The following is a 72,089-nucleotide window of genomic DNA, read 5'->3' as shown; positions in this document are numbered from 1 at the left end:
TTTGGATGGGGATAGGGACAGGTAGGGAAATAGGAAAAATACCCTGGAAGAGGGTACTAACGCACAAGCGTACCACAATGGGTTCAAACAGCGCCCTGAAAAGGGCACTGTAATAACGCATAAAGCGAAAGAGAGCCTATAGCTCTTTACCACAGCGGGTTAAGAACAACAGAATATCCTGAAGATTCAGGTTTCTGAAGTCAGTTTCACTTAATAAGTGTTTACCGAATACTCGGAAACGCAGTTGCGCGAAAACTGGACAGTTACATATCAAATGATACGAAGTTCCATAATCGGATTCACAGCTATCACAGGCAAATGAATCAGCTTGCTGAATATTCGCCATGTGATAGCTGAGTCGGCAGTGGCCAGTCAATGCTTTGACCAGCATGCTGCAATTCTGCTTAGACAGATTAGTTAGATACTTCGCCACCCGTAGAGATGGCTCAGCACTATACAATTTGGTTTGACGACATGACTCCAAACTATTCCAATATTGTCTGTGTTGAGTGACAGCCCAGGTGTGAATCTGAAGCTTAATCCAACACTTCGATATCGGAATAGCTGGCTCAGGGCCAATGAAGTCATGTGATGCTCCAGAGCGAGCTAACTCATCAGCCAATTCATTTCCAGCGATGGAAGAATGACCAGGTACCCATAGAAGGTGAACAGCGTTTGCTGAATTCAGCTCCTCGATTTGAGTTCGACAAGCGATAACTATCCTCTGTCCTGGAGTTGGCCGAAGCAAGTGCTTTAATAGCAGCCTGGCTATCTGAACAGAAGTATATTACTTTGCCCATTACGTGCTGCTGAAGTGCTGATTGCACTCCGCACATAAGAGCAAAGATTTCGGCCTGAAAAACGGTACAGTGTCTACCAAGTGAATAAGACTGATACAGCCTTAGCTCACGAGAATAAACACCAGCACCTGCTCGACCTTCGAGAAGGGAGCCATCAGTGTAACATACGATGCCGTCTGAAATACTTCTTTCCAGATAACCAGATGTCCACTCTTCCCGGGAAGGGAATTTCGTGGAAAATGTCCTATAAGGAAAATTACAAGCAATTGTAAGATCACTTGGAGCAAGGACAATTTTGTCCCAATTCACCAAAAGTGGAAAAAACGAGGTGTGTGTTGAACTGCGGTTCACAGGAGTTTCCTCTAGTAGACCGAGTACCCGTAACCGGTAAGTGCAAGAAAGGGCTTCTTGTTTGAGATGAATGTGTAGTGGGGCAACGTCAAAGAGAACTTCTAGCGCTGCCGTAGGAGTTGAAGAGAACGCTCCAGACATCGCCATTAAGCACATCTATTGGAGATGGCCTAATTTTGATTGGACCGTTCTCACTTCACCCTTTTGCCACCACACAAGACATCCATAAGCCAATATTGGCCGAACCACAGTTGTGTAAATCCATTTTATATACTTGGGTTTTAGACCCCAAGTTGTACCAAAAGTACGCCGGCATTGCCCGAAGGCCATACAAGCTTTCTTGATTCTGAACTCAATGTGAGGTGTCCAGGAAAGCTTGGAATCAAGAATGACTCCAACGTACTTTACCTGTTCAGTCACATCGATTTCAGAATCAAAGAGACGCAAAGGTCGAACGCCATTACGGTTTCGCCTTTCCGTGAAAAGAACAATAGATGTTTTACTCGGATTAACCGAAAGGCCATATTGGCGACACCAACCCTCAACTACCTGAAGGGCGTTTTGCATCAGGTCGAAAAGGGTGCTGATGCACATACCAACTAACAATGTTAGGTAGTCGTCGGCAAAACCATAAGTAGGAAAACCGCTATTATTGAGTTGCCTCAATAGCGTATCTGCTACGCCATTCCACAAAAGCGGTGATAAGACTCCCCCTTGGGGGCATCCACAAACACTCAATTTCCTAATCCCTGCTAGACGCAATGTCGAGAAGAGATATCGGTTTTTGAGCATTTGGTGAATCCAATTGGAAATCATTGGAGATATACCATGACTCCGTGCGGCTTCCAATATGGCATCGAAAGGCACGTTGTCAAAGGCACCCTCGATATCTAAGAAAACACCCAAACAAGATTGCTTTTGAGCGAATGCTTTCTCGATATCGTAAACAACCTTGTGTAAAAGAGTCACAGTGGACTTACCAGATTGGTAGGCATGTTGGTTCACATGAAGAGGCACGTTGGCCAGATGAACATCACGGATATGATGATCCACAATGCGTTCTAAGCATTTCAGAAGAAAAGAGGTCAAACTGATAGGTCTGAAACTCTTTGCTTCTTCATACGACGCACGACCCACTTTCGGAATAAACTTTACAGTAATATCCCTCCAGGATTTGAGAATATACCCTGTAGCAAAACTGCAAACAAGTAGTTTTTTCAAAACATGTTTGAAATAATCAAATCCCTTCTGAAGCAAAATAGGATAAATCCCATCTGCCCCAGGAGATTTGAAAGGAGCAAAGCTATTAAGAGCCCACTCAATCGATTCTATAGTTACAATACTCCGAACCGAAGCTAAAGAATCATAACTACAAGAAAAGACATCAGGATCATCCGAAGATGTAATATCCACACATCCAGGGAAGTGTGTGCTGAATAAGCATTCCAGAACTTCCTCATCAGAGGAAGTCAGATCGCCATTTGGCAAACGAAGTTCGTTCACCCGGAAATCCTTAGATTTCGCAAGGATTTTGTTTAACCGACTGACTTCACTCAAGCTGGAAACATTTGTACAAAGGTTTTTCCAGCCGGATCGTTCAGCAGACCGGAGAGCTTTCCTGTAGGCCTTGCGAGCCGACCTGAAAGCCTCCGAACCAGCCGAACGTCGTCTGTTCCAACTCTTTCTACATTGTTTCCTGAGTTTCGCCAGATCAGAGTTCCACCAAGGGGTTCCTCTTGTGATCTTCACAGACCGTAGAGGGCATGCTTCTTCAAAAGCTTCCATGATGAAGGTCGTTGTAGTATCAACGGCATCATCTAAATCACTTGGAGTGTCAATGGATGGTGAATATCCATGAAATTTGGCTGCAACCAAATCAGTATAAAGATCCCAGTTTGTTGACCGAGGATTCCTGAAACGCAATGTTTGCGAAGTAACATTTAAATGTTCAAAAAAGATATAGCGATGGTCAGATAAAGATTCTTCATCTGACACATGCCAATTGGTCAGCTCGTGACTAATTCTGCTAGAGCAAAGCGTTATATCTAACACTTCCTCTCTAGCAGATACCATGCAGGTTGGGCGGTTGCCTATGTTAAGTAATGCAAGATCTGTACTACTTAAGTACTCCATCAAACTGGAGCCTCTCAAGTTAATGTCTGAGCTGCCCCAGATGATATGGTGAGCATTAGCATCACTGCCAACAATTAGCGGAAGGCCTTTTGAAGTGCAGTATGCGATGACTTGTTTGAAAGCATCCGTAGGGGATGGTTCATCATGTGGTAAATACACAGAACAATAGACGTATTTCCTGTTGAGGTTTCCAACAGATACACCAATTGTGATAGCACATACATCTCTGGTGGTTAGTTCAGAGATGAGTGTAGCAACTATTGCGTTGTTGACAAGCACACAGGCTCGAGGCATGACACGCGAGTTTGCCATTTCATGTTTACTGAAAGTGGCAAACACCGGGTTCACAAGGTTTCCTAGATAGAAATTTCCCTTACGAAAGTAAGGTTCTTGTACCAAGGCCACTTGGGCAGTACCATTTTGCATAAGTCTGCAAAGATTGATCGTTGCTGTTCTTTTATGCTGAAGATTGATCTGAGCTATCCTAACCGTAGCCACTACCCAAACTAGGTAAGATTAAACTCTTCGCAACAGCAGCACAACAAAGAACAGCAACAATAAAACCAAATCGGTATCGATTGGAAAACGCCAAAGGCGAGGATAAACAGAATACACTGTGTAAATCGCATAATGCGAAACCATATAGGTGAAAATTTAAACTAATTAACAACATCTTCATAATCCCGCCCTTATTTAGCCTCAAGTGAGACTAAAGAAGGGCAGCTGATTGTCTCGGAGAAACACAAGGTCCACTGTACCATTGCTCCGGTTAGCGCAGTAAGGGCTACATACTGTGGAGGGCGCCCTGGTACTCCACAGGCTCCGTTAGCGGTTAGGTTTTTATTAGACCCCCCTAGCCATTCATTCCTAGGCACGGTAAGCATAAAGCCGCATCACACCATGAATTAGGGGTCACCTGTTGGTGGATTCTTACCACCGGAACAGGCGGTCCGTAGTGTTATTCTTAGCCAATTGAGACAATCGCTACCGACACTACACAGCTATCTAGGCTGATCGAGAAAAGAAGTTAATATTGATGATCAACTTCATACTGACTCGAACAGCCGAAAATCCGTAGAGAAATTCTCGCAAGAACCTCGGAAGGAATCTGAGAAGGAACTCCTGCAGAAATCTCTGGAGCAATTCCTGCTGGTAGTTATTGATGTAATCCAGCAAGAAACCGCAAAGAAAGTTTTGCCTGAACGACTTTCTAAGCACTCTCTGGAATAATACCTGAAGGATTTTCTTGGTAAACAACTAGAGGAATTGCAACAAAAATTCTCGAGAAATTTCCAGGGGAACTTCTGGAAAATTTACTAAGGTAAATTTCTGGAGGAAATTTTGATGGAATCTCTGAAATAATTCCTTCGGATATTACTAAAAGGATATATGTACGAATTTCTGAAGCAATCTCTGAAGGAGTTTCTTAAGAATCTCTGAATAAATCGTGGAAAAAATACCTGAAAAAACTCCTCAAGAAACCCGTGGACCAGCTCCAAGACAAATCTTTCGAGAGTTATCTTGAGAAATTACTGAAGAAACCCGAAAATGCTTGGAGGAATTTCTGGAAGAACCCCTAGAGCAATTCTTCGACAAACGTACAAAGCTGCCCACATTTCAAAATATGTTCTATGATTCTTAAGTCCAGAGACGAGTGTAACACTAATTGCTTGGATTTTTTCCCCCGGATTTCGAAATGTCTAGGAATTTTCTAGGAATTCCTGAAGCAATTCCATTGGAAATTTCTGAAAAGATTTTTTTGGATTCCTCCAGGACTTTTTCCCCCGTTATTCGTCCAGGAATTTGTACAAAAATTCCTACTGAGATTTTTTATGGGATTCCTTCAAATATGTCATTAGGGATTTTAACAGGAATAAGATTTGAGATTTCTTCAAAACTTCGTTAGGGTTTTTTAAGAAATTTATCCACAGTTACCTCCTGGTTTTTTTTCACGAATTACTTCAGGAATTTATTCATAGACTCTTTCAGTAGTTTAAGGATTTTTCAAGTAAAGTATTTCTTCAAGAATTCTTGCATAGATTTTTTTTTTCAAAAAGGCCCCATTTGAAAATTATACGGAAATTCCTTTAAAAGATTCTTCTGGAATTCCTTGAGAAATTCATACAGGGATTCCTGCAGAAATTCCTATAAATATTCCGCCAGAAATATCTCTTCAAAATATTCCTCCAGGGATGTTTTATCAGTTTTTCCAGAATTTGTACCAACCAAAAATACTGAGGATTGATTTTTAATTTCTAAAGGATTTTCTGAAGGAATCCCTGAAAAAATTCCAGAAGAAATCTGTAAGGGTTCCATGAAGAAATTCTTAGAATAAATCGGAAATTTTTCTATACTAAGATTCATGAAGCATTTGCTGAAGACATCTCTGAAGAAATTACTGAAATCAGTCTTGTGGAAACATTTGAAGGAATTTCCTAAGATATCTTTGAAGGAACTACTAAAAGAATTTCAAGAGAAACTTTTGGAGAAGTTGTGAAAAAAAGTGCTGCGAAGTGTCAGTATCAACCGAAATTTAAAGCTGAAATTGAGATAGGTAACCATTAATTTACCATCGAAATATCAATTGACTAGCCTCTGATCACTCAATTGACATTAGCTCCAGCTTCAGTCATGGCACATAACATTCGATTGAACCCCAGCTAGGAATAGCAAAATTTGTGGTGTTGTAGATTTATAGCGTTTACCATCATTGATGACGTCAAACCCGACATCAACCTATCATTCACCTATTTTTTATTTTGGCCACCAAACCCAACATAGACTCAATAGTTGTTCGATGTTGGTCCAACAGTGGTCCAACCAACATTCGATAAAAATTTACCCGATTTTGACCATTCGATATTTTTTTCAGTCTGGCGAAATTTTGCAGGGTTTTTCGTCTTTCGTGCCCAGCTACTCATTCTAGTGACAATTTATTCAATAGGATTCGCTTCTCATTTGATAGGTCTTCTACTTCTTCTTTATGGCTCTACGTCCCTACTGGGACTTGGCCCGTCTCGCTCAACTTAGTGTTTTTTGAGCAATTCCACAGTTATTAATTAAGGGGCTTCCTTTGCCTGCCATTGCATGAACTTGTATATTGTGAGGCAAGTACAATGATACACTATGCCCAGGATGTCGAGAAAATTTTCTCGACCGGAACGGGAATTTAACCCGCCGTCTCCGGATTGGCTCTGGTTGAATGAAATCGTTTTGAACATAACTGGAAGGAAAAATGACTGACATGATATGTTGGTTAGTGTTCAAGGATTCTCTGAGAAAATTTCCGAAGGAAAGGAAGTTTTGAAAGAAGTTCCGTAGGAATATCTGGAAGAACTGTAGAACCCTTTTCAGGTACTCCTAGAATTATTTCTTGAAATCATCTTTGAAAATAAAAAATCCAAGGAATAAAGCTTTTTAAAAGCTCCTGGAGGATCACCGGTAAAATATATAAAATAATTCCTGAAGCAGTCCTTGGAAATATACCTGGAGCAACTTTCAATGTCTTAGTATATGGAGATTATATGGAGGAATACCTAAAAGAACATCTGAAGGAACTCCAACAGGAATTTCTGAAAAAAAAACCCTGGATAAAAATCTGAAGGAAGGCATCTATAGAGGAATTCTTGCATAAATATAAGAAGGAATCTGCGAAGGAACTCCTATAGAAATCTCTGGACGAATTCCTGCTTTAAGTTCTACATGCAATCTTACACGAAACTAAAAAGAAATTTCAACCAGAACGACATTTTCAAGGAATCTCTGGAGCAACACCTGAAGAATTTCTTTGGGAAACACGTAGAATAATTCCACAAGAATTTTCGCGAATTTTCTAGGGGAACTCCTGAAGAAAACCCTGAGAGAAATTGCTGGAGGAAATTTTGATGGAATCTCTGAAAGAATTCCTTCGGAAACTTCTGATTGGATACTTGTACGAATTCCTGAAGGTTTCTTAAAAATCCCTGAAAAAAAAATCTTGGAAGAATACCTGAGAAAACAGGAATTCTTCGACAAACTTACAAAGCCTGCCAACATTTGCAAAAAGGTTCTTCGATTTACAAGTCCAGAGACGAATATAACACATAATTGCTTGGAAACCTCTGCGATTTTTTCCCACGGATTCCGAAATTTCTACAGAATTATTTTCTAGGAATTTCAAAAGAAAATTTCCATTGAAAATTTTCTAAGAAATATTTCGGATTTGTCCAGAACTTTTCACCTATATTATTCCTCCAGAAGTTATTACAGAAATGACTTTTGAGAATCTTCCAAAACATCCGTTCAGGGATTCCTTCTGAAATTGCTTCAGGAATAAATTCAGAAAAATCTTTAGGGACTCTTTCAGTATATCAAGACTTTCTACAAAGGAAGCAAGGGATTCCTTCAAAAGTTTGTCGATGGATTTTTTTCATAAAATTCCATTTCAATAAATCCTGCGAAAAGTTTCTTCAATGTATTTTTTGAGAAATTTCTTCAAGAATTTCAGCAGAAACTCCTACGAAAGTTTTTTTGAATTGCATCTATGATTCCGTCATAAATATTTCTTACGATTACTTCAAAGACTCCTCCAAAGATTTTGTCTGCAGTTCTTTCTGAAAGTGCACAGAAAAACTGGAAGATTTTCTGGTTTTTTAAGGAATGCCTCAAGGATTCTCTGAAAGAACTCCAGAAGATGAATGTATAAGATCATAGATGAAATTCAAGAAGAAGAAAATGTAAAGATTCCTTGCCTTGAATCGCCGAAGCAATTTCTATGTAATCTCTCTGAAGAAATTTCTAGAATAATCCTTCCCTGAAAGAATTCCTAAAACAAGGAAAGCTCCGAGAAATTGAAGGCTAGAATCATGAAAACATGTGGAAGAATCACTTGAGAATGTTTAAGATAAATTTCTGCTGAAATGCCAAGGAATAATTTGAGGATAAGTTTTAGAACAAAAACTTGAGGAAATATGTGTAGTATTCTAAGAAAATATTTGATGGCATTCCAAGAAAATATATGGAAATAGCACCTGAAGGAATCTCTTTAAAATTCCAGAGAAAAATTCTGAAAAAAAATCTTCAAGTAAGAGCCTGCAAGAACGACATTTTTAGGGATTCTGTGAAGAAACACCAGGAGGAATTCCTCTGCAAACCCCTAGGGGAATTTCAAGAAGAATATTTCGAGAAATTTTCCTGAGGAAATCCTAAGAAATTGCTTAGAAAAATTGCAGGAGGAAATTTTATTGGAATCCCTGACATGTACGATTTTTAATCTTTCATTGAGAGATTTTTTTTTATTCTCCGAAAGAATTTTTGGGGGAATAGTTCCAACAAGAAATTTTTGAGAATTATCTTGAGAAACTCCTTAAGAGATCCCAAGGAACCAGAAAAATTCCTGATACAAAAATCTCAAGACGCGAAGCGAGACTGGACATAACACCTATTGTTCTTACAACCGTCTGATCCTTTTCCCCGACTCTTTCCACTCAAATCCCTATCTAAGGAACTATCGTCAGAATTGGGAAAAATCTTGCAAAAACATGAGCATAGTGCGCAATACTGAATTCATTTCCAGGAAGACCCACTAGTACAAGGGGTTCTGAAAGTTGTAAGCCATGAGTGGTCAGTGTTAAATTTTACCAGGACACTACAACACTGCATACGTCAATCGCGGAAGCTCTTATTGGTACAGAAACGAGAATAACACACAATTGTTTTTTTTTTTACTAGGCCACTTGCCCGAGGCATGACACGCGAGTTTTCTGTTTCGTTTTAGCTGGAACTTCCAAAAAAAAGAGTACTTTGGTATTCTCAACGGATATGCTCTCTTCGTCATGAGAGGTTTTTGTAAGTCAGCTTTTTATTATTGTAAATAGTAGCTCTATCTTTCCCCTTTTCAACAACATTTCGTTTTGAGGTGGTTTTTGGAGAAACTTTTGAGTTATAACGGTTTATATGAGCCACCATTTGACCAAAATCGAGGGGTCTGAAAAAATTGTTGTGGCTCTAACTAACGGGGGGTCCATCAATTTGAGTAATCAAATACATTTTCCTTACTTTTTTAGCGAGGACTTTCAGAAAATCGCCACCTTAAACATTTTTGAAGACAAGGTGTAAATAGTGGGCCGGTCTCAGCGAGAATTACCCCCACAGAGAACAGACATCCAAGTCCAGTTCCGAAACTGTGTAAGGAATTTAACGGCCATTTGAAATCGGCAACACAAGTGGCAATAGCGTGGCGCTGCAATCGGTTAATTTCCCATACAAATTTAATTCACCACTTGAAATGTTTCAATTCACCACTGACTGTGGCAATATGGTGTTTGGTGGCGTTAGTGTTGTCATCGTGTATTGGTTTGCAACCTTACTCAAGTAAAGATTCAAATCCTTACACAACTTTTCGAATGAAATTTGTTCTAGCCTGGATGTCTGTTCTCTGTGTTACCCCTATTCTTTATTACACCAACGAATCTAACCTTAAAATGACTGACAATTCACAGGTCATTTTGACAGATGCAACATGAGCATGAAAAGGACGACAACAAGATTGATAAAGTAGAATATATGATCCGTCTTTTTCCTGCATGTGTGTAGTCTGTCAAAATGACCTCAGAAGTGTCAAACATTTTCATGGCTAGCTTTGTTGGTGTAATGAAGAATTACTCTATTTAAACAAGAGATATGTACTTTCCCAATTAGGCAAGGTAAGCTCTATCAATCATAGCACAAGAGCATGAAAATGTTGTGGTTCTGCCTTTACCATTTCCCCTTGACATTCTGGTATCAACTTGACAGAGATTAAATTCTACTATCATCATGATAAGCAGCCTAAGCCATGTTAAGAAAGCACAGGTAACTTATAGCTTGATTGTATTATTTGATTAACTCGAATGACTGCTCCTTCGTCAACTTCATGAGATATTAAGACATGGATAGTGAAAGCATCTTTCCCCTTTCCCCGCAGAATCATCTGTTTTCGTAGGACTTACACAACAGTAGTGGTGCACCTCAAGCTATGTATCAGCGGTTGTGGTAGTGGTCGGCAGTATATTGTTGTAATTGTCAACCCTTGATGCTAATTGCATTGGATTAAGATAAATTTACCACACAGTGCAGTTTATAAACCAATTAAGGGCTCTGTCATGTAAGCAGAAAATAGCTAGGCTTTGTGTGAATTAGAAATGGCTAGGTCATACACAGATGAGAAGTCAAGCGTGCTCGATGGCTATCTTGCTAATTGGAATTGTCAAACGTGTGAAGGTGTGTTGATTTTTTTTTCAGGATTAGAATCAAAGCTCCCGGACGTATCCTTTCGTTATTATATTGAAAACGTGGCTTGATATGTTACTAGATCTGAATACAGGGATGCCAAATGATTTTTCAAAAAATCTATATGGCACAAAAATAAAATAGCCCCTGTAGCTAAAAAATCTTCTTCTTCTTCTTTATGGCTCTACGACCCCACTGGGACTTCGCCTGCCTCGCTTCAACTTAGTGTTCTTGGAGCACTTCCACAGTTATTAATTGAAGGGCTTTCTTTGTCTGCCATTGCATGAATTTGTATATTGTGAGGCAAGTACAATGATACACTATGCCCTGGGAGTCCAGGAAATTTTGGAATTCATCCCACCGTCTCTGGATTGGCGATCCATAGCCTTAACCACTAGACTAACTGGATATAAATATGTATGTATGGCACCCCTGCTTAGGTACCTTGGGACTTTCTCAGAAGGTTTCTCCACGAGCTCATCAAGAAATTTCTCAAAAAATCTCTGGAAAGAATGTTTCAGAGTAGCTTAAGAAGCTTTAAAGTATATCAGGAATCAGGAATGGATAATGCCTCCTCACATTTCTCGGGAAAAGGCACAAAAAGTTGCTCCTGAACGTTCTTTCATGGTCACTGGGGTCACACGAGGAATTAGTTCAGAATTTGCAAGGAAACATCATAAAAGTAGTTTTCTCGTGAAATTTTTGGTTGGAGAGCTACAGTTGTAAATCGAATATTAATCATCCGTCAATCGTGCGGTTTAGCACAACCGTCAGCACTACGCAAGTTAAAAAAAAAGTGAGGTTTATACAACCTGTTGTGCAAAATACAACAGCGCGATCACTGGATGGTTAAGATGGTAAATTGTTGACTGACTGATATTATGAATATGATGTTGAACTAAATAAATGATTGAATATCTATCGAAAATCTTTAAAGAGTTGCTCTATGAATTTCCGAAAAAGTTCATTGACAGATTACAAATAAAGCTTCTTTTCAAATGTACATAAATCTGATCGATCGAGTGTGAGTCAACACATTTACATGAAGCCCATTATCGACGATCAGACAATTCTCTCACATGAACGCCACAAAATGCGTAAAATAGCTAAAACCTCACTCAGAGAACAGAGCGTGCATGCATGCTAATTACCTACCTACCGCTCAGCCGACTCATACGTAGTAGCCAGAGCTGCAGAGATAACACCAGTAACCACGTGCTCGCACTCGCTTAACTAAACCGCTTCCATCAAGTCTCAATTCTTTATTTTCTTGTGCGTCAAGTTCGTCGTCCGGCGGTCTCCTCTCTGATGCTGTTTTGGAATGTCCAGTTGGAATTTCGCGATGCAAAAAAAAAACTGAAACAAACATCGTCAAACGACGCACCATAACAACCGGTTTATTAATGCTGGGAAATCACCAGTCGAAGGGGAATTACACATCGCGAGCGAAAACAAAGCATCATTTCACTCCACGTTCCCCAAGCAGCAGCAGCATCGCCGAAAGGGAAATTGTTTACAGCACCAGGCCACTTATCGTAGGTATAATTGCAAACGTTCGTGTTTTTTTTTCAATGGCAATGACAATAGCAGTGAACGGTTCACAGTGGGATTGTTTCTCGGAAGAAGTGGTTATAGTGTCTTCTCAAATACTCGTACAACGTTGTGCAGTTCGCTTGTGCACCAGCTTGTGCTATGTTCTTCCCTCCTTCGTAAATTTTGAAAACGGAGACTTCAGTAACTGTCAAAATTTCAGTAAGAGAGAGCAAGACTGCATAAAAGACTGCACAGGCTTGTACTGGACTTAATGACATAATGAACACATAACTTGTCCAAACAAACTGTTTATTAAAAACAGATGGTTACCAAAATATTACAAAAATATAAAAAAAAATCTTTTTTTTTTCTGATATAGGAGTTTTGTAACATTTCAGAAAGTTTAGCTAGGAAATAGGGTGATTGAGTATTATTGGCAGGTTTATTCTCCTCGTCATGAAGAGGTCAAATTGCCAAATGCAGCTTAGTTGGGAAATATGTGAGCCCTAATTTGCGTTCAACAGGTTTTAATAAGCCAAAAATAAGTAAGTTGCCCTATCTGATTTTTTCTCAGATCATATTTCTTTTTAAGTAATTATGAATACTCATATTTTTTTTTAACTGTATCGTTGCACTATAAACTGAGATTCATATCACTGAACTTAAGCATTTTGTATGAAAATAGGTAATGTGCACGGCGAGATTGGGTCAAAATATTATCTCACATATCTCATCAAGTATTGCGAAAAACGAATTAAAAAGTTTTTGGTGTAATCCTCACAGTTGCCAGCAGTTCCTGTCATAACATTAGGTTTCTAGAACAATTGCTTATTTCTTTATAAATCATCGAAGAAAGCCTGTAAAGGCCTTTTCAAAATGCCACTTTTGAGGCTCGATGAAACATCACACTTTTAGGTGGGTTGATACAGTACACAAAATAAGCAGAGAAATCTCCTGAAAAAAAACAATGAAATTCTAAAACTCAACAGAGCCTATCATCATCCATCAATAAACGCTTCTAGTATTTTGCAACTTTGACACATGTCATTGCAGTGCTGAGCTTCGACAACGGTTTTCTGATAATCAGATAATAAACGTCATTTTTATTGATACGCCAGTATAAGAATTTGTACAAACATAACCGTATTTGTTAATATACCGTCTATCCCCGTTGGTTTGACCGCATCTTATCTGAACACTTTTTAATTTGACCTTCTATAATCTGCACATCCTTCGAACTAAAAATGGTTCAAACATCATTCTGCTCATGGAACGGGGTGAAACGGAACGCAGAATCAAAACAAAACAGCAAAAAGGGTTACCATAAGTGTGTTGATGCCCACAGGGTTACTAGGAGTCCAAATTAAAAATGAACCCCGTTGGTTTGGTTGGTTGGTGAGGTGTCGTTCAAACCAACGGGGGTAGACTATGAGATTATGATTTTAAGACAGTAATATAAGAAAATATAAAATGAACCATTTTTCTTTGACATGATTTATGGATGTCACTCCTAAATTACCCTGTTAAGTTTTCAATGAGCACTTCCATAGTTATTAACTGATAGCTTTCTCTTTCAATGACGATTTCACATGTGTGTATCGTATGGCAAGCACTAAGATACTCTATACCCGAAAGAAGTTAGGGAAGTTTCTATTACGAAAGGTTCCTGGACTGAGCGGGAATCTAGCCACGCCTTTACAGCAGCGTTTGATTGAAGATTGATTAGCAGGAATGACTAAAGAAACATAGTGTAACTCCATTATTTTGATAGTTAATGAAATGTTTAAGGGGTGAAATCCAATACTTATCCAAAGGCCTTGTTTCGTTATCATAATATTGTTGTTCACTAATCCACCTAGAAGTAAGAGTAAATTTCGTTTTTCCCATAAGCGTAGAAAACGTGTTTAATGTTCATGTTTGCAGCAAAGGGATAGAAAATGACATTATGAGAAAACTTTTCGAACAAACTTTTGTTCTATCTGCTCAATTTTTAGAGATACGAGTATTTTTTTGTGAACGACCTTTTAAAATCAGTTTACTGATTGTAACTTCTTCTAGACAATTTGGGGAATTTTAAAACCTCCCACAAAGTAATTCTGCGAGATAAAATATGCGTTTTTTCAGAGACAGCGCAATGCTATTTGAAGTATTTCTCGAGGTAATTACTGATTAATGTTCAAAAACTGCCCATGTTTTATACATTATTTTGACACTGAAAAATTGGTTCCACAAGCATAGTTTGTAAGAAGAAGTTGTTTGATAGACATTAGGTCTTCTTTAAAAATACTACTGTTGTGATTAATTTACCTAGTAGTGAGATAAAAACTCAATTTTTATCATTTGTGAAGACAGTGTACTGATGTCTCTAGGAAAGTTTTTGGAAATATCATTACATATTCGAAAACTTGTCGAACAAGCCATTGCTATATAAACACAAAAAATCCAATTTCAGACTATGTAAGACTATGAGACTCATTCATAACATGTTATTTAGAAATATTTAAGCACTGATTTTAGTCTAATTTTTGGAAGTCGTATTATTCAATGCGTTTCATTTTATATTATTAAATTTAAATAAAAAAGAATTAACCCGAGTAGAGAAAAAAATCAATAAAAGCATATTTTGATATAAAGATCAAAAAGTGATATTGGTCAAACAAAGTAAAAGTATTGGAAATAATAGCTAAAATTTACTCCTCGACCAACACAATCATATCATATTTAGCTGTTTTGAGAGCTAGCCAATAGCAGCGAGCTATTTGGTAGATCTTAAAATATCAAATTTAGCTCTAGGTCAGAAGTTCCAGGAACAACTTTTTGCTATTGTACTCGGGAATGCAAACAATTTTCTTCATTGGTTTTTGGTTTTGAAAATTGAATTTTCTTGGATTTTTGCAATTTGGGCAATGTTTTGTTCAGATTTGCTGAAACTGCTCAGTGAACCCCGCGTGCTGGCGTGCTGGCGATTTTTAATTTTTCATTGTTACTTTTTCAAGAATATTTTAGAAAATTTTAATTCCAAACTAACATAGTTTACATCCCGATTTCAAAGTCAAGAAAGCTAGTACCTATCATGGGTGGCAACAAAATCTAAACAAACAATTACATTTTCTACAATACTTTCTACAACTTAGCCAAGAACACAAACACGCTATCTTCACTTATGAGTAAAATATATTTCTATAAAACACTACCCACACAACCAGTAATCGTAAAAGATGTGGCATAAGATGATAAAGTGGAGGCCATATACGTGCATGCCTCCATTTAGGCGCATTCAAAATGTACGCATATCGCCTCCACTTTAACATCTTATGCAACATCTTATACGATCACTGGTTGACTGGGTATCTCTCTAAAATCAATTTTCAAGTTCAAAATAATTTGAATTTAACATGATATTGGTCCTTTGGAAACAGGGTGTGTTGAGAGCCGATAATTCTTTGTTCGTCAGGACCGCCACGGATAAATATGTATTAATTTATATCAGAAAAGTGCAGAAGTGTGAAGTGTGTTACTTTATTCGGTCAAAAGAAGTAAGGTCCAAGGTAATGCCTTCTCAAGTGATATTTTAATGACCAATTAGTTTTGCAGAGGTTTTTATAACCACCATAAAACCTAAAACCATTTATTTTGGTTTTATGATGTTTCTAAGAACCTCTTCTAGTCCATTTGACATGAAAACATTACTTGGGTTAACATCTGTGTTTCAATGAATGTAAAAAAAAAACACATTCCACTCAGAATCAAAACTCAAAACAGCTCGAGAGCCCCGTAAATATAGAATCTTGAATGCTATGTGCCGGTAATTCCAGCGGAACTCTACGGCACTTCAAGGGATCTGAGAGGCGTTTAAGGAGGTCTCAAGAGGGTTTTAGGGGTCTCAACCCAGCCAACACACGATCGCATATGCTGTTGAATGGGATGCTTAAGTGTAGGCGATATGCATACACTTTTCATGCGGTTGAATGGAAGCATGATCGCATATGGCCTCCACTTTAGCATCCTATTGTACATCATTTACGACTTCGTGTTGGCTGGGAAGGGCACTTCATGAGGTCCACTGGATCTTATGGGCGTTTCAGGGGCTCCCAAGAAGGTTTCAGAGGGAAATCTGAGGATCTCTGAACATTTGATAGATTGTCGATGCACTAGAAGCGTAATATATCAGCTTCCAAACAAGACATTACAAATAGTTTTTTTACAAAAACTTTACACATGAATAGTATTACATCACACAGAGAAATAAATTGTAAACACAATTTAATTCTTGAACTACATAGAATCAATAGATTTTTCAGTTTATTATGATGACAAACTGATTCTTGTTTAAACTGAACTGTTCCATTGCTTGATAATACGAATATTTTCATTTGTATATTTTTTTACAGTTTGTCAGGACAAATAGAGATATGATAGTTTCAACATAAAGTAATGGATTGTTTTAAACGGCTGCACTTTTGCCACTAACAAAGCCGGAATTTAATTGTGGTGACGGCGTCTCCTGCAGCAGCTCGGAAACTTGTTGAAGACAGTCGGCAAGCGGTTGGAAAGGAGAACGAATAAAAAAAGACAAAATGGCGAAACCGACCAACTGTTTTGGATACTGTCTTGAGTACCTGCGCGTTATCCATCACGGCCAAAACTGCATTTGGAAATTGGGGAGATGAATTTGCTACTCCTCCCTCGTTTTGGCAAAGCTGGAGTAAGAAATTAAAAGATGTGTTAGTGCTTCCGAGCCATGTATAAGGCCCCCATTTTGTAGAAACAAATGAAATTGCTAACGTTTTTATGAAATTATGGTAATTGGTTGCTTTTATCGATAAAATATAAGTAAGAACAAAGAAATATCACTTTGGAATAAATAAATTCTCAGTTTGAAAATCAACTTTGTTTTTTTTTTAAACAAGTGTTATTTTTCTGCGTGTATCACATATAACTTGCATAATTGAAAAAAAATCATGCATTTTTGTCAATTTTTTATTTAAAAGGCTCAAAAGCAGCCATTTTATCGGAATAAAAAAGGTTCTGCGGTCAATATATTCGTAATATTTTTAAATCCAATATTGAAGGGTATGCTTAGCTGTCTAGAGAACAATACAAAAATATTTGAAAAATTCAGAAATTCAAAAATATTACGGAAAGCTAATATTTTTTTAATTTTTATGAAAAATGGTCAATTTTTCAATTTTTTCAAAATAGAAATGCTTTAAATATACATACAGGGGATAGACAAAATGGTCGGGACAGGCAAAATTTTCCCTTCTCAAAAAAGTTTCAAATAGCTGTAACTTTACGAAAAGCGCATCAAATATTCTCAAATTTTCACTGTAAGTTGATCAACTATTTGTGTAACAGTAGACAAAATTGGGAAAAGATCGGGCTATTCTGCACGAAGTTATAAAGATTCTAAAAAAAGGTTTAATTATCCGGTAGCCAACTTTGAGCTGTTATATCTTCGGATTAAATGAACCGAATGAAATGAAATTTTGTCCATTTAGGACTTATATAATGAGCTTTGAAAAACTTTTGACGTACACCAAAACCTCCATTTAGGTAATGAGTCGGGACTGCCTAAATAGAATTTTTACCTAAATAGATTCATTACCTAAATGGATTCAGTCTATTACCTAAATGGAGTACAAGGTTGAAATTAAGTTCAAGAAGGGAGATTGACTAGGAGATTTAAAGGGAGTCATGCGGAGTTTCAGAGAACTTTCAAGGGAGTCTCAGGAAAGGAGGGGCTTTAGGGGCATTTTTGAGGGTTTTGGAGGGTCTCAGGTCAGACTTGTCATTCAAATGACTAGAAGGGCACGAAACACGAAAAACCCTGCAAAATTCCGCCAGACTGAAAAATTGTTGAATGTCGGGTCAAAGTCGGGTCAATTTTTATCGTATGTTGGGCCACTGTTGGACCAACACCGAACAACTGTTGGGTCTATATTGGGTTTGCCGGCCAAAATGAAAACAGGTCAATGATAGGTTGATGTCGGGTTTGACGTCATCAATGATGACCAATGACAATCAAATTCCATTTAGGTAACGTTACCTAAATGGAGGGACCTAAATAGATTTTACCTAAATGGATCCTACCTAAATGGAGGTTTGAGTGTAACTGAAAATTCTTAACACGGAAGAAAATTATAACGATTATATTATTTTTCTATTAAAACACCAAATTTTCTTAAATTTCAACATCGTTTGAAAATTCAAGATACTAATTATAATACATTTAAATTCCCTCTGATTGTCTTGATTGTCTAGATATGTTTTGAAAAAACGTAACAACATAGGCGGCAATTATTTGAAAAAGAAATGGGATGCATATTAAAAATAGACCAATTTACTAAAATATCATAAAATTAATAAAATCGCTATAACTTTTTCTCTTGCTACTAATGTCAAGTTGAGTCGAACGTTTTTCAGAGCTCATTATATAAGTCATAAATGGGCAAAATTTCATTGCATTCGGTTCATTGAGTCCGAAGATATAACAGCTCAAAGTTGGCTATCAGATAATTCTACCTTTTTCTAAAATACTTATTACTTCGTGCAGAATCGCCCAATCTTTTTCAAATTTTGTCCACTGATACACAACTAGGGTGACAATGGGTATTATCGGCAGGTTTGTTCTCTTCGTCATGGGGGGTTTTTGTCAGCCAAATTGCCTGGAACTTGGCCATATAATTCAGCTTAGTTGGGAAGGATTTGAGACCAACTCTGAGTTCAATAGGTTTCAAAAAACGTCCAAAGACGAAGAGAACAAAACGGCCGAGAATAGGTAATTTCCCCTAGTTGATCAACTTACTGTGAAAATTTGAGAATATTTGATGCACTTTTCGAAAAGTTACAGCTAATTGGAAATTTTTTGAAAAGTGAAAATTTTGCCTGTCCCGATCATTTTGTCTATCCCCTGTATATACTAAAGTGGGTCTACGTTGTATGGGAATAATTAAAATTCCGTATTCCGCATTGCGATTGAAATTTGTATGGTATTTAGTATGAAAAAACGTACTTTTTTGCATTTTCTTCATAAATTGATTTTTTTTTTTGTTTAAAACTATGTTACCGATAACGTTAAAGCAAAGTCTAGGATATACTGAAAAACTTTGCCGAAGACCGCAAGTGATCCAATGCTTGTGAAAAACGTTATTCACTTGGTAAGTTAGGTCAAAAAGTGAGTTTCTATTAATGACCATCAGACGACCTGCACGTAATAACTTTTATCACAAGTTTCGGATCACTTTACGGTCTACAGAAAAGTTTTTCGGAATATTGTAGGCTATACTTCAACGTTATTAGTTAGATCGTTTTAGACAAAAAAAATCAATTTATGCGAAAAATGTAAAAAAGCACGTTTTTCCATACTTAATTCCATACAAATTTCAATCGTTATGCGAAATACGAGAAAGCAACCAATCGCTCAAAGGAATCGAAAAACCTTTGTTCCAACAATCGACTTTGTTGACCCAGTCTAATATATACATTTTAGGGTTGAGCAACCTATTTTTTTGAAGCATTCATTTTTTTTTGGGTAACCTAATGTTTACATGAATGAAGAAATCGATTAAATTTGAAGATACGCCAGTCCACTAACGGTTGAGATTTTCCTCTCCAAAATTTAAAATTTGGCGTTGATGCAAATTAAGATGAAAAATTGAGATTAGATAACAAATAATAATTTGATCTTCCCTACCATCTTTTTTATCACTGAGAACTTTTACAGAATTTCAAGCATGAATTTGTATATTCTGACGGAATCCACTATGGATTTCATTGACACTGTAGCATTTCACGAATACTGTGATTCAAGACACAAACACCCTTAATCTGAATATATCAAATAACATTATGAAGTTTTTTTACAGCCCGCTGTTGTGGGGTATTAAACTAGATGTATTTTTAATGCATGTCCCTTTATATTATTCGCACCTTTAAGTTTGTTTTTTTTTATGAAGTTATCAGTATATGCCATGAAGCATATTCAGTGGAAAGCAATAAATAAACATTTTCAGATGCTGCATACCAGATCTCACTAGATTCCATTCAATTGCTGACCGATGAGAAATTTCTGCTTTCGCGTGTACAATTACGAGATCTAGGTTGGATTTTCGACTGGATATCACATTGGGACTAGACGTGTGCGCCGAATATTCGGCGTAAAATCGGCGTGCATCGGCGTGGGGCTTCTCAAACAATTATGAACAAAGTAAACTACTTTCTAATGATTGGATTGCAACAAATGGACATCTAGCTATGTGCTACTGCAGAAATTTTTTGGTTTTGATGATGGTAGCCTTTCTGAGAAAGGATACGCCGATCGGCGTGCGGTTTTCACGCCGCCGCCGCCGCCGTTTGTCACGCCGATACGCCGATGCTTCCTGGATCGGCTTCAAACAACATAACCATAAACTTTTTCCACCAGTGCATGGATATAACCCCCCTTTACCTATCCCCGTTTAAAAAATATAGTATTTTTTATTCTTGTTGGCTTGGGGAGCCGCACGCCGATTCACGCCGATTTCTCATCGGCGCGGCGCGGCGCGGCGGCGCACACCTCTAATTGGGACATGACCACAACTTTATCACGCCGACGTTTCGGTCCTGATTCCAAACCATGACCGAAACGTCGCAGCGAGAAAACTGTAGTTTGTTTAATGTTTGAATAAGACTGACGAGCCAATAAAATTATTGTCCCATTATGGGATTTACCTTTGTCAACAAATTATTGATCTATTGTTTAAAAAAGTGTCAAATTTTCAAAATCTTTTCCACAGTTCATTCGCCCTCCGTAACTCGTGCGGTTGGCAACCACCGTCAGCACCACGCTAATGCTGAGTTAAACACAACAATGAACACTGACTGTGGTGAATAAAATCTTTCAAGCTCCTGTGGGTAGTCTGTCGCTTCAGTGTCCTTAGTGTGGGTCATCGGAACCGTTTTCTCAGATCAAAGCGTTTTTGGTTCCGTTTCGGGTCCTGAGTATTTGTGCAAAATTTGAGCATGATCGGTTGCGTCTACACTTTGCGCATTGCAATTGAAATTTGTATGGGATTTTGTATGGGGAAACACACTTTTTGCATTTTTGTCATAAGTTGAAAAAATTTGTCTGAAACTTTTTAACCGATACTGTTAAATGATAGCCTAGGAAAACTTTGTTGAAAACCGCAAAGCGATCCGATGCTAGTGAAAATAGTTATAACCTACGAACCGCATGCATGTGTTTATGTTTTAACATGTAAAGAAATAACAATAGCAACAAAATCATGCTGTTTCGCCAAGCAATGCCAACGCTATAATTTTTCCATAAGCATCAGATCACTTCGCGGTCATCGACAAAGTTTTTCAGGGTACCTTAGGCTATGTTTTCACTTTATCGGTTACATGGTTTTAGAAAAATTCGAGCTTGTTATGAGAGAAATGCAAAAAGTGTGTTTTCCCATGTAAAACCCCATACAAACTTCAATCGCGATGCGCAAAACGTAGATATAACCGATCGTGCCCAAATTTTGCACACTTATTTGGGTCCTGAAAAGGGATCTGAAAAGCTTTGATCTGATGAGATACCATTGAATTTTTCACTTTTTCATATAAACGATGACCCACTCTAGTGTCCATCCTCTGTCAGATTAAAACTTACTGAGATAATTCATCTCCAATTGAAAAACACTGCACTAAGTCATATTTCGTTAAGGACAGACTTGTTAGGATCCCAAAATGGCCGCCACAATGGCCGACTTTGGCACCTACTCACGATTTCGAGCGCACAAATCTCTTCGTAAACAAAACCAGCGCACCTGATCTTCTTATTTTAAGCTTATTATAAGTGAGAAAGAACAGAATAATAAAATGCATTGTAGTTTGAAGCTTGCTTTTTGAGATTTGTGCGTTTGAAGTTCTGATGCACTGTTGAAGCGGGGTTTCAATACGTTTGTCCTTAAAGCAATATGTGTCACATTGCTTAAGTTGGTGTAAAAAATATTAAACCATCACATTCAAACAATGAGTTTCCTCGGAACTTACGACGCATCTGAATGTAAGTCATTGTGTCGCAAAACTGGTCAAGGACATTGTGGTCCCGGACGATATGATACTGCAACTGTTACAGAACAATTCCTGCTAAACGATCATAATTTCTAATTTTGACTTGCATCAGCACCACTGTGCACCGCAAACATAACATAAACGATAATAGGTTGCAATATTCCGCACGCCATGGATACGGCTCAAACTTGTTTAGGTCTTTTTACAAAAACAGCATTTTGAAGTGTCCACGTTGTCATCAAATTGAAAGCAATCCATTCAACAAAAGGTCCAATTGACGAGAACCATCGCTCCATTTGCAATGCCCCCGTCCGTATAGCATACGTGAGATTCCATCAATCTCAGCAGAAATGTAACACTTACAGCAGACACCATGTGAGTTGAGTATCGCTTTGAAGGTGCAGGAACGTTCGGGGTTATATCACGTTTCGGCACCAGGTTCGATCACCAAAAAAATAAGCGCGCGCTTCCTTCCGACAGACGAAAAAAAGAGCACCACCACGCTGCTATCCAATCCAACCCGAAAATAACCCGACGACCGGCGACGACGGTGGCACGCTGCGCTGTTTGATCAGCTTCTTGTCAGGGACGACGACCGGCGACAACCGCGCCAAGGCGAATGTGGACGCGATCACGTTTCAAACGATACTACCGAAGCGGAGTCAATTTGTGTCAGTAGGAGCATCAGCAGCATGTAGTAGGTAGCTACGCCATCCACCACAGTGGCTAGTCAGTGGGCTTCGGCAGGTTGTTGGAACACTGATAGTGCAGAATTGAGTGGGTTAGTGATCTGAGCTCGCGCTGCTCACCTGTGCGAAATACGGTGGTGCGTTGAATCGTGCGATCAACAGGGTTCATGTTGTGAACTGTGGTGATAATAGCTAATTTATTTGTACTACATCATATTGATACTTACCTTACTGGTCAGACTAAGGCCTGAGTTCCCTCTGATGTATGTAAGAGTCGTATAAAGTCTACTCGGACCACGTCTGTCTCCAGTTCCGCACTCTGCGTAGGATCCGCAGATCGTCCTCCACTTGGTCGACCCACCTAGCTCGCTGCGCTCCACGTCTTCTTGTACCGGTCGGATGACTCTCGAGAACCATTTTAGTCGGGTTGCTGTCCGACATCCTGATGACGTGACCCGCCCACGGTAGCCTCCCAATTTTCGCGATATGGCAGATGGCTGGTTTTCTCATCAACTGATGCAGCTCGTAGTTCATTCGCCTTCTCCAAGTCCCGCCTTCCATTTGCACTCCACCGTAGATGGTACGCAACACCTTCCGTTCGAAAACTCCAAGGGCGTGTTGATTCTCTGCACGTAGAGTCCATGTTTCGTGCTCGTAGAGGCCTACCGGTCTAATGAGCGTTTTGTAGATGGTTAACTTCGTGTGACGGCGAACTTCGATCCAAGAGTTCTGGAAAGTCCAAAGTAAGTTTGATTTCCTGCCACAATGCGTCTCTGAATTTCTCTGCTTGTGTCGTTGTTGGCGGTCGAATCTTCAACCGTCTTGATTTCATCACTGTCGATAGAAATTCGGGTTGGTGGGCGCGGTGATTCCTCCTTGGAGCCCTTTGCCATCATGTACTTTGTCTTGGACACAATAATGACTAATCTGATTCACTTTGCTTCACTCTTCTTTAGTCAGATGTACGTTTCCGCCATCGTCTCAAATTGGCGAGGTATAATATCAATATCAACAGCAATGCCGTGCAACTGAACGGACTTCGAGAAAATCGTTCCACTCATGTTAAACCCTGCTCTCCTTTTTACTATTGAACAGCAAACACGAAAGACCTTGCCGTAGCCCTCTGTGCGATTCGAAGGGACTCAAGAGAGTCCCTGATATTCTAACTACACACATTACTCGATACATCGTCGCCTTGATCAACCAATCGGTGCAGACAGGTAGCAAACTTTTCCGGGACTGCTTGTTAAGTTCTGCTACGATACCATCCTTATCCTTACCAACGGATTTGTTGGTTTTGTACCCGATGGTTCGCTTGGATGCATCGTTGATAGCTGCTTTAACTGTACTCCAGCCTAGACTTCAGCAATCCTCAAGATCTCGATCTTGCCTCGTCCAGCAACACTGCCTCTTGTATGCAATAGTGAGACACTCAGTGCTTCAGTCACTCTAAGTCGTACCGAGGAAACCGACGTTGTTGCATATTGTAGATTGAAGAGAATATTGTGCAAAATCTGAGCATCACTGGGAAATGTAGAGTCTAGGAACACATTGCCCCTTTGGATAAGCAGATCAGGTGTGACAACCATGTCATGGATAGATCGACTGTGTACGAGATAGGGGTCGACGGTGTGGGCCGAGAAGTACAACGCGAAGGGTGGGACGTCGAGAGTGAGTGTGTGATTCAGTGAGAAATATAATGTGTAAAATATGAATAAACATTCTTTTAATTATGGTCCCTTTAACGTCTTCGATCCTACAGGAAAGAGCCGATGTTAGCGCCATGATAGGTCCTGACTTCGATTGGAGACCTTTAACCAGAACGTGCACACTCAAACCAATTAATGAGCTCGGTGAACCGTTTGATGATGTTTCTGCACGTCCATTATATTTTGCAGGAATTCAGTAACACAGCTGTCATATAGAGGATCATTTGTACATTCCTGAACGCCATGTTTTTTCAAGTCTCTCTGTGGTGATCTCCAGGTGAAACGACAAACACGGCTATTGTAAAAGAAAGTCCTACCAATGGCCACATTCTTGTAGGACACGAAATCAACGAGTCGTATAGGCCGCTTTCGTTTGTCAGCTGGTAAGCGCTGAACTTCCAATCATCATCGGTCTAACCATTTAGGTCTCCCATGATTAACTTAACGTAGTGGTGTGATAGATGGTGTGGTAGATGGTTATTATTTTTAACTTTATTAGGGAGATTTTCAGCCCGAGGATGGTTTATCTCCAATGGTAGATGGTGTGATTGTTGGATACTACATCCTGCCAAGCATCCGGCAGCAAACTTCCAACGCAAAGAGAAAAGTAATACGTAAATAATTAGTCACATTTTTCTGCATTTGCTCATATGACTTCGGTCGTCACTGGACTATCTAGGGGAGGCGGAGTACTGATCGCTGTTACTAATTACCTGACTTCGAGTCTAGTCTAGGTTCGGACCGTCGCTGAGTTGGATCAAATCTGGGTCAAGACCGAATTTAACGAGTGCAATGTGTACATCGGCGTTGTGTACTTTAGCCCGGATCAGGCCACTACCACAACTACAATCGAAGATCATCTTGATTCAGTAAGAGCTATCTCCGAAGCCACTTGCGCGCCTCAGATATCAACCGAATTAAGGTTGTACCGAACCCCCTTCAGGCTTTGACTACACAAACCCAGTTTAATCTCGTTTCATCGGCCTTTTAGATGGCTTTTCCGTATTGGATCTTAAACAACTGAATGTGATCAAGAACTCTCTTGGACGTACGCTAGATCTGGTGTTCATCGGTGGGGATAAACAAACACGAATCCTGTGAAATAGTGCCAGCTCCTGAGTCGCTTGTAAAGGTGGATTCATTTCATCTTCCGATGATTTCTCTCCTTAACTGCTCGCCTTCAGTCCGATTTGAAGAACTTGATGACACTGGAGTGTTTAATTTTCGCAAGACCAACAAAACTATTCCCAATCTAGACGCTGCAACTTTCAATAGAATCCTTACTAATACGTTCCGTGACTACGTTTCCGTTCCGCCCTCGTCCATCTTGGTCAAATGGTCAGCTTAGGCATCGTAAGCTTTACAACCGTTATGCCCGACGAACCCAAGATAGCCTGAGACGAAATCCTCGACATTTTTGGTCCTTTGTCAACAGCAAGCGTAAGGAAAGTGGACTACCACGTAGTATGTTTCATGAATCAGAAACGGCGAATTCCTTGCAGGACAGCTGTAACCTTTTCGCAAAACATTTCTCGGGTGCCTTCCATCAAAGTCCAGTTAATCCGGAGTCCATACAAAATGCACTCACCAGCGTTGCTACTGATGAAGATATTCTCTTCACGATCAGCAAGTTAAAGTCTTCGACTACCCGAGCAGGAGAAAATAGCTGAAGAATACCAAACTCAGGTATGGAAAACTGAATACCTACAACCTGAATAAGGTATTAAGTAGCCCTGCATAAGAGGTAAAATACCTAAAATAATAACTGGTGTGTATTCTGTGCATAACGCGTCAATAATGACATCAGGTATGGCAATACCTAAATAATAATTGGCGAGTTTTCCATACAAATAGCAATTTTTCCATAATTGAATAATACCTCAAGCAGTCCTCAACAGCAAACCAATAACTCGTTGAGGTATTGTTTCAATACCTACAAAATACCAAAATAAGTTATTTTCAATACCTGGATAACCGACCAATACCTTATCTTGGTATGATACCTGACCTTGGTATGCTCCAGTTATGTGTCAGTTATTCATTCCTGCTCGGGTAATGCTGGACCAGATGGAATTCCACTGATTGTTCTGAAGCAAAATTGGGCAAAATCAAGCCCAAAGGTGAAAAAATTAATAGCTTTCTTAATACAAGACCCTATGTGACCATCGATGGCTTATTCGAAAGCAAATTTTCTCAAGAATTGGTTGGTAGATGATTCATGTACGGGCAACTACTCTGAAGCGAGTTATAGAGCCTGTTTTACCCCAGTTCCCCCAGAAATTTGAGAATTTCTGCTATTTAACGGCATTTGTTATTATTTTAATGATTTTTTCGCTGGGATACCATCGCCCCAACTCCATTGAGTAACGTTACATACAAAAAGTCATTTAAATGTTGGAATTTTAGGGTATTGTGGGGTCAATTAGGTAATGGTATATTTTCAAGGTAAAAAATCATTTTTTATTTTTATTAATGATTTTTTACGTGACAATAACTATATAAATGATCGAATGCTCATGGAATATTTCTGAAGAATCCATTTTTGGCGAGTTTGATCTCAAAGTATTGGTAATATTTGAGTTGACACGCATTCAAATATGAGTAGCTCTCATCCTAATACCACCGATTCCAAATATTTCCAAACGATGATCCATTGCTTATATACTCCAAAAATATCGTAAATGTTGTTTTAATTCTCGAATGCAAGAAGAAATTCCCGATAAACTTCCTGAGAAATTTCCAAATATATTGGAAGATTAATTTCTATAAAAATTTCCTACTCAGTTTCTAATGGAAATCAGTCAAAGGGGCTTTTCTCTCTTCAAAATTAAAAAAAAAATAATAATAATAGTTTTCAATTGAGATTCCAAAAAAGTTCCGTAATAATTACCGAATGACTTCCTGAACAAATTATTAAATATTTGCAAAGAAATTGGACAAATACTATCCTAAAATATGACAAAAATAGTATGGTATGTGGGGGCAAGATGGGTCAGTACCGTTTTCAATCGCACAATATAAGTTTTGAATCTTTCAATAATTTTCCCAGATGAACGACGGGGATACACAAAAAAGTGGTATATTGTTTTGAAAATTCTATACGTTCCTCGCACAGAAAAAAATAAAATATTTTTTCGTTAAACTCCTTATGCTATACATTCCATATGACTACGTGTATTGTGTAGACGGGGCAAGATGGGTCACCCTAATTTTTCGGTATGTTTGCATAGTTTTTGAAAATGTTTTATTTTTCATGGAAAGTCTATTCTGTGACCTACATTATCGAAGCGATGAGAGCACTGAAAATTTGAGAACATATTTTTTAAATTTTCCTTCAAAAAATATAGGTTTTCAAAGTCCGTTTTTGGCTACCCGAACAAAAATCTTCTAGTTCTGAGAATAATCTACCGATATGTTTCAACACTTTCTTCATGTAATCTGTACGTCTATGAAGCTTAGATGTATAGAGAAAAACTAGAAGATATAGTATTTTTTGTTGGAGGAAAATCGAGTTTTCTTATAGCTGACCCATCTTTTTTTTTTTATTCTTAATCACTTAACCTAATTTACAGCTCTATTGTCCACTGGGGCACTACGTGAGCAATTTCAATTGACAGCTGCACTTACATTTTATACAGCGCCTAGATTCTATTCTACTTTATCGAACTGGTTGCCTTTCTGCTGCTTTCACTTTTTCTACTTTATACCTAGTAGAATGATGAGCACACAAGGATGATGATGGATGGCCGTTGTTCCTTTCCAGTCCGATTGGGGGTCCATTATGAGTAGCAGTTCACCGATGTCCAGGTATCCGGGTCCGTTTGAGCCATTGGGCTCAGAAGAGGGTCAGTGTCAGTTGCTCTCGGGGGAAAAGCAACTGACGAAAAATTGCAAGTGCCGGGGCTGGGAATCAAACCCATGACCATCCGCATATGAAGCGAACGTGTGACCAACTACGCCACGGGCCCCGGCTAGCTGACCCATCTTGCCCCCGTTAAAATGAGGTGGGGCAAGATGGGTCATGTTTTGAAAATTGTTTGTCATGACGCAGGTTTCAAACTTTATAACCTTTTTATACTCTTATATCATAGCTGACTAGTGTATCTGAGAGTCGTGATAGAATACAGAGAAATACGATTTATATTCAGAAAGTTATAGGGATTCATTTCTTAGGTGACCCATCCTGCCCCCACTTACCATATATGGCAGTTGAAGAAGAAATATCATTTAAAAGTATTCACAAAGAAATATATGAAAGAATTTACAAAGAATATGCAGAAGGAGTTCCGAAATTTTCAAAAAAAAAAAGGTGAGGAGTTTCCTAAGGAACTGTTTTTCAAAAACCATGCTAGAGAAATTTTCAAATGAATTGTTGGAAAAATCACCAAAGGAATTGCTGTTTTTTTTCATGGAAATTCCGAAGGAAAATTCTAAGAAATTTGTCGGGGGAGAAAGAATTCCCTAAGAAATTAACAGAAAAACATCCCAAAGTGATGATCAAAGAAGTCTCCAAGAAATTTCAACACAATTCCCGAAGCAAGTTCCATCGGAATTGCCGAAGGAATTCCTAAAGAAACTGTTCCAAGAATTAGTTTATTTATTGCTGAAGAAATCTCGAAGAGTTTCTAATGAATTTCAAAGGATATATTCCTTTGAAATTCATTAGGCAAACTCTTCGAGACAGGAATTATAATAGAATTATTGAATGAGTTTTCAAAGGGTTAGCCAACAGATTCCTTAAAAAAAAAAAAAAAAAAAAAAAAAATGTGGAAGGAATATTGAAGCAGTTTCGAAGAAAATCCCGAAAAAATGTAGAAGGAATTGTCGAAGACATTTCCAAAGAAATTTTCAAGGAATTTAATAGAGTCATTGTGAATTAAAAAAATACACTACCTAAAATTAATTGCCTGAGAAGTGTCTGGAAAAAAATAATTAAACTCCAAAACAATTGCTGGCATTATTAAAAGAAAAACGCATGATTGGCGAAGGAAAAATATCCGAAGGATTTGATTGCGTTCACAAAAATAGCTGATTTTTTAACCAGGAAGAGCATGTTATGTGTAGTTAATGCCCTAAAAAATTTCATCAAAATCGGTTCAGTATTGGCGCAAATATTGTCAATACAATAAAATGTGATTTTGGAAATTTTGGGCTCCCATTTTAAAAATTGTTTAGGCTATAACTTGGTTGTTAGCTCATCAAAACGTCTGAAAATTTGTCTGTAAGTTCTTCAAGTAAGTCATAATAAGTGGGCACTTTTTAACATTTTAAAATCAGTGTGCATTATTTTGACTGTAGTATTGGCAACACTGTCTCGATTTTTTTTTGAAACTTTGGCAGTGTAAAGTCTGTGTTAATCTGTTCTCAGTGAAAATTTCAGCCATTTTGATTGAACATTTTAAAAGTTAGAGCAGTTTGAATGTCATTATACCAAAAACCACATCTGCTTTTTGTGACATAGTGCTACATATTTGGCTATAACTTTTTAAAGATCAAATCAAATTGAATGAAATTTTGACACAATCCATCTACATACATCAGAAGGCCGGCTCCAGAGGCACGTTATCCTCCATTTGGGACATAAAAAATGTGATATTTTTCAAAGTGTTTGTTTGGCCCAAGACTCTCAAGTGGTAAGTCTCTTGTTTCGACGATATCTCCGCCAACTCTTACCCGATTTTGATGAAATTTTTATGGTATTAACTACACATAATGTACTATTCCTGGTCAAAAAATCAGCTATTTTTGTGCACGCAATCAAAAGTTATACATTATTTTTTGTGTCTTATTTTTTTTCGAGTCCAGTCTTTAATTAAGTCAGATCTTGAATCGGAAAGCTTAATTCGCGAGAACAGGTCTTGTCCTTTGAGTCTCCAGTTTCCAATAAGTACCCAGAGAGTTTAAAAGAAAAGGTTCCAAGGGACTAAGGGGGCGTTTCAAGGATATTCAGAAGCATTCAAAGGCGTTCCAACTCCCAGACTCCCTGGAGCACCCCTGTAACACCCTGAGATCCCTCGAATCCCCTGAAACACCCATGAGATCGCCTGGTACCCCTCTGTCACCCACTGGGACTCATTGAGATCCCATGAAACTCCCCTCTCTCTCTTCTTGGCGTAACGTCCTCATTGGGACAAAGCCTGCTTCTCAGCTTAGTGTTCTATGAGCACTTCCACAGTTATTAACTGAGAGCTTCCTCTGCCAATGACCATTTTGCATGCGTATATCGTGTGGCAGGCACGAAGATACTCTATGCCAAAGGAAGTCAAGGAAATTTCCTTTACGAAAAGATCCTGGGCCGACCGGGAATCGAACCTGTCACCCTCAGCATGGTCATGCTGAATACCCGTGCGTTTACCGCCTCGGCTATATGGGCCCTGGACCTCCTGAAACGACCTTAAACCCTCTTGAAACGCCCCTGAGATGACCAGGACCCCCCCCCCCTTGGAGCTCCCTGCACCTGAGATTCCATGAAACGCCGCTGAAACATTTTCCTAAAAAAGGCGGGTATGCTGTTTCCCTTTCTGTTTGTATCGCTGCACGTTCTGCCGGGTTATATGCTGGAGCATTACCGCCGACACGGCGTTCTCGCTTTCGAAATCGTACTGCATTTCTCGTTGAACTATTCGTTCCTTCCACTCCTTTCAACGTCCTCAATTATGCTTTCGGCTGCATCGACGATGCCTGCTTCAACTGTACTCCAGCAGTCCTCTAGAGGGGCATATCTAGCCCACCCTCGTCTGGCGAGCCGACATCCGGTTGTTTCAGTTACTCCAAGTCGTCGTCGGTATCGTTCATCTATACAGGGGATAGACAAAATGATCGGGACAGGCAAAATTTTCACTTTCCAAAAAAAGTTCAACTAGCTGTAACTTTTCGAAAAGTTCATCAAATATTCTCAAATTTTTACTGTAAGTTCTCCAACTAGTTGTGTATCAGTGGACAAAATTTGGAAAAGATCGGACAATTCTTCACAAAGTAATAAAGATTTTTGGAAGAGATAAAATTATCCGATATCCAACTTTGAGCTGTTATATCTCCGGATTCAATGAGCCGATTGCAATGAAATTTTGACCAATCATGACTTATATAACGAACTCTGGAAAACATTTGACTTAACTTGAAATTTTTAACAAGCAAAAAAGTTACAGCGATTTTATTTTTTTCACGATTTTTAAGTAAATTGGTCTATTTTTAATATGCCTCCCATTACTTTTTCAATTTATTGGCGGCTAAGTTGTTACTTTCCTTCAAAACGCATTTATATATATGTCAATTAGAGGGAAACTAAATGAACTATAATTTGCGTCTTGAATTTTGTAACGATGTTGATGTTTTAGATAATTTGGTGTTTTATTAGAAAAATAATCTAATCGTTATAATTTTCTTCCGTGTTAAGAATATTAAGTTAAGTCAATAGTTTTTCATAGCTCATTGCATAAGGCTTAAATGGTCAAAATTTCATTGCATTCGGTTCATTGAATCCGGAGATATAACAGCTCAAAGTTGGCTATCGGATAATTTTATCTTTTTCAAAAATCTTTATTACTTCGTGAAGAAATGTCCGATCTTTTCCAAATTTTGTCCACTGATACACAACTAGTTGAAGAACTTACAGTAAAAATTTGAAAATATTTGATGCACTTTTCGAAAAGTTACAGCTAATTGAACATTTTTTGAAAAGTGAAAATTTTGCCTGTCCCGATCATTTTGTCTATCCCCTGTATATATATAAATGTAGTGGCATACGTGGGACCACGCATAACTTGCGAACGGATGGTTCGATTTAGGTCGTCTAAGTTTTGTTCTGTTAGTTTTCACTCAAGGAAGGTTTATGAGCCAAAAAACATGAAAAAATTGAGAGTTTTTGAAAATCGGGTTTTCAAATTTTCGGGACTTGGGCTTGGATAGAGACTTGAAACGTCAAAAAACGCAGTAGGCAAGACAAAGTTTGCCGGGTTCAGCTAGTAGTTAATAAATGAGAGCTTTTTGGGTGCAACTTGAAAATGATTAGGAAGTAGTAAGAGTCTATGTTGGCGCCACTATTGGTCGTGACGCCGACAATATCAGAAGAGTGGCGTCCATCAAGTTGAACACGTGCTCGATTTGAGATTCCGTCTGCCTTGGTGATATCCAAGAAACAAACAATAAAGAGAGGCTTAGCCTTAAAAGAGGAATAGCATCGCATTATTCGGAGGACGACTGTGTCCTGGTACGTACGTTAGATTGCAGAAACAACAAACGGCTCGATTTGATTCTTTCCCCCAGAAGTGGTTGCGATTCATGCATCAAAGAGCAGTTAAATTGGATCAGGCTCCCTCATCGTCCACTGGAAAACGGGAGTGTAGGTATGTTGTCGGAAGCTTTTTTTTCCAAGGACTCACTAGGGTAATTGATCCGATCATGGAGGAGTTAAGCGCTGGGTTCATGTTTAAACCACAATTGTATCGCCCCAAGCAAACTTTTTACATGGATTGAATTGAAAATAATAAAATCCATCCTTAATCTACGGGAAAATAACGAAATATTGCCACTTTGATGTTGTTATGAGCATTTTATTCGTTTTTATCTGAAAGATCATTGTGTTCCTAATGTTGCGGTATGTGTTCCTAATGTTGCGGTATTTTGTTCCTATTGTTGCGGTATCCCATTGAAATCATATGGGATACCGCAACATTAGGAACACTACCGCAACAATAGGAACACAGCAGCAAACACATTTATGAAAATATTTTTTTAAAATAGGTTTTTGGGCAAATCTTAAGCAAACAAATGGTGCAATCTCATAATTTAAGCACCATACATCTATTAAAAATACCTTTTGGTAACATTTCAGTCGAAAAAGTGCTCAATTGCCACTACCGCAACAATAGGTACTACCGCAACGATGGGAACAATTACCCTATGTGTGTTTCGTTCTGAATGGTCGTCAGTGATGTCGTTTTTCGAGCCGTTGCCGTTCGTTGCAACGCATTCTTTTTCTCCACCTCATTTTTTTTGTTTTGTTTTAATCTTGGGATACCTACAATAAAGAAGCATTCCGATAGGAACCTGTGCAACGCGACGAGGCCAATCGAGGAAATAAATCACTACGAAACACGCGGCAAACAACCAATTGTGGGCTCCACATGGATGATCACCGGGGTGTGCTTGTTCTTCGTTTGCTGGCTGACTCAGAAAGCTTTGAATGTGAAACAGATGCAATGTTATGAAGTGTTGTTTTTATTGCTTTTCTTTTCTGGAAAACAACATTTGACTAGGTGTTTTCCACGTAGTGTTTATTTACTATCTGTATCGAAGCTTCTGGCTGTTCCTTGGAAGTTATGATTCAAAATAAGCAGTTTTCGTTATATTTCTCAGAATGTAGAGTCATAGTTCAATAACATTATAATTGGTTATGCTACACAGAAATGCGTCACACTTGATATGACTTATCGCTACAAGAACAAAATAATGAAAACCAATTCTTTTGTGTTTATGCAAGCAATCACTATTTGGAAATAGTAAGCAAATGACCAATAAAGCCTGACGTTTGGTCATCTAAAATACCCCTTGCTGCTTGCTGCTTGCTGCTTGCTGCTTGCTGCTTGCTGCTTGCTGCTTGCTGCTTGCTGCTTGCTGCTTGCTGCTTGCTGCTTGCTGCTTGCTGCTTGCTGCTTGCTGCTTGCTGCTTGCTGCTTGCTGCTTGCTGCTTGCTGCTTGCTGCTTGCTGCTTGCTGCTTGCTGCTTGCTGCTTGCTGCTTGCTGCTTGCTGCTTGCTGCTTGCTGCTTGCTGCTTGCTGCTTGCTGCTTGCTGCTTGCTGCTTGCTGCTTGCTGCTTGCTGCTTGCTGCTTGCTGCTTGCTGCTTGCTGTTTGCTGCTTGCTGCTTGCTGCTTGCTGCTTGCTGCTTGCTGCTTGCTGCTTGCTGCTTGCTGCTTGCTGCTTGCTGCTTGCTGCTTGCTGCTTGCTGCTTGCTGCTTGCTGCTTGCTGCTTGCTGCTTGCTGCTTGCTGCTTGCTGCTTGCTGCTTGCTGCTTGCTGCTTGCTGCTTGCTGCTTGCTGCTTGCTGCTTGCTGCTTGCTGCTTGCTGCTTGCTGCTTGCTGCTTGCTGCTTGCTGCTTGCTGCTTGCTGCTTGCTGCTTGCTGCTTGCTGCTTGCTGCTTGCTGCTTGCTGCTTGCTGCTTGCTGCTTGCTGCTTGCTGCTTGCTGCTTGCTGCTTGCTGCTTGCTGCTTGCTGCTTGCTGCTTGCTGCTTGCTGCTTGCTGCTTGCTGCTTGCTGCTTGCTGCTTGCTGCTTGCTGCTTGCTGCTTGCTGCTTGCTGCTTGCTGCTTGCTGCTTGCTGCTTGCTGCTTGCTGCTTGCTGCTTGCTGCTTGCTGCTTGCTGCTTGCTGCTTGCTGCTTGCTGCTTGCTGCTTGCTGCTTGCTGCTTGCTGCTTGCTGCTTGCTGCTTGCTGCTTGCTGCTTGCTGCTTGCTGCTTGCTGCTTGCTGCTTGCTGCTTGCTGCTTGCTGCTTGCTGCTTGCTGCTTGCTGCTTGCTGCTTGCTGCTTGCTGCTTGCTGCTTGCTGCTTGCTGCTTGCTGCTTGCTGCTTGCTGCTTGCTGCTTGCTGCTTGCTGCTTGCTGCTTGCTGCTTGCTGCTTGCTGCTTGCTGCTTGCTGCTTGCTGCTTGCTGCTTGCTGCTTGCTGCTTGCTGCTTGCTGCTTGCTGCTTGCTGCTTGCTGCTTGCTGCTTGCTGCTTGCTGCTTGCTGCTTGCTGCTTGCTGCTTGCTGCTTGCTGCTTGCTGCTTGCTGCTTGCTGCTTGCTGCTTGCTGCTTGCTGCTTGCTGCTTACTTCTCAATGCTATTTTTTTATTGTTTATTACTAGTTGTTTATTGCTTATTGCTTATTTATTGTTAATTTTGTCTTTTGGTTATTGACTATTTATTATTAGGTCATTACTGATTGTTTGTTCGTTATTGATCTATAATTCTTTAAATTGGAAAAATTCAACCCAGACCAAACCGGGACGCATTCCACACCAAAGGGACACTATCTCGTTCCGTCTACAGACATATAATCAATCCGAGCAGTCATCGAAACCATAAATCAACTGGAATCGCTCGACACGATGGACAGATATCTACCGTATCTGGTTTCTGATTGACATATTCCATTGTTAAGCAATCAGCATTGGCGACCGACCAACCCGCGTTTTCCGTTGTTATCCTTCGCCGCCGATAGCCTGAATGAATGAATGAATGGAAAGATGCTCTGACTAAGCCACCTAACAGCAAAGAGTGTTAGGGCCGATTTCTTCACCTACCCGGCTTAACGACGTAAGCCTGGTTTATCTTAAACCACACTTAAAGTTAAGCCAAATTTTTAAGCCAGGTTTAAATATTTGCATTTCTTCACGCCGGCTTAGCAAATGAAGGCGATGGCTTACGCTAAGCCAAGCTTAACGAATTTTCCCATATCATTCCAGTGACTTTCCAATGGAAACGTCATTTTAAGCCGCCGATATTTTGAAATGCCCGCTATTTGCAGTATGGAGTAACAACAAAACATCCGCTAAAATTTGGACATGAAAAGCGAAATCGCTCGGTAAAATTTTCGGATGCAGAAGGAAATTAATAATGATGAACTACCTAGACTGTTGATATTTTACCCAACGCTAGTATCGAAGATCTTCGATTTAGTACCTACTTCATATGATCGTTCCACAACATTTGGTGTTTGAATTTGCCTTTCATTGTACAAAGTTGGAGTTCCACATTGCAGAAAAGGCGTTGCAATGTTGCTTTATGTTTTGATATCCAGAATTGCCTTCGAATAAATAATCTTCATTATCGCCTTATTAAAGTTGCATTTCGATAGTGACTTTTTGAAAATGTGTTAGTCGTGTAGGGAACGTCAAACATTTGGGGGAGGGGGGGGGGTGGTCTAGAAAAGTGTGACAGTACGTGTATTGGGTATAGGGAAATTGCGTGACAAAGGGGGGAGGGGGTCTAGAAATCCCGAAAAACGATGGACGTAATTTTTTAATCTTCCCTGATGCTTCAGAGTCTAGACCATTTTTCGAATATGTTTAAAATTTTGAACTGTTTACATTCAATGAAAGTCACAGCAAAGTTCAAGTTCAACTAGAAACTGAAATCCCTTAATAGAAACAGTTCATTCCACTTTTATTCCATTCGTTGGTGTTTTTTAATACTTTATTTTAAAAATGTTTAGGTGCCGTTCACAATGCTCTAAAGAAAAGGAAAATATGATCGTGCGTTACGGCTCATGCGAAAAATTTAGGAACTCCAGGGAGTTCTTCAGGAATTCCTCTTAAATATCTCCAAGATTTTTTTCTATGGATTTCTCCTTGATGGAATTTCCTCTAAGATTCTTCCAGGAATTTGCCTTGGGATTCCTCCAGGAACACCTCCAGGGGCTCCTTCAGGAATTACTCCAGAATTACTCCAGAAAGTTATCTACGATTCCTACAGGAATTCCTGCATGAATTTCTTCCAGGGATTCCTCAGGAATTATTTCAGGGATTCCTAGAGGAATTTCTCCAAGAATTCCTCGAGGAATTCCTTCATGTTTTTCTCCAGGTATTCGTCTAAGATTTTTCCAGAGATTACTTCAAGTTCCTCCAGGATTTCCTCTAGAAACTCCTCCAGGAGTTTCTCCAGGGATTTCTTCAGCATTTCCTCTGGGGTACCTCCAGGAGTTTTTCCAGGGATTTCCCCAGAGATTCTTCCACAAGATCCTCCAGCAATGCATCCAGGGATTTCTCCAGTAGTTCCTCTGAGATCGCTATAGGAATTTCTCCAAGAACACCTTCAGGGGTTCCTGCAGGAATATTTCCAAGACTTTCTTTAGGAGATCCCTTTGGGAATTCATCTAGGAATTTATCTGCGATTTCTACAAGAGTTCCTTAAGGTTTTTGTCCAGCAATTCCTTTAAGATTTTACCAAAGATTCCTTCAAGAATACCTTCAAAGTTTCCTCTAGCGACTCTTCCAGGAATTCCTTTAGGATTTTTCAAAAGGATTATTTCAGAGATTTTTCCACTAGATCATCCAGGCATTTCTTCTGGAATTCCTCTGAGATTCCTCCAGGGGTTCCTTCAGGAATTCTTCCTGAATTTGTTTAAGGAATCCCTTCGGGAATTCTTCCAGGAATTTATTTGCGATTCCTACACATTTTTTTCCAGAAATTCTTGCAGGAATTTCTTTCGGGGATTCCTCTAGGAATTTCTTCAAGAAGCTCTCCAGGATTTCCTCCATGGATTTCTCCAGAGATTTCTTCAGGGATTACTCCGAGATACATTTCTTTCGGGGAGCCCTTCAAGCATTCCTAGAGGAATTCCTTTATGTTTTTCTCCAGGAATTCATCTGAGATTTTTCCAGAAAATCCTTCAAGACATCCACCAGAAGTTTTTCTAGGAATTCTTTTGAGATGGATTAAAATAAATAGAAACTTCAATTCAAATGTGCTTTCGATTTCCAAATTAGGATGACAAAGTTGCAAACACGGTGCCGTTTTGAAGACTTTCAATCTAATATAAAAACTTGATTGTCCCAAAAACCGATGTTGAATATTTTATATTGACGATGCGCTGGATGTAGATTATCATTTTCTATATGATCGCCTCCATCCGTATCCAAAAGTTTTACAATTGTATCGTTCCTAAATGTACATGCTTCATTAAAAATATTTTCTGCTGTTTCAAAAATGTAGGATGAAGCAGGTGAAGAAACCCAAACTCTGCAATTTGCGGCTTAAGCGTGGCTTAGCGCTGCTAAGCCACCTCAGAGCACCGCTTAAAATAAGCCACGCTTAACGTAAACCGTAGCTTTATTAAACCGGGTTTAGTGGTTAAGCCGAGGTGAAGAAATCGAAAAAAAGTTAAGCATGGCTTAAAATTTTGCTAAGCCTGGTTTAAAATTTAAGCCCGGGTGAAGAAATCGGCCCTTAGTGATCGAATCATATCATCTGAAGAATCCGGGGTTTAAGCTTTAACATGCTTAGCTATATCGAATTGTTTATGTATGTCTTAAAAATCTCATTTAAATGATTCCATATATTTTCGCAGGACAAAAAAACAAACATTGTTTTAGTGCTGTTAAAAATAATACTTCAAAACAGGTTGGATATATTAAATCAAGTTCCACAACTGTTTAGATGTTTATGAAAACATCTTTTTTCCAAATCGAGGATTGCTTATTCGTTTGAACATAATTCTTAAAAAATGTCCAATTTCCCGCCAATGCAGCGGTGCAACCTTGAAACTACAACAATTTGGATTCGTTCCAACGTTTCGGCAATGATTGTTGTCATCTTCAGGGGAAACGGAGGAATTTCATTATAAAATATTAGCTCTTGGTTATCGTTATTATTGTGTTTCTATATTAGTCTTCAGAAAGTCTGGTTTAACTTTTTGAGTAGTCTTACATGTGCTGACCTGTTCAAAGAGAGCATCTTGAACAACTGACATGATAACAGTCAAGATAGGTACATCCATCCCACACAAAGTTATCACGTGAATTTATTTTCACTCATTGTTGCTGCACGTTGATGGTTAAACCTATCTGTTTTTGATCGCTCCCTCAACTAGAGTGGCAATGGTTTATTGCCAGGTATCTCTTTTGACTGTCTCGACCCGCCGTGTCTCCCACTCCGATGTGCCTACACCTACTTAAAATGTATCTTATCAGTTAGAGCGTCTAATGACTGATGATGAACATGATGTTTGGGACTGTTGAATGACTGTTTTCTTTTTGTTCCACTGCCGGCCACCGCCAACCAACGCCAGGTGTTATCGAAATTAATAGACAATACGGATGATGTGTACTTGGAGATTTTCGGGGTGGTGTTTTGCGTGATAGTAATATTTTGAAGGTTGTTGGTCAATCGTTCAAAAGGGTTTCTATAGTTGGTTACCACAACAGCGAAACAATAATTTATCACTGTCACTCGCGAAGGGGTATTGAAAAGAAACGCTTATGCTCTGCGAGCTTGTTTTCTCACACATGTGTTATAGACAATCTCGAGAAATTCTTGAAAAATTCCCACTTGAATTCGAAAATTCGATAAAGCAATCAATTTTCTCAGGAACTGCGGTCGTACACTGCTTCCAGCCACACAGACCAAACACAAAACAAACTTTATTTGGCACGTCTGGTGAAAATTGGCACCAATTGATGTGGGAAAACTATCGTGGTACTTCTTCCAGCAACTATCGTGCACAGGTTGGCGAAATTGAATTCGTTGTATGTTGTGTGAAGCTATGTTCAAAACTAGTTGCTTCAACACATGAACACAACATCAACGTTGATAAAGTTCATTTTCTATGCCATGCTATGCTGGAAGTGATGAATACAAGTGTGGTCAGATTTAGAAAAGTTTAGACAGCAATTCAATTTTCGATATTGATTATGTAATACAACGGTTGGAGGTCAAGAACGGCGTCATACTAAAAACCCCAATATCGATTCAGAACTTTTTTGAAACTTTCTCACAAAACACGTGTCGAATGCATTGAAATTCAGATTTCAAAAAGACCAACAGTGCCTTCATGGTAAAATGAGAGATGGTAACTCAAGATTTCCAAATCTGGAAGACATTTCTAAGATATTCCTTCAGAATTTTTTTCACAGATATCGTTAGGACTCCTCTCAGCAATATCATAAGCAATTTTTTTTTCCTTGAAATCACTTTCACTCCTCAAGAAATTTCTCATGATTTTTTTTTTCTGAGAATTAGGAAGGTATCTTAATGAGTTTGTTCAGGTCTAAGGTCCAAATTCCAAGAATCGCTCCAGAAAACTTAAAACATTTTTTTAAGGAATCTCATGAGTTATAACAAGGAATTCCTTCAGATAATCACTCACAAATTTCTGTAGAACTTTCTTCAGAGATGCTTTAAAGAATTTCACCTGATATATTTTGTGCAATTTCTGGAAGAACTTTTGAGAATAATCCCGAAGGAATATCTGAAACGATTCCTTTATGATTCATTGAAGGAACCCCAGGAGCCGCAGGAGCAATTTCCAAAATTAAATTGTGTAGGATTTTTTGCTGGAATCCCAGAAGGAATTTCTCGTGGAATTCTTGGAGGAACCCTTAGAAGAATTTCCGGAAGAATCTCTGCAGGATTTTTTTAAATGAAATTTTCCGATGAACTTTTGTAAAACTCCACGATAGAATTGTTGAATAAATTCCACAGTGGGATTCCTGAAAACTCTGCAGAAGTCTCTGATGTTATTTTTGAAAGAATCCCTGACGAAATTTCAGTTGAAATCCGAGCGAGAATTTCTAAAGAATCTCTGAAGGAATTTTCGAAGAAATTTCCAGTAAAATTTCTGTGAAACTTCCGGAAGAACTTTCGAATGAATGAATCTTCAGAGGAATATCTAAAAAAAACCCTGGGACATTTTTGAACAAATCCCAGTAGGAAGTTTTGAAAAAAATCCCAGAGAAATACCGGGGCAAATTCCCGGAAAAGCCTTGAGTGAATTTCCTAGAAAAGTTTATTAAGTAATCTCTAATAACATTATTGAAGAAATTCTTTAATAAATTCCTCAACAAGCCTTTGGAGAATTTTCTAGAGAAATCCATGTAGTAATTTCCGAAGGAATTTTGAACTTTTGATTTTATGAAGAAATCGCTGAAAGCATTTCTGCAAGTATTCTTGAAGCAATTTTTGAACAAATTTCTGAAGAAATTCTTGTAGGCATATTTGAAAAACTCCTAGACAAGCTTCTGTCTAGATAAGCTGATCTTCCGAAAACATTCGAAATATTTCCAAAGGAATTTCTGTGAAACATTTCTGAATAAATTCCTCAAAGAATTCGCAGAGAAACTCTTGAAGCTTGAAGGAAACGCCAAAGAAATTTTTGGGGCAAAATATGTAGAAATATCTGGAGGAATCTCCATATATTTCTGTAGGATTTTATGGATGAAACCCTGTAGAAGTTCCTGAACACATTGTAGCGAGAATGTTTAATGGAATTCTTAGAAAAACATCTGAGCAAGTCTCTGATGCTCTTCCTGAAGAAAAACCTGAATAAATCTGTGGAAGATTTTTCGAAGAAACCATAGAAAATAATTACAAAACAATCTTTGAAAGATTTTCTGAAATTATCCTCGTAGAAATTCGTAGAAGAGTATCTGAAGTAATCCCTGGCGAAGTTTCAGGATAAACTCATCGGAATCTACACAACAGAATTCCTGGGTTAATTTCTGGAAAAATATTCAAGGGAATTTCTAAAAAGAATCTTCAAGAAAACATCCATTAAGCAATTTTGATATTAATACCTAGAAGGTTTTGGATAAATTCATGAAGATATTCGTAAAGAATTTCTGAAGAAATCTCCTGGGAAATTTCGTAAGGAATCCCTAGAAAAATTTCTGCAGAAAACATTGGTAGAATACCTAGTGCAGTCTGTGGAAGATTTTCTAGAGAAATTCGTGGGAAATTCCTCAATGTTCTGTTGGAATTCTGATATTTTTTATTGACTGAAAGAATCGCTGAAAGCATCTCTGATGAAATCCGGGCATGATTTCCTGAAAAAATGCTCGTACGGGATTGGAACAATTGAAGGAGAAAGGTTTTCAAGAGGAGATCTTGTAGAATTTTTGGAGGATCCTCTAGAGATAATTCTAAATGAGATTCAAAAGCATTTTTTTAAGAAATCCATGGCATGAAAGAAATTTTCGGAAAGATTTTCTGATGCAATCCATGGAGCAATTCCGGAAGGAATCACAGGAGAAATTTCCAAGGGTATTCCTGGCAGATTTTTAATTAAATTCTCTGGAAAATTTTCAATAGGGATCGCTTAGATAATTCCCTTTGTATTTTTACAGGAAACCATGCAGTAATGTCTGAAGATATTCATGAATTGTTTTCCAAATGCATCCCACGGAGGAATCTCTAAAATTATTTCTGAAGGAATATCCATTCTTTCTGAAGAAATTCATCCAATCCTTTCTGGAAAAAAATCATGGAATAATTTCTGAATAAATCTTTGCAAGATTTTGTAAAATAACCTTTTGAGAAATTCGGAGAAATTGCTAATGAAATATTTGAGTTAAGCCCTGTGAAAACCCTAGAAATCCCTGGAGAAAATTTAGGTTGACCACTTGATATTTTTTAAGGCCATAGAGTTTTTTTTTTCCGGGGAATTTGAATTGGTGAACTGGTTAGAAACTATTTTTTTTATCTAAAGAGCTGGTTACTGAGTGAGTCACTTGGAGTTATCTCGATGACACCACTGGTAGCCAATAAACAATTATCAGGATGCGCGCCTATTTGATTCTAAAACTGAATCGCGCTCGCGCTGTATATCACGAGCGAGGTTTTTGATGATGTTGTACGACACGACGCACGTTTTGAAGTATTGAACAAGCTGTATTTCAGCCGCTTATTTCTCAATCAGCAGTTTGAATGCTAAACTGTCCTAAAATAGCAACTGAACTTCTACCTTCTAAACTAAATATACCGCATTTAGTTCACCACTGGACTGCGCACTCAGTCTTCATAAGTGCGAAAACGTATATAAAAGTGCGCGATTGCATCAAATCAAGTCGATGTCTTCGGCGCACTATTTCTTCCATCTATGTTGAATAAGTGCTCTAAAAACACCGAGTTGATTTGATGCAATCGCGCATTTTTATTTGCGTTTTCGCACTTGTAAAAACTACCGCGATAGTCCAGTGGTGAACTAAATGCGCTATATGAAGGCACATTTTAACTGCGTATGGTTACTTGATTACACGTGCACTGCTGTAAATCGAACTTGCACTTTCCATCATCTCCATTTAGAGCTGATACAGATGTGGTCTAGTGGAGGAGTAAATCAATTTATTGTTGTATGGCGAAATGCATCTAAACTTGAATTACTTGAAATACAAAGCTTTTCCCGAAAAAATATTTGGTGGGCTTAATAGTGGCCACCATTGTGCACAACCACTACCAAATATTTTTTCGAATAATGTGTTCCACTTTGAAGAATTTGCCTTTAGATGATATTCGCCATACAATATTTTTGCGTTTTACTTTTAGCGATTTTTCGCGCATAGAAGCTAACGCCACATTGGTCGATGCGGAGAGTAGGAAAACAGCCGATGTAGTTAATTCATTGTTTTTATTTTTGTGAAGTCATTACAGTACAGGAAACCCGTGTCATTTCGTGCACTGGTCTGGAGCTATCTCCCGAACAAAATACAGCTAGGGAAGTGGAACCATCTCGGCAGGGCTCCTATTTTGGGAACTTTTATGCTATAACTCATTCAATTTTGAATCAATTTACACAATATTTGGAACGCGGTGAGATACGTATAGTATCTAGCCGTTTAGACAGTTTCAAGTCAATTAGTTGGGATATGACTGGGTAATAGTAAAAAGTGCCCAAAACTCCGGCTACTGCCCAAGTGGCTCGCTACCTACATATGTCCCATTAAAGTGTCTCGAGTATAGGGCACTGCATTGTTTTGATTTTGTATGGGATTTTGACGTTTCTTGGCCTTGTTGTTTACAAAATTTCTGTAAGAGTAAAAGAGAAGGAGAGAATTTCATGCAATGCCCTATATGTTTTATCCAGGCTCGGTATGTCCCATAATACATTCTGCTTTCTTTAACCCTCGATCGATCACGCTGTTGTATTTTGTACAACACGTTGAAAAAATCTCGCTTTTTGTGTTCAGCTTTAGTGTTTAGCTTTTTGTTTCAGCTTTTTGTTTTAGCTTTAGCGTGGTGCGGGTGGTGGTGGCCAACCGCGCGAGTTACGGATGGTTAACCAACGTTCCGATCTTTATTGAATCTGCCAAACAAATTGTCAAGCAACCTATTCACCATATGGTGTTTTAAAACTCCGTGAAGTTTTTAATCGGTAAACCATCCTTTTGAAGATTACTGTTTGCTACTTCTTATACACTGTGTTGACACTTCTTGAAACAACAATACACAACATATTGTTCCTTCAATTACACTAGTTTACAGCATTTTTGAACTCAGAAATCTGATGATCGTTTTTGGTGTAGAATCAATCCCTGAGTTCGAAAACGCGAAGGAAAAAAAATACAGTAGAGCGGAAAATTTTTCGACTTTCCATACAAGGTTGATGATTTGAATTCGGTTTTTGTTCTATTTTAAAGCAAAGTAGCTCACTTCACACATCTCATTCTACGTAATCAATGCTCCGATTGAGCTGATTTTTTTTATTGTAACTCACCTACATATGATACGTCAAATAAACGTTGAGAAAGAATTTTTAAATTGTTTTTTTCTTATTGAAAAAAATACATTTCTTCACATATTTTTGGAAAATTTGCTAAAATTTAAGGAGATCGTCCCTAAAACTCGCCAATATCTTGAATTTAATCAGTCTGACGCAAAACCTGCATTCAGATGATCGAATGGTATTATATTCAGCTTTTAATTTATGGAAAAGATTTTAAATTAGTTGATCAAAACGCAAGATATTTGAATTTTATTAAATTCCATATTTCAAAAAGTTATAAAACCCGATATTGAGCTAAAACTTAAAAACTGTTCTACTTTAAATTTTTTGAAGCACGGTTTCGAAATCAGCGCTAAATTATGCTTCAAAAATTTTGGTCGTTGACAGAAGTTCACGACTTTCGTTTTATTTTGTAAACTAGTGTTATTAGTCCTTATGTTATTAGTCTTTATGTTATTCACTAATAGTCCATTTTACGAGCCGATTTTATGAATGAATTTTGACAGGAGGTAGTGTCCAATAACCCGTGAAAACCAATATCATCATCAACATTGTTGTCACTTCGTAAAATGGCTCATTTAACGTTCGTAAATGTAAATAGATGTGCTTCTATAAAATTATTCACCTCAACGCAAATTTACCACAGTTGATCATGCGGTGACAAACGTGGTGTGAAGTTGTTCAAATGCATACATTTAGGCGAATATAGACTGCAGCGAGCAAGCAACAACGCTCAATCGCCGAGAACTGAACTACATACAGTCACGTGAAAAGTGTTGGATGGTTGTTATTACCACCACAGCCGCCAAATAGAATGGCTGCGCTTGTAGGATTGAATACACCGAATAAACGATCCTACCGTCAATCGGTAAAAGTTGACCACTGTTCATCTAGTGGGAGGCAACTAGAATTTTTTTTTTCATAGTGTTCTAGACAGGATGACAATCTGAATTATCTTTAACAAAGGTATTATCAGCGCCGTCATCAAGGTCATGGTCACGATTTTTTCGGCAGTCAAGTTCGCAGATTGTGAACGATTCTCGGAACCCTACACAGCAAATAAATTTTAAATTTAAATGGCGTGTAAGCCATAGAGCTTGGAAATTTACATTGCTTAAAATGCTCTATTCATTCAAATTTCAGTTTAAGTAAATGCACATAATGAGAGCATAAAAAACATACAATTAAGCATGTTTATTGATTTGATATTACGGCCGAATGTATTTTTCAACGCGTTCTTGAAAGTGGGTTGATGTACATTGAGTTTTCAATTGATAAAACTGTAAATTTCATTCATCATTTAAAGATACACAAGCACCATCGATTGGAAAAGTAAACATGGCCAACGCGTACAAGTTTAGCTGCTGACCGTGAATCGGGTAATTTTCAAAGCAGTTTTAGTGTTTAGTGACGTTTTCAACTGTACGCAGATAGTTTCCTTTCGGAATAAGCAGGAACTAAAGTGCTCAGTGAATCCGCAGGTGAGTTTTACCAATCATTTCATTCCGTGCTGTTCAATCATCATCCGGTAATTTTCAGGTACCCGCTGATACTACTCACCCGCATTCCCTAACAAGCAGTAAACGGCATCGGAGTATATCGAGCTATAGGACATGCTTCATCAAATTATGCTCGCAATTTTAATCACACATAAGATGTACCGTCTACCCCCGTTGGTTTGAACGACATCTCATGCAAACCAATGTGGTTCATTTTCTAATTTGAGCTTCTGGTAACCCTGTGGGCATCAAAAAACACACTGATGGTAACCCTTTTTGCTGTTTTGTTTTGATTCTGCGTTCCGTTTCACCCCGTTCCATAAGCAGAATGACGTTTGAACCATTTTTAGTTTAAACGATGTGCAGATTAGAGGGGGTCAAATTAAAAAGTGTTCAGATTAGATGAGGTCAAACCAACGGGGGTTGATGGTAAACAAAAATTTCATTAAAATATATAGTTGAAAAGCGTTTTTGGATTATTTGTTGCCGGTATTCCATTCGTTGGTGTCCTTGATAGTCGGGGCGAAGGGATACATTCATGCAAAGAAAGAAAAATGAAACATAACAAGTGAAGCTGAATAGCGCACCGCGCGGTGGCGGATGGTAGCTGTGGTAAAATTCAACGACGTTTAAATTTAAACGATCGTGTTGTCATTCAGTACATGTGAATTTTAAACTCGATTGAATTTTCAGTTTATTTTCATGCTCCTAATATGTGCATAAAAATAAACTTAAATTTACATTTTTATTTTAACTGTGTAGTACATATTTTACATATTTTCAATATCTCTGCTCGGAGTGGATGGATTCGAATGATTTTTGACACACACTACAAAAATCTCTACAGTTTCAGAAAATAAGGGTGTCATTCGCCGCACGATGTGTATCGGACCCGATTTACCCCACTCTCTCATTTTTCACATGTTTAAAAAAATCCTGGAGTGCAAAATAAATGATTTATTTAATTTGTGTTTGTGTTAAATCTTACGTAGTATCGAATGGAGCTGGTTTGGCTCCCCGCACGGCCTTTAAAATTGATATGCCTTCAAAAAACCCCTATATTCACTATTTCTTTAAACATTCGCATGCATATCCGCCCAGAGTAGAACGCAATCGATAAGAGCAGGACCAACCTTATGTCAAATTGGAAGATTTTACACAACTACGAGTTAAATAAGTCATTTGTTTTGCACGCTAGTCGGGAATAGATGAGGATTTTCTCAAAAAGGCGTGAGAGAAGGAGAGAGTGGGGTAAAACGAGCTCAATACACTGACTTCCAGCACCGTGCGGCGAATGACACCCTTCTTATCTGAAACTAAAGAGATTTCTGTAGTTTATGTGAAAAATTCATTCGAATCCTTCCACTCCGAGCAGAGATATGAATTTATTCGGGTTTATACCTATTTGTTGTGTACAAATTTTTTTTTTTCAAAGTTTACTGTCACATATTTTCTGCATCCGTGAAACGTGATTTTTCTGGAACGTAAGAATGTGTCAGCCCTTTTACGAGACGTTTCGGAACAGTTGTTGATATGAATTCAAGCGTAATTTTTTAAAGTACAGAATGTAACATTTTTTCCTTGTACCGTCAAGGCACCATTCACCGTGGATTTAAGGAGATTCAGGGCAAATAAGGGCTGTCATTTGATACCAGTCGTACAAACATTGTTGGTGCCGCTTTTAATTGCCTTTATTATAGGTTAAAATTAAAGCAATATCCTCAGAAGTAGAACATTTTTCACAAAATTTGGTGATATAGTACAATTAGTAAAGGGTAGTAGGGTCGCCCAATTCCGTGGTAGGTCACCATTCACCGTGGTAGTAGGGACCCATTCACCGTGTATGAGAAATTTTATTCTACTTTGTTTAAAAATGATCAAAACAACCCAGCCAAGGAAATTTTCTTCGTTTAAATTTATTTCAAGTAATGACTTGCAAGATTTTATTAGAAAAACGAATGTTCAAATTTTCGATTTTTTCTAGATATATGGGACAATATGGGGCACGGTGAATGGAGACCATTGATTTTTAGGGTACCCATTTACCGTGCCTTTTTGTTTCAATTAAAAAGTACGAGTAATCGTACTTTCATGTTAATCTTACTTCGGTAATGCAAAATACATACCTGATATGTGAATTTAATTGCCTCTTGGTGGAATAAAAACGATACTACATTTAGTTTATCGCTTAAATCACCTTAGCGCAGTTTTCGTGTTTTCACTATGAATGCAGTGAACGAGCAGAAACCCGCGTCATGTAAACACACTTTAGTGTCAAAATGGTACTTTTAAATGTTTCTAATGAGCGTTTTGACATGGTAACAATACATTAGTGTTGTATTGGTGAAATCGAAGGGAAATTGTCATATCATTCAATCATAATATGGAAAGAATGAAAAAATATTCGAAGGCACACGGTGAATGGCGCCTTGACGGTATTCGTAAATTTTTACTAATGCGAATTCTTCACACTAATAAGTATAACAAATGTAAACGCATTTTGTATGAAAATCAGAATTTTTCTGTATGGGCCGTAACGCTCGACCATACTTCACCCCCTCCCTCTAGACTTCTAGAGCGTTGCGTCATTTATGGACAGCGCCTTACTGTATGTATAACTTGCTTTGGGAACAGTGAACATCAGTGTTTTGTAAAGTAATACTTGAATTGAACAGTATGGTTCATTTTAGGTCTTTTTGTGCTATGTTTTACAAATCACAATTTTTATGTTCACAAATTGTTGCTGGCTATTAGTAACGACCATAAATAATGAATGGTTCTTTGCAGTAATTTATTATTAACCGTTATGTGTCCTTCAAACTTTTTGCTTTTTTCTAAACCGTGCTTTTTAGATAGGCGCTGGGTACCCGGGTACCCTGTCGGCCAAATAAGGGTTAAATCACCAATATTTAATAACCAGAACTTTTTCCTGCTTGAAGAATTAATTATAGAGAACTTATGCTTTTAGGAATCTGACATATGTAAATATATTATCAAAACGTTCCACACCAAACTACATAAATAAATTACATCCTAGTCAACACCTTCCAAAAACCAATTCTCGATTAAAGTTGTGTTTCAAGTTCTTCATGCTGGAGCCTATTGACCGCCAAAACCGAGTCAAATTTGCCCACATTCAAAGAAGATATACGATCCTCCTGCCGCGCCGGCAGGCCGCATTATCCTTGTTTCCATCCTTCCTCAACGTTAAAAATATGTTCGTTTTACATCTTGACGTTGGTGTTGTTGTTGCTGCTGTTGCTGACTATCTTATTCACCCTCGCAACCCAGTAGCGCTAAAATTCCATTCTAAAGTGCACTATCCTTCTTCTGTACGTTTGCGTTCGCCCTCGTTCGTCCGTTTGGTTCTGAGCTGCGCGCCCCCCTAAAAGCATTTAAAGCATACGACTACTACACAATACATATTTTTCAATTTTGGCTCTCTCTCCGCATTCGCCGATATAGCACCACCGAGGAACGGCCAGAAGCCATGTGTCAACCAACAGTATAGTATGGTCGTTGCGTAGCACTGTGGTCAATAGAGCTGGCCGAAAGGTGTATTTTTTTTTATTGAAATGAGTGAAAATTGGGGTGGGGCAAGACGACCAGATTAGGCGCGGAAGGAGCCGTAATTTTCAATCTAGAATATTGTTACGTTTTGACATTTTTATTCTGTTGAAGTAAAATAAAGTTGTGAATTCAGTCAGATAACTTTATTGTATTGTATGGGGTATCTAGTTAGCCTAGTGGTTAAGGCTAAGGATCGCCAATCCAGAGACGGCGGGTTCGATTCCCGTTCCAGTCGGGAAAATTTTCTCGACTCCCTGGTCATAGTGTATCATTGTACTTGCCACTGCCACACGATGTACAAATTCATGCCATGGCAGGCAAAGAAAGCCATGGCCAATTGATAACTGTGGAAGTGCTCAGAAAACATTAAGTTGAAGCAAGGCAGGCCAAGTCCCAGTGAGAACAGGTTGATTTAAAGTAGAAATGGGCAATTAGGGTCTTGTACCATTTGGGCAGGTGTACCTATTTTGGGCACTTGCCGCTATAACTAAGTCAATTTTAAACCGATTGATTTGAAATTTTGTATAGAGTTAGGCACGTACAGTATCCAGCTCTGTACAAAAATTCAAATCAATAGGTTTGAAATTGACTTAGTTTTAGCGGCAAGTGCCGAAAATAGGTACACCTGCCCAAATGGTACAATACCCTATAGAATCAAATTACGATTATACTGGTATAATCTTGAATCTAGTCGCATAATTGATTATGCGTATGATTTTGTTCACTTCTTACTCAAGTAACATTTTGAGTTTTGTTCGACTCTACAATGGATCTTCATGACCAATTTTATAAAACTGGCAATAAAACTGATTTATACATTAAAACCTCTTGATAACCTCTTTGAGAGCATCTTCTGGCTAAGTGGACCACTCTCGGAGAGGTTTTGCAAACCGCATTAAGAGAAGCAATAAACCCGTTTTAAAACCTAGTTGAAAAAAGTCCATTCTCGATTCTTGTTTTTTTTTTTTCAACAAAAACTATGACAGCTCAAGATGCAGAGAAGCTTCTTCGATGGCACGTAAAGTTCAGGAGGATACATCATTCGTAAGTAGAATCCGATCATTTCAAAGTAATATTTTAGTAGTTATGCGCGTTCAATTTTACCGTGAATATTGGGGTTGCAGAATCATAAAATTAATGCGCTTCGAAAATAGTGAATATTATCATCTTGGAATGAAATAAATCAATTTGTTAATTTAGTAAAACTATCCCGAATCACCAGAAAACTAGGCAGAGAGAGTTTATTTATGTGAACATGTTATGGAAATGGTGGCAAACTATCAATTCATTGCTAAATTGAGCAAAATTAACTATTTTCCATTGACGTTAGCTAATTCTTCAATATGGCGACGACCATAATCAGCGAAAATAAAACGAAAGCAAGTTTACTTTTATGATGACCGCAATAAACCTAGCAGTTTCGTAGTTTCTGCTTTTTCACCAACAGATGTCGTTACTAATCGAACGGACCGCTATCTGTTGAGAGTTTAAACAGTTTTATTGTGGTAATAATGATTGCCTGAAGGTTTACATATCGGAAAGCTTTGTTTACTCTTAAAATCTGTCTTTATGGATATCTTCAAGTATACTATAGAACATTTTATCAATGGTTTTCATAAAACCCTAATAAAAATCAAACAAAACCAATCAGCAATGGAATTGTTACTTGGGAAGTAACATTTCCATTGCTGATTGGTTTTGTTAGATTTTTATTAAGGTTTTATTACAGCAATAACACTAGTTTACAGTATTTTTGAACTCGGTAAGCTGATGATAATTTTTGGTGTAGAATCATGCCCTGAGTTCGAAAACGCGAAGGAAAAAAATTACAGTAGAGCGGAAATTTTTCCGACTTTCCATACAAGGCTGATGATTTGAAATCGATTTTTGTTCTATTTTTAAGCAATGTCGCTCACTTCACGCATCTCATTCTACGTAATAAATGCTCCGATTGAACTGAATTTTTTACTGTAACTCGCCTACATATGGTTTGTCAAATAATCGTTGAGAAAGCATTTTTAGATTGTTTTTTTCTTATTGAAAAAAATACATTTCTTCAAATATTTTTGGAAATTTGGCTAAAATTTAAGAAGATCGTCCCTAAAACTCGCCAATATTTTGAATTTCATCAATCTGACGCAAAACCTGAATTCAGATGATCTAATGGTATTGTATTCAGCTTTTAATTTATGGAAAAAGATTTGCAATTGGTTAAACAAAACGCAAGATATTTGAATTTTAGTAAATTCCATATTTTTAAAAGATGTAAAACTCGATATTGAGCTAAAACTCAAAAACTGCTCCACTTAAAATTTTTTTAAGCACGGTTTCGAAATCAGTGCTAAATTGCGCTTCAAAAATTTTGGTCGTTGACAGAAGTTCACGACTTTCGTTTTATTTTGTAAACTAGTGTAATTAAAACTCACAGTTTTATGACTACTTTTATGAAAACCATTGACTCCTGTTACAAGACACTGAAGACGACCTTACAGTTTAGGTCGAAATACGTATCTGTCAAAGGATGCAAATTATTAGTGGAATTCAAAGAAACAGTACTTAACACGATTTTCTTTTTTTACTGGCTCATAGGGTTTTTTCTTTCGGTTAATCTTTCGGGAGTTAATTTAAAGATGTCTTGAGGAGTTCCTTCAGGTATTTCTACAGAAGTTCTCCCAGGGATTAATCATGGATTTCCTTCGAGGATTCCTGTAGTATAGTAGTTCTTTCCGAAATTTCTCCAGAAGTTCTTTCTAGGAGTTCTTTCAGGGATCTCCCCTGTAGTTCCAGGAGGATTCAGGGACACCTTCAGGTGTTTCATCAGGGATACCTCCAAAAGTTGCCTCAGCTATTCCAACAGTAGTTCCCTAAGGTATTCTTCCAGAAGTTGCTTTAGGGATTATATCAGGAGGGTTCAGGGATGCCTCCTGGAGATTCATATATCAATATTGCACCAGAACTTGACGGGTCACGTCATCAGGATGTCGGATAGCAACCCGACTAAAATGGTTCTCGAGAGTCATCCGACCGGTACAAGAAGACGTGGAGCGCAGCGAGCTAGGTGGATCGACCAAGTGGAGGACGATCTGCGGACCCTACGCAGAGTGCGGAACTGGAGGCAAACAGCCATGGACCGAGTGGAATGGAGGCGGCTACTATGTACAGCAGAGGCCACCCCGGCCTTAGCCTGACCGGTAAGGTAAGGTAAGGTAAGTACCAGAACTTCCTACAGTTCAAGAAGTGAACTTTCAACGATAGTTTAATTTTTATTTTGTTCTTGCTTTCTTGTAATAAGCCCAATATAAGCAGATCCGGTGCGCTGGTTTGGCTTTCAATGAGATGAGTGCCCACAAAATCGTAAGTTGGATTCAAATGAGTCTGTCCTTAAAGACTTTTCTATAATCAGGCATATCTTCAGGTTTTCTTTGAAAGATCTCTCATGGAGTTCCTACAAGAATACCATCAGAATTGCTTTCGGGGATTTCTCTTGAAAATCCTTCGGAAAATCTTCCTGGAAATCCTTCCCCCTCCTGGAAGTCTTACAAAGATAACTCCAGCAATCGAGGATTGCTCTAGAAAATTCTTCACGGATTCCGCTTGAAAATACTTTGGAAATTCCTCTTAGATTTATTCAGAGATTTCTGCTGGAATTCTTGCAGTGATTCCCTGGAATTGCTTCAGCGACACCTTCTGGTATTTCTTCGGAGATTCCTCCTGAAATTTCTTTGAGGATTCGTCCTGAAATTCTTTCCGGGATTTATCCTGGAATTCCTTCGAGGATTCCTGCTAGAAATCGTTTGGGGATTCCACCACGAATTCCTTTGGAAATTCCCGCTGGAATGGTTTTGGAGATTCTTTCTGGAATTGCTTTGACAATTCCTGATGACATTCCTTTGGGATTTCCGCTGGGTTCTTTCGGGGATTCTTCCTGGAATTCCTTCGGGGACTTCTCCTAGAACATACTAGCCATACGAACTTTTAAGAAGAACAACTTATGTTGTGGACCATCTTTCCCCCACGAGCTACAACCCTGAACCCAACCTCAGATTAACTGCGGTCTGTTGATTCGGCAGAACAATACATTAACTGATGGTCAAGACACCAGTTAGACCAGAGGCAACGGGTAGTAGATCGAGGATGCTGGCATGATAAACAACCATCAATATCTACCTGCTTCGGTGCTGAGAGAGATGTTTTATTTGGAAGATCGTTAGAGAACGGATATATATATAATTTTGCTGTGGATGGTATGTTGCTAGGAGATAGGTCGTATTTGGGTGAGCACTTCTATATCGTGGATCTGACTTCGGTATATTATAGTGTTGATAGTCGTACTCGAATCAGTCATACTCAAACCTCCAACCGAACGCAGGCGCGCTGACAGGGGCCTTCGCATGGCCGTTTTATTGTAACGTTTTCTGTCTAGTATTAAGAATTCAATGTTAGAGTTTAAGCGAAAATAAATGTAATCCGTGTAGTTTGTGTTTTCCGTAAATATATTGTGTTCTAATGTGACCGCGAGTGATTTTAACAAGTGAAAGGAAGGATCTATGCTGCCCAAAGGATAAGGCGAATAGTTCGCCCCTCTCAACACCGACGACATCCCAATCAACAACATCTGGCCGAGTGTTGGAGAGCCACCCCAACCAAGTCGAAGGAGGTAATTTCTCGGTTCCCCAACATTGTTGGGGTCCTTCGAACCGCATAGGTAGGTATGGTGCCGGTTTCGTTCCGTACGTAACGGTTTTGAGCTCGTACACATTGATCTCGTCCTGAGGATTAGCGAGCCTACCTTTTGGAGTGGACATCGATTTGCCCAACCATTGACCATTGCTGTTGGACTTGACACTGCAATCGACGACCGACGATATTTGGACGATTCAACCTAAACACGCGTGGCGCGTGTGACGTCAGTGATTGAAGAGGTGGCGCCATCAGTTACCTGTTCAGGTGAGTCACTTAGAACGTATATGTCACCGAAGCGGGACAACAGAAATTACACCCTTTAATAAATCACTTGACACGATTCCCTGAGTGCACTTGACGTCACAATTTGCAATTTGGACTACTGCTCTTTTGGATTGCGCTCGATTTTGGGCTTTTGCGCCGCTGTTGGTTTCTCAGGTGAGCCACCACAGTATATGTCCAGTCGAAGCATTCAATTTGGATATTACACCTAAAATTTTCCCTCTTTTGGACTACCCATCCATGAAATTGGTTGACGTGACGTTGAGCATTACTATCGAGTTCAACCGAAATACAAATTTTGGATTGCGAATTGAATTACCGACTGGGAACCACTACCAGTTTGTGAAGGTAATTTACTATGGTATATGGCCAGCCGTGGCCAGGCTCGTTGGATACTACATGCGTACCCCCTCCTCCTCTTCCGTACATACACCTACACACTTGAGGTTTTGAGCTGTTCTGAGACAATAACCGTGACGTCATCGATCAACCGTTGGAGATAACGTGTTCCTGCTCGCTGGACTTTCGATGGGAACCGCATTTTACTGTGCTAGGTAAATATACATAGTATATGCCCGCCGAAGCCTAGGATCACGCGGATCACTACACCCTCCATCCTATTCTCATTTCCTGCTTGATTGATACCAACCAACATGGCACCTCGAAAGCCTGCATCGCTGAAGAACCTGGTGGTCAAGCTGCAAGAGATCCAGGCCGATTTGGACGACATTTTGGAATTCACCCAAGGTTACGAAGAAGCTACTACCGCTACCGATGTCAACATGCGCTTGATCAGATTGGACGAACTTTGGGAGAAGTACGGCGAGACGTTGGTGGAAATCAAGTGCCATGAAGATTACACCGCTGAAGATGAGACCTACAACGATCAGCGTCTGCTTTACAGCAGCCGTTACTACCGATCGAAGTCATCCCTCACGGACAAGGCAACGGAACTGCAAGATACACTAGAGCTGAACCAGTCAACGCGTGCCAACGATTCAACCCTGCATGGCGCGCTGGACCATGTGCGCCTGCCGCAGATTAAGCTGCAGACTTTCAACGGCGACATCGACGAGTGGATTAGTTTCCGGGATTTATTCACGTCTCTGATCCACTGGAGAACCGATCTTCCAGAAGTAGAAAAACTTCATTATTTAAAGGGGTGTCTTCAAGGGGAACCAAAGGCGTTGATTGATCCTTTGAAAATTACGCAGGCCAATTATCAAATCGCGTGGGACACTCTTTTAAAACGCTATAACAATAGCAAACAGCTCAAGAAAAAACAGGTTCAATCGTTGTTTAGTCTGCCTTCGCTTTAAAAAGAGTCGGTTTCGGATTTACACGTTCTTGTTGAGGGGTTTGAAAGAGCCGTGCAAACTTTGGACCAGGTCGTCCAGCCAGCAGAGTACAAGGACCTTTTGCTAGTAAATCTTCTCACTAATCGTTTGGACCCTGTGACCCGCAGAGGATGGAAAGAGTTTTCGTCCACAAACGATAAGGATTCCTTGAAGGATTTGACGGAATTTCTACAACGAAGGATCCGTGTACTCGAGTCACTTTCAACGAAGGCCGTCGAATCTGGTGTGTTTCAGGTCGGAGAAGGATAGCTCTACAAAGGTCGCAGCGGTTGCTAGGGGCAGCCATCCTTCAATTCCAAGGGAATCCTCCGAGGCCAGCGAAGCTTCCGGATCGGGTTCGTCTCAGGTGGTTAACATGACAGCCACCGACATTTTGGTTTCTGGTGCGGCTCAACAGTATTCTTCGCAAGTCTTGCTAGCAACAGCAGTCGTCGTCGTGGAAGATGACGAAGGAGGGCGGTTTCCTGCTCGGGCTCTGCTGGACTCAGGTTCGGAAAGCAACTTCATCACGGAGCGGCTTAGTCAACGGATGAAGACCCACCGAGAAAGGGTAGACATCTCGGTGCGTGGGATTGGTCAGTCAGGGACCAAAGTCAGGCAAAAAATCCAGGTGGTGGTTCGCTCGCGAGTTTCTCAATTCTCGCAATCTATGAGCTTCCTTATTCTACCTAGCGTAACAGTGAATCTTCCAACTGCTACAATCAATACGGATGGTTGGTCGATACCTCCAGGGATCAAACTGGCTGATCCCGCTTTTTTCGAGTCTGGTAGAGTAGATATGGTGCTCGGTATCGAGTCGTTCTTCGACTTTTTCGAAACCGGTCAAAGAAAAATCCTAGAAAACAAATTGCCAACGCTCAACGAATCGGTTTTTGGATGGGTGGTGTGTGGAGGCTTATCCAACTCAAGTCAAGATCTGCGCATCACTTGCAACGCTTCAGCAAAAGAGAATCTGGAGTCTCTGGTTGCCCGGTTCTGGTCCAGTGAAGAGGTTGGTCCGGTCAGGTACTCTCACCGGAGGAAAAACGATGTGAGGACCTATTCCAAAATACGGTCCAAAGGAATCCCGAAGGCAGATATACTGTCACACTCCCAAAGGAAGAAGACGCTGTTTCACGGCTGGGCGAGTCCAAGGAAATCGCTATCCGGCGTCTTCAAGGTACCGAGCGTAGATTGGGCAGAAATGCAAATCTCCACAAAAGCTATCACGACTTCATGGAGGAATATGAGTCGATGGGACATATGGTGAAGGTGGAAGGAGCAGCGTTAACATCACAACGGCGTTGTTTCCTACCTCCCTGTTTTCAAAGAGGACAGCACTACCACGAAGGTCAGGGTGGTGTTCGACGCTTCCTGTGCGACGTCATCCGGCGTATCCCTCAACAATGTGTTACTGACAGGACCGGTAATACAGGACGACTTGAAGTCAATCATCATGCGGAGTCGTACCAAGCAGATCATGCTCGTTTCGAACGTCGAGAAGATGTTCCGGCAAATCTTGGTGCATCCGGAAGACAGACCTCTCCAATGCATCTTGTGGCGCGCTAATCCTCAGGACGAGATCAACGTGTACGAGCTCAAAACCGTTACGTACGGAACGAAACCGGCACCATACCTAGCCACAAGGACCCTCAAACAACTAGCGATCAAAATGTCAGGAGGTGTTCCGAACCGATTTTAGTGGACTGTATTTTTAGGTGGGGGGTCCCTTGCCCGACATCGCAGTTGTCTCTTACTGGCCTGTTCTGGCTAGTTCCGTCATTGTTCATTGTTGACTTAAAACCAACATTTACTTTCACATACTATATTTACAGAACTATACAGATAACATTTAAAACGCGATACTACACATATGGTGGTCCAAATCCTACTGATTACAATATTAAAAATGCCTGCTTAAGATTGTCTTCGCTGCTGGTGATTGCCGAAGGTTCCCGATGTCATCAATTGTTACTCGTTACATTAGGGGGTTGACAGTGTCTTTTAAAATAGTTTATCAATCCATAATGAGTGAGGCATGCTACTCTCCAACAACTTATATTACAAAGTATTCGACACTGTCTAGTTTTATAGTTAATATACTATCAAAATCAACGAGAGGAAAAAACAAATAGCAACCAGTAAGCTCCGTTAGGAATGTTATTTGAACTTTGTTTAACTTATGCTTGTATTTGGTCAAGAGAAGCGAAACTTTCGGCTACCAGGGCAGGGCATGAATATTCTTCTATTTAAACGACAGCTACATTACATAATTAAAATGGCACCATACCAGTTCCACCTAATTATATATCATTTTGCACATAATTTGCACATCGTTGTAAGTTTTTAAATACGTGTTCAAATAACTTATGACCAATATGACCAACAAATATCCCATAGTGCTTCATCCCCCATTTGCGTTGCGTGTGGTGGCGTTGTAGCATTTTAGGAATTAAAGATTCCCTTAACAACAACTCCCGGCTGCCAGTCAGGCAGCAAGCAGCCTATAGGGAAGCGAAAAAGGGAAACGAAAAAAAAAACCGAAAATGAATGAACCCATATCGTTCGTCGTTCGGTTCTCGGTTGTAGAATGCCCCTGCCGCTCAAACGGCTCAAACATTCAACTAACGGCGTCCTTGCCCGGCAGTTCTATTTCGGTCCCCAAAGTGATAAAGTCGTTGCTCCTTAGCGCCGAGTCAGCTGTTCCGGTGCCCGTTACCAACCGATCGGTTTGAATAACTTAAAGTTCCCGGATCGAATTTCCTCCGTCGTTCAAACGCCGTCAGTTAATCGAAATGATACCGCCATCAGCTTCGGGATCGATCCAGCCAGCTCATCACTATCACCATCACTATCAGAACGTCCAACTAGCGTACCAGATGTACGACCGGCTGCGACGGATGTCCGACGATCGCAAATTGAATCTCTCGGCGGAGGATGTGCTAATTAGTGCCTATCTCGGGTGCAATTTGGTGTATCGGGCGCGGAGTGACAGTGAAACATCCGATACCACCACCAGTAGTAGTGTTATCGAACCGGGCAAGGACATCATGGGAGTGAACCACAACCAGGCCGCTGTGGTCTAACTTCAAGCGAAAATATGCGGGTGTTTCGCAAACTCTGTGTAGATGAGAGTGGAATGACACGACCAGAGGATGGTTGATGATAGCCCGCAGGAAGTGAGAAGGATTACGCGGTCAGAATTCTTCTAGTCATGCAGTAGCAATCAATTGATATAGTGGTAGAGGGCAGACACAAAAGTAGATATAAATGTCGAAACCAAAGAGATGAGACGGAGATTATTGTTTGTTTTTTTTTTCTGGGTGATGGTTTTATCGTGAGATCATGGGGTAGATAATTAATTTTATAGGAACGATGTTCTTTAGTTTTAGTAGACAAAACATATCGAGAATTAGATATGGGTGCATTCGAATATTACGTACGGAATACAAAATTTCCTATACAAAAGTTGCTAGAGGGGTATAAAACAGTCAAAATTTGTTTTATTCGAATGAAACCCAAATGCCGAAGCACTGAAATGTGTAAAAGAGACTTATTGATATGCTAACCAAAGATATTTTATGGAAATACTCAAAACAGCATGAATGTCAGTGTGTTTAATTTAAGGATATTCGCAATAAATGTTTAATTTCACTCAAGACATGTTTTGTATTGTTGCATCCGAAAAACATTCAATTGCTAATGGTTAGTGTTTCCTGCATTTGTTACTATCTAGCTGGATTTGTTATAATCAATCTCCAAGCTGAAAAATACTTACTTACTAATGCAAATATTAGTTTTTATTTCAATACGGGTTAAACGGGATATCCTAACATCTTTTCCAAATGACGCTGCTACGATGTTCTCTGAACGGACATACATTTTGAGGGGTTCGTTATTCTTAACAGTACAAGAGTGTTAGTTTGCTAATATTAATCATAATAATTACCTATCTTAAAGTTATATCACAGACAAACAGACGTATCACTTGAACCAATTGAAATCATCGTCGCAAAAGCATAATCGCGATTAAAATCATCTATAAAATGCATAATCGCCCAATGCTAATTATGTTGCGTTTCGCAAACCCACTGAAGAGATGGCGGTAGTGAGCAAACGTCAAACAGGAGCAAAAACGATGCGAGTGCCGTCAGTGAGAGATTTGCGGACTACAGAATTTTTTAATAGTTCGTTTAAAAGGCAAGTTAAAAGGAAATCGATGGGAAGTGGGTAGGATTACGTACAAAAGGCTGAATTACGAAAGGCTAAAATTACAAAAGGCTGAATGCATCAAAAGCCTGAAATAACATAAGGCTGAAATAGTGCTTCGACTAGTTTTCAAAAGTACCTAAAGACTAACAACAGCTCAGAGAAACAGATGTATCGCTCCAATTGAGAATAATTACATACATTCATTGATTTTTCGATCTATTTGAAAATTTGCTTGGTCGATTAGAGTAATGCGGGGCAAAAGTTCGCACCTAACAGACTTCACAAAATAACTAATAAACGAAAAGAAAACAATATCATTTTTCTTCGTTAAACGGGTCCCTATTATGTTGCCTTCAAAACGTAGTACTAGATTTTTTCGCGTTACTTTTGTAGTTTAAGTAATACAATTTTTAATACAAGTACTCCAATGCGAACTTTTGCCCCATAGTGGGGGCAAAAGTTTGCATTAGGCGGGGCAAAAGTTCGCTCCTTGTTCAGAGTAGTTTATTGGTGTGATGTTCATTTATTTCATGTTAATTCATGTTCGTCTTTTTACTCTAGCCATGAAATCTGTTTCCTTCTGTTCTTAGCATTACGGTCCTACTGGTGTTCAGCTTTTTGTATAGAATATGTTTTATGAAGACATCCACAACTATTAACTAAGAGCTGTCCTTTCCAGCGTTACTGGAGCTGTCAAAATACATTGTGGGGTAATCATAGAGATACATGTTGCACAAAATACATAAAAAAATGCAGCAAAACTGTTGAACGGGACCGTAATCGAATCTTGTCCCCGTCAGTATAGTGATGAGTTATAGCTGTCAATTTACAAACTGATTAGAAAGACCCCGGTAGAGTAGATACATAAGAACTTCAAAAATATACGAAAAGAAACGACGAGGATGACGAGGAAATTTTTAAAAATGTTTTTCTAGCCATTTTTCATTTCTTGATTTAACCCTAAAAGGGATACCTTCATGGCCTCAGTTTCGTCATCTCGCTGAGTGTGTTCCATCAAAGACGAGCTCTGAAAGGCGCCTGGGGTCCAATGGACCCCAGGTATCCCTTTTAGGGTTAAATGGGTTAACATAATGGTTGCCTTTGATTGGAACTTCTCACAAAACTAAGTTCAAACCCTCTGCCGGAACGATTTCAGGGTGCATACTACACATATTATACATATATAGTAGTTTCTATACGAAATCTTTATTGCTTCAAAGATTCTGTAATTATATTGATGTACTAGATTCACAAATCTAGTGCGAACTTTTGCCCCACTGTCGAGGATTTAACTATGTCCCTTTCTGTAAGAAGCACTAGCAGTTTATTGTTTATTCGAGTGCACCTCTCGAACTACTATGGAATAACGATTCTCCGACATCAAGAGGTTATGAGATTCTTCTTCTTCCTGTTACTACAAATTCTTATTCCAGAAGGTCCGAAAATTCTATCAAAACACTTCGATACACATTTTTTCGCATAACTTTGCCAAACCATAACGAAATAATTCCAATTTTTATTAAAAAAAAAACGATCAAATCTGACTATACATGTCAATGGTTGCTACTCCGTGATTGATCTGAGCTGGTACCAATTGCACTGAGATCCAAATGAATAAGGGCTGGGACACTCCACTTATTCTCAAAGTGCAATTCTAGCAGCTCATACATTTTGGATCAATAACGGCGCCGGCCACGTCCTTATAGTCAGTTGGGAAGGGAGAGGAATGTTAGAGTGTGCTGGTTGTTGCTACTAAAGACCGAGATCACCTCTGCATCCCCACAACCAGCACGGACTGGGGTATTTGTTAGACGGAAAGGATGGGAGATCTGGGAGTCACCGTTGGGTCGGTGATGCGATCCATGGATAGGGGGTTATTTATAGTGTTCGTTAGGTGATAGATTGTGTGGTGAAAGGTCAAGCGGCACAGCACGCTTAGGTTGTATAACTTGTAGGCGATATATACACTGTGCTGTGAGTGAAAATTGGAAGGGAGGGAAACGACTTTTTTTACAATTCGTTTCTGGTTCTAGCGATGGCTATGAACATATGAATATACATGAGTTGTATATGTACAGAAGAGAGAGAGAGAGAGGAAGTGGATAGAAAGATACAAAGTAGGACGAAAGGGACGGGCCAGGGATTGAACCCATCACCTTCTGCATACGAATCAGAAGCGGTAGCCACTAGACCACCAAGCCCGTCTAACGAAATCATTCCAATTTTTATTGACGAGTAACTGACCTGATTATGTGTCGAACCCATACAGATTTGTTTGGGTTCTTAACTTGTGCTCAGAAAAAGCCCCACTGCGAACTTTTGCCCCGCATTACTCTACCTAGCCGTGGCACTCACATTAGTTTTGCTTAAGCTTGGCGATTGACCGTCCCTTAGTTCATGGTTGGCCAAACTAAGCCATTTTGGGGGAACGTGCTTCAGTTACTATATTCTGAATCAGAAAGTTTTACGACTGGTCACTTATCATTTATTTAGTTCAACATCAAATGCATGATATTTAACACTGAATCAACAATTAGCCGCCATAATACTCGATTTGCAGCTGCAGCTCTCCAACGTCGATCACGCCCAACACTCGCCAGATCACGCTCCACCTGGTCCACCCATCGTGCTCTCTGCGCTCCACGTCTTCTTGTAGGTACCAACCGGTTGGTTAGCAAACACCAACTTTGCAGGGTTGTTGTCCGGCATTCTTGCAACATGCCCTACCCACGTATCCGTTCAGCTTCAGCCACTCGTGGTTCATACTTCTCTGCCACACACCGTTCTCCTGCACACCGCTGATGATCGTCCTTAGCACGCGTCGCTCGAAAACTCCGAGTGCTTGCAGGTCCTCCTCGAACATCGTCCATGTCTCGTGTCCGTAGATAACCACTGGTCTTATTAGCGTCATATACATGGTGCATTTGATGCGGGGTGAATCTTTTTTGACTGCCGTTTCTTCTGGAGCCCGCAGCACGACTTCCGCTGATAATGCGCCTTCGTATTTCACGGCTCACGTTATTGTCAGCCGTTAGCAAAGAACCGAGGTAGACGAATTCTTCTACCACCACGAAAGTATCCCCGTCTATCGTAACATTGCTGCCAAGGCTTGTCCTGTCTCGCTTAGTCCCACCTACCAGCATGTACTTTGTCTTAGCCGCATTCACCACCAGTCCGACCTTTGCTGCTTTACGTTTCAGGCGGGTGAACAGTTCTGCCACCGTTCCAAATGTTCTAGCAATAATATCCATGTCATCCGCAAAACAGACGAATTGGCCGGATTTCGTGAAGATCGCAGCCCGGCTGTTGAGCCCGGCTCGTCGCATAACACCTTCCAGCGATATGTTGAATAGCAGGCAGCAAAGTGCATCACCTTGTCTCAGTCTCCGGCGAGATTCGAATGAACTGGATAGTTCACCCGAAACCCTTACGCAGTTTTGCACACCGTTCATCGTTGCTTTAATCAGTCTAGTTAGCTTCCCCTGAAAGCCGTTTTCGTCCATGATTCTCCATAGCTCTGCGCGGTCGATACTGTCGTATGCCGCCTTGAAGTCGCTGAACAGGTGACGCGTTGGGACCTGGTATTCACGGTTTTTCTGGAGGATTTGCCGTACGGTGAAGATCTGGTCCGTTGTCAACCGGCTGTCGATAAAACCGATTTGGTAACTTCCCACGAACTCATTCGTTTTTGGTAAAAGACGACGGAAGAGGATCTGGGATAGCACTTTGTAGGCGGCACTTAAAATGGTGATCGCCCTGAAGTTCTCACATTCCAAATGGACGCCTTTCTTGTGAATGGGGCAGATTACCCCTTCCTTCCACTCCTCCGGTAGCTGTTCGGTTTCCCAGATCCCGACTATCAGCCGATGCAGACAGGTGGCCAACTATTCTGGGCCCATCTAGATGAGTTCAGCTGCGATATCATCCGTACCAGCTGCTTTGTTGGTTTTGAGCTGGTGAATGGCATCCTTAACTTCCCTCAGCGTGGGAGTTGGTTCATTTCCGTCCTCCGCTGCACTGGCGTCATCGTTTCCTCCGTTGCCGTGGTCTCCCGTGCCTATGTTCTCAACGCCGTTCAGGTGCTGATCGAAGTGCTGCTTCCACCTTTCGATCACCTCACGTCCGTCCGTCAAGAGGCCTCCGTCTTTATCCCTGCATATTTCGGCTCGCGGCACGAAGCCGTTGCGGGATGCGTTGAGTTTCTGATAGAACTTCTGTGTTTCTTGGGAGGCGCACAGCAGTTCCATTTTTTTCACACTCCGCTTCTTCCAGGTGGCGCTTTTTCTCCCGAAAGAGGCGGGTCTGCTGTTTCCGCTTCTGTTTGTAACGTTCCACGTTCTGTCGAGTCCCTTGCTGCAGCGTTACCGCCCTCGTTGCGTTCTTCTCCTCCAAAACCGTTCTGCACTCTTAGTCGAACCATTCGTTCCGTCGATTCCGTTCCACGTACCCGATGGTGCTCTCGGCTGCGTCGTTGATGGCTGCTTTCACTGTACTCCAGCAGCCCTCTAGAGGGGCCTCATCGAGCTCGCCTTCGTCTGGCAACGCGGCCTCGAGATTCTGCACGTATTCTGAGGTGACATCCGGATGTTTTAGTCGCTTCAGGTTGTACCATAGCAGTCGCCGGTATCGTACATTGTTGATGACGAAGAGTTTTGGGCGCAGTTTGACCATCACCAGATAGTGGTCGGAGTCGATGTTGGCGCCACGATAGGTCCTGACGTCGATAATGTCGGAGAAGTGCCGTCCGTCAATCAGAACGTGGTCGATTTGAGATTCCGTCTGCTGTGGTGATCTCCAGGTGTAACGATAAGGGAGGCTGTGTTGGAAAAAGGTGCTGCGTATGGCCATGTTCTTGGAGGCGGCGAAATCAATGAGTCATAGGCCGTTTTCGTTTGTTTGCTGGTGGGCGCTGAACTTACCAAACGTCGGTCTGAATACCTCCTCCTGGCCTACCTGAGCGTTCAAATCTCCTATGATGATATTGACATCGTGGCTTGGGCAGCGATCGTACTCGCGTTCGAGCTGCACGTAAAATGCGTCCTTGTCATCATCAGTGCTTCCGGAGTGTGGGCTGTGCACGTTTATTATGCTGAAGTTGAAGAATCGGCCCTTGATCCTCAACATGCACATTCTTTCGTCGATCGGCCACCAACCGATCACGCGCCTCTGCATATCACCCATCACGATGAAAGCTGTTCCCAGCTCGCGTGTGTTGCCGCAGCTCTGGTAGATGGTATGATTACCTCTCAATGTTCGCACCATGGATCCTGTCCAACACACCTCCTGCTGCGCGACGATGCCGAACCCGCGGTCCTTCAGTAGATCGGCGAGTATGCGGGTGCTCCCAAAGAAGTTGAGAGATCGGCAGTTCCACGTACCGAGTTTCCAATCGCAAGTCCTTTTTGTTCGCTGGGGTCGTTGCCGTTGGTCTCGGTTCGTATTATTCTGTTGCTGATTTTCCGTTACAATGGTTTTTATTGCTGACACCAACCCCCTACTTTCCGGAGGACCATAGTGTACAGTTGAGCTTAGAGTCCTTCCCTGGCACTTGGACGTAGATCAGCCGACCCTAATATGGGGAGGGGATTAGACGCTGCTCCTCCAGGAGAACAGACGCTTAGGTTTGCCGCAGTGTGGGCGTAAGCACTGAGTACGAAATCAACTCCAGAAGGATAACAGTGCTCAGGCTGCACTACCAGCTAAAGCACACAACCCTTAGCTGGCAGTCTTTGGCATCGCTAGACCCGTGGAAGACTAACCATTTTACAGCTCAACATTCTTCTCGTGGTCCCCATGAATTACTTTCACCTCTTACGCTGCCACAACCTGCTTAATCCTCGAACCGTTATTCACCATCAGAAAATAATGCCACTTTTGCACTTTCATTAACCCAATTACGGTGTACGGAAGTTTCAAAAACAGCATCCATTATGCGCTCATGCTCCACAACCTACAACCATTTGTCTCGTGTTGCACGTCGTCTTGAATAGCGTTTATAATCGGAAAAGGATGTGTGCATAATGTATCAAGATCCGGCGGCACCTCGTACGTTTCCGTCTTAAGAACACGGGACGCCAGCCAGCCAGCCAGTTATCGCTTCCGGATTCGAAAGCGTAAGGTTTCGCGCCTTGAGTCCCTGCTGCACACTCACGTGCCTCTTTAGTTTTACGGTTTATCTACTTCCAAGTCGGTGAAGAAACGGTGTCAGCACAAGCACCTGATGGTTTGCTTTCGGTGGTGGGTGGTGGTGGTTCTCTTCATTCAATTTTGCTACACGTGAAAAATTAATTCCTGTAATCCAATCTTTCACCTGCTCTCAGCAGCTCAAGTGATGTCGCATGTAGCCTGTGTTTTTGGATGCGATTTTCTGTGTTGCTACTGGGCGACGAAAGTACTTACACCACCGACACGACATGTGCATGGGGGCTACCTATCTTACTGGAGGAGAAGCTGGTGATAACAGGTCTAGGAAGACTGTCGCGGTGCTTGCTATGTACCGACCGACGTACGATGAAAGCACCGAGCTTGTTCTCGGCGAGTCAGGTTCAGCATGAAGCTTTTTAAGTGGAGTGCACACTCCCTGGTGAAAAGTCGACGGAGCTAGTAGCAGCATGACAGGGAATTGTTCACCAACGAAAAATGTACATGTGCACATTTATAAGAAAGCAGGTGTTCGTTGGTGAAAAGTTAAAATCACCTGCTTAATCATTACACCATGGGTCTCTTCGGAGTAATAAATAATTAGGTTTGCTGCATTGTGGCTTTGCAAAACAAGGGCAGTGAAACTTGTTGATCCAATTTGACCTAATGATTGGATGTAGTTTTTGGATTTCAATTGGTGTTTAAACATCGAAACAGTTACAAATCTGAGGCAAGAGTAGCCTATGTATGACCACTGTACACGGTGCTTCATTTACCGTTATAATAAAATAAAAATGACCATCAAAACCTTAAACGCCAGTTGATTTATTATATTATTCTACACCCCTGGAGTGAATTTAAAAAAAAATCGTTAGACGATTTTTTGAGTTACGCCCTTTTTTAGGTAAAAAAAATGCAAAAAATTGTATAAAAAGTGCTCAAAGTAATGCTACTTTCTTTTTTTTTCATATGAAATACCCTGTCTGCGATTGTAAAGATTGTAAATAACGTATTATAATCATATTATATTATTTATCAAATATGTTACCCCCAAAGTGCATGGATTTTGCTATTATAAATATGCCATTTTGGTAGTTATATATACTTGCATGGTTATACGTACTGGGTATTCGAATGCATCAATTGTTAGCGGGAAAACACGGCATGCTCATGTTTTTTAATCGTAGTAGGCATTGTATTTTCGTGACAATTGAAAAATCATAATAGTGAATACTTACTACTCAACCGGTCGTGGTTTACCGTAATCGTTAAAAATGGATAACCACGAGTTCAATAGAAGAAAAGTTTGTATTCTGTGCCTCTCGAACAACAAAAACGTCAGGCCGTTATCCTCTTCGATTAAAAAAGTTATCCGCGAACATTATTTGTCCGATTTCGACAGCCGGGAGTGGTACTACCCATCATCCATATGCACGCCATGCCGGGTAAAGTGTTCTGCTAAAATAAAATCGCATTTGTACATGTACAAATATGATTATACACATTTGACAAGATCTACTGATTTCTGCCGATGTGAAGTGTGCAAAGCTTCGAAAGTGATTATCGGTGGAAATCTACCAGGTGCAATGCCCAAAGTTCAGAAGCGTGGCCGTCCTAAAAGAAAGCCATCTGATGCAGCCAAAGTGGTCCGAATTTGTAATATGTGCTTATCAGAAATAATGCGGGGTAAGAAACACGAATGCAACTCTTCGCAACGAACGGAAAATTTATCTAGAATGCTTAAGGCAAAAAGTGCCCCGCCAAAAGCAGCAGAAGCGGCGGTGTCTGAATTCCTAACTGAAAGAGTCACATCATCCGGTATGAAAACAAAATGTATAATTGTTATAAAGACTAACAACGAGTTATATTTAATTTAATAGATTGCAACAAAATTCGCCTGTCCAATCGTCGAGGTAAGCCGTCTCATTACGAAAAAGCATCTGCAGCACCAGCTCCGAAAAGTCAGAACAAAGTAAGTTCCGAAAACATGTTCAAAATAAAGGCCGACAATTCTTTGAGCATGCGAAAAACATTAGGTAATGTCAATCAGTTTTTTTATAAAACCAACCGGCCTTATAAAATAAATTTCTATAGGTGTCATGAAAGGACTTAAGCGGTCCGGTGTAAAAGTAGAGTCTGGAACTAATGAGAAGCTAAGAAAGATGAATTCCCAGCTTAGCGAACTATTAAGTATTATTGAGCTTGGAGAAATAACTGGAGGTAATCATTACAAACTATTTTAATCTATAAGTAATTAATGCAGTTTTCTAAAAAATATAGCCGAAAAAGTAAAACTGGATCAGTACACCACTGTACCAGTAATATATTGCAACAATATATCTAGCCTTATCGACCAGATCAAGCAAAACAGACAAACTGAAGGAGGAAGCGATGAATACATAAAACTTGGGATTGATGGAGGTGGAGGGTTCTTAAAGATCACTCTCTCCATTGTTCCACGATTGTCTGTTCGTCCCACTAAGTCATTCAAGGATAGTGGTGTTAAACGTCTGCACATAATAGCGCTGGCACCAAAACTGCCAGAGAAGTACGAATATGTTCGTCTGATATGGAACCTATTGGAACTGGATAATTTTGAATATGTTGTGGCCGGTGATTTGAAAATTATCAATATTATCGTAGGCATAATGGCCCATTCCTCTTCCAATCCCTGTCCCTATTGTGAAATTGGAAAGAACAATCTTATCGATGCTAGTGGAACACCACGAACTATCGGTCGAATAAAGGAGCACAGTGCTAGGGACAAGACATCAAAGAAACGAAGTAATCATGCCAGCTGTATTCACGAACCATTGGTTTCCGGGAATGATGAAAACCTCATTTTACAAGTTTGTCCTCCGCCACCTCTGCATATATTGCTTGGAATTGTAAATGCAGTATTTCAAGCAGTAGAAAAGGGATATCCAGATTGGGCAGATTTGTGGGCTAATGCAGCCCATGTACGTCATCAGCAGCGAGCGTACGGTTTTACGGGAAGAGCTTGCCACAGCCTAATCGGAGCTGTTGATGTCCTCCAGGATAATGAAGATCTGGTAGGCTACTTCAATGTAAGCTATTGAATAGTGTTTTATTCAAAATTATAATTCTTACATCTATATATATAAAAATGCAGTGGCATACGTGGGACCGCGCATAACTTGCGAACGGGTGGTCCGATTTGGGTCGTCTTTGTTTTGTTCTGTTAGTTTTCACCCAAGGAAGGTTTATGAGGCCTACAACATGGGAAAATTGAGAGTTTTTGAAAATCGGGTTTTCATACATTTTGAACGGGGACTTGGGCGCTTGGCTAGGGACTTGAAACGTCAAAAAACGCAGTAGGCAAGACAAAGTTTGCCTGGTACAGCTAGTTTTTCTATAACATCGCTTAACAAATTGTTTCCTACGCATAAAATTAAGCTCGATAAAAATTTAAAAAAATATTTCCGTGTATTTTCATATGCGTATCTATTATGCAACCCTTAGGTTCAATTGAAAACATACACTTTTGAACCTGAAAAATGAATTTAAACACCAAAATCGATATTTTTGAAAACCCGTTTTTCTATTAGATAAAAACAAGCTTCTGAATCTACATCACAACATGCAGAAAATTACATTTTAATTTTACTACAAGTAAAATAAATGGGACAGCTTTAAGAAGTGTAGATTGATTTTTTTTTATTCTCGTTAAAACATGTTTAAAAACTCGAATGTCTGTGAGCATGTCTTATCCAGAAATAGCAATGGCGAATTTTCCAAAACATATTTTAATAAAAAATTTCAATCAACCATCTGAGGAAACATGTTTTCAAATATATCATGTGAAAAAAATTCGAATTTTTTTTTCGAATTTGGATATTTGGCAAAACTGTAAAAAAGTAGTTTGTGCAGAAGTTTTGAAAGGTGTTTTTTCTTTTTGCACATTCTGCATACAAAAACCCATTTTAATGTAAAAACTCTTTATAGGTATCAATAAAAATACCTTGAATAAAAATACAAAAATATAAAAATTGTTGTTTGTTAAGAAAATCATTTTATTTTCGTTATACAAAGTTGTGCCCATACTTTCTGGGACACCCTATAGTCACAGAACAAACCTCAACACTTGAAGAACTTGGTGGAAAGTATGCCACGACACTTGCAATCCGTGATTGAAGCTAAGGGATGCCACACTAAGTATTAGAAATAAGAATAAGCAGTGATATTCCTGAAGTTTTGTAATGCGTACTTTATTTTGTCCACCACAAATACAATTTCTTCCATAAAAAATGAAAGTGTTTCATAATTTTCCACTTCTAAGGCTATATAACCGACATATTCTGAAAGTGCAATTTCAGTGCTAGTTTTCGTTAGAATAATTCGATAATGTATCTGTTTTAAATACTTGAGAATTCGAGAGAGTTTGAAAATATGCCAGATGCATACTTTATTTTGTCCAGTACTGTAAGTTAGCATCAATTTAAACACAAATCTATGTTCAATAAGCCAACCATGAATGAATAAAAGTATTTTATGAGTCATCTGATATACAAACAATTGATGGGAGGTTTTTTATCTTTTCACGGTGTTTTATTACACGTCCAAAAAAGTCATTATTTTTATGTAAAATCTGACACATTGGCATGAAAACCTTCAAAAATCCTTCAAATATATTCACCCAATTGATTTACGTCAAAAGTTCTTCCACTGAAACAGAATTGTAGCGTCCTCATCCGTAGAAAGACGTGGTTCCCATAGTGATCAACTTCACCCCAGATTACGGTATGTATTCATTATTGAAATAACAATTTTCGAGGTGTTATTTATACTAATTTATGGAATTTGTTTTTGTTATTTTGCCCCTTATTACCACCTAACGAAAGACATATCGAGGTATAATAGTTAAGGGTTATTACCTTGATATGTTATTCAGTTGTTATACTTTGTATGCTCGGGTGCTTTGGAAATATTTTTGATAATTCCTTCGTATATTGCTTCGGCTTTTTGAGCATTTGGAATTTGTTCAGCACTTCCAAAGGGAATTTCTTTGTAAATTTCAACGCCAATGTTTCTTGCGTAAATTCCTTAAGTTGTGCCTAAGGAACGGGAAAACTGATTTTGAATTTTCAATTATGACGATTATATCAATGACAAATCCTTCAACCTTAAGGAATTCGTAGGAATTGTAGAAGGAATTCGCCAAAGTATGCAATAAATTCCTCTAATTTCACCATAAAGTTTTGAAATTTCTTGAATATTTTGTTTGTTTCCCCTCTCAAAATATTGAATTCAGACAAAAAAAAATCCGTTGGAGGGGGAAGGGGGGGGGCTAACATGAGAGAAAATAGAAATTTGTGTCAGCCTATTTATCTCCAGATGATTCTATGCAATATTTTTGTTTCGTCAATACGAGCAAGATATGTATAACATTTGGAGCAGCCCCTGAAAATCTGCGTTCCATATAACCGCTGAGATATGAGAAGTTGAAGAATACAATTCTCACTGTTTTGAAACATAGAATTTGTGTTAAGCCTACAGTACACGCTTTGCCAAGTGTGCAAATTTTTCCGCACGCATAATCCAACAGGCCAACAGTGGTCGCAACATTGACAAAACAACGGAAATGTCAATCATATGCTTTGCTGTTGGCTGATGCGTGCGGAAAAGTTTGCACACTTGGCAAAGCGTG

At 39.6% G+C, this 72,089-nt stretch overlaps 2 protein-coding genes across 2 annotated transcripts in view; one reads left to right on the top strand and one right to left on the bottom strand.

Moving 5' to 3' along the window:
• Window positions 1–22,866, bottom strand: part of LOC109410908 (protein 5NUC-like) — a 61,249-nt gene extending 38,383 nt beyond the window's left edge. Inside the window, exon 1 of the mRNA XM_019684436.3 lies at window positions 22,473–22,866. The gene's annotated coding sequence lies outside the window, so the exon portion shown is untranslated. The remainder of the gene's footprint in view (window positions 1–22,472) is intronic.
• Window positions 22,867–55,384: 32,518 nt separating this feature from the next.
• LOC134290291 (uncharacterized) lies at window positions 55,385–56,050 on the top strand. Its single transcript, XM_062857392.1, has one exon. It carries the CDS (start codon window positions 55,385–55,387, stop codon window positions 56,048–56,050), a length of 666 nt encoding a protein of 221 aa, XP_062713376.1.
• The last annotated feature ends 16,039 nt before the right edge of the window (window positions 56,051–72,089 follow it).

The sequence above is a fragment of the Aedes albopictus genome, chromosome 3 (genome assembly GCF_035046485.1).
Source record: "Aedes albopictus strain Foshan chromosome 3, AalbF5, whole genome shotgun sequence".
NCBI lineage: Eukaryota > Metazoa > Arthropoda > Insecta > Diptera > Culicidae > Aedes > Aedes albopictus.
The sequence above is the reverse complement of the archived record's forward strand: the minus strand, read 5'-3'. Positions and strand labels throughout refer to the sequence as shown.

What these genes read in the sequence shown, in the direction of transcription:
- LOC134290291 (XM_062857392.1), top strand. Translation starts at nt 55,385, where the DNA reads ATGGCACCTCGAAAGCCTGCATCGCTGAAGAACCTGGTGGTCAAGCTG.